Here is a 72,089-nt window from a genome sequence, read left to right on the forward strand (position 1 = left end):
TAAAATCAAACACTGTCAATATCAATTGACCCTTAGGTAGTTGGAGGTTTTTAGTTTATTTTTAAAATTGAAAACTAAAATAATAGAAGTTCTGCTGTACTGTGTTTATTAATTTCTCCAAAAATTGATAAATATGTGACATTGATAATTATTTGTATAGCGATTTCTTGGTTTAGTCCAGAAGCAGAATGTCCATTCAGCTAACATCTGAGTCTCCAAAATGTTCACTACCCTACTCAGAAATATTGACTGAGCTTTTAGTAGAAATTTATGTGTGTAAGATATTACGACTTATTTTAAGAGGTGAATTTTGTGTTCATAAGTGGAGAAGGGTGTTCTCATTACCACCTGGAAACCAATATAGTATCCTGGATTAAAGATTGGTTGTCATAGTGAAGTAGACTCTTGTTATCTTGATACCTTTAAGAAGTTTTCCAGTCTGCTTGTGCTTTATTTCCTTATTGGGGGTATGAAAATAATAACATTGAACAGTCTCAAATGAACAATGTTGAGCAGCTCTAATAATTAATGACTATAAAAAATATGAATTGCACAAACACTTTGAAAATTCTAATTATTTAAATCATCATAATAAAGTGGACGAGTCAGACAGGGTTAGGCCTCTTTCAGTTATAAAGATACAAATGGATTGATTAACTGATTACAGGTTTAGATAGTTTTGAAACAGCCATTTTTTTCTGAATGAGATATTTCAATGTTGTGGATATCTAGTATAGTACTTTGAAAAACATCTAATATTGTTGTCACCAAAAGTTATGGAATATTTGGTGGACTGGAATGCTTGGAATTTTTTGACTGCAAATATTTAAGATGATACAAATCTGTAATTCAGACTATTGGCACATGTTAGAACAATGCATGGCAAGTTAAGAGATGTAGGTCATATTTAGAGCATTGTTATTGATTTTTTTGTGACCCGGACAAATTTTATCTTTTGCCCATGTTTCCCAAGAATAAAACAAGAAAAACAGAGTATGTTGTTAGTGTAATAGTTTAGAAGGCTTGAGTTTCTTGGGTAAGAGATTTTATGTGACTGCGAAGTATTATTAACATAATCTATTTATCTGTAGATGTTTTATAAATACTAATTAACTCACAATCTTTTGTGAAATAAGTTATGCATATATTATTATAACCACTTTGGAGATGAGCTGTCTCTAAAGCTAAGGGACAACAGATCACAAAGCATTTCTATATCAAAGCAGGACTGGAATGTACGATGCTTAACTCCTTGAAGTGTTGTCCCTGATGTACTAATAAGGGCAAGTCTCTTGAATTTTCTTGATCACAGCTTTCCTTTAAGCTAATTCTTACAATAAAACTTGAGGTATGCCTTAGTCCCTTCTACAAGTGGACAATAAATTTAACAAATTCTCTGGGCCGTTTCTATATACATATTTTATTCAAGGTAAGAAACAAGCATTCAGCCACATATCACTTATTTCTTGAGACTCTACTAGGTATTAGAGCATTATATGATATACATCTGGTAGGTACTCAGAATAATTGAATTGAATTGAAGTTTAAGTTACTCAGTGCTAATGTCTCCTTTTGGGATTAAGTTTTTTATTACATTATCTTATTCTAATTGTCTTATATTAACTTCCCCCTGATAAATTTAGTGTTTGGTTCCAAATGTGCTTCAACGTCTTTTGCCATAGTTTAAAATTCACATTTTTACATTTGTTAGCCAAGTTTAGAAAAGCAGTTTTCTTGAACATGAATGAGCTTTATTTTGTTACTAGATTCCTAGTTTTTTTCTGAGAAGCAGATTCTGGTGTGCTAATTCTTCCATAAAATGGCTTTCCTGGTTTGTTTGAGAAGAAGAGGACACTGGTGACTTTTCCTATTCTCAGACTAATTGGAGTTAGGGTGCACTTAGTTTTCTTAATCTTGCTTCTTGCTAGAAGGGAGGTGGAATCATAAGGTTCTCACTAGCACGGTATTATGCAGGGTGTAGGCACACAGACGCTGAGGCAGACTGCCTGAGTTAGTATCCCATCACATCCAGTTATTAGCTGGGCAAATTACTCAACTGCACTCTGCTTGGATTCTTTATCTGTAAAATGAGGATTGTAATAATACCTACCTCACAGGGTTGTTGTGAGGATTAAATGAGCAGTGCCTCCTAGCACCTGATGAGTGCTGGTTATCAGTTATTATTGATTCTTCCCTGTGAGTTACATTAACAAATATGGAATATAGCCACTCATTCTCTCAACATGATTCCAGTAAAAAGGGTTTATTCTATTCCCTGAGATAGACTGGTTGGTGGTCAGGCATCTCAAATATTGAATAAATCTGAGCTAAATACTTTTGCTAAGTAACCATGTGGTTGGATATTTTCTTTTTCCTGATTTTGATAAATTGCTTCTAGCTTTATAAGGGTAGATAGTGCGAGGACTGGTTAATTAGAAAGTTCAGTGGGAAGGTATTTGCCTTAGGTTCACTTAGGTATTAAGTATATGTGGGGGAGAAAGGAGGGAAAACAGTTTAAAGTCATTGTGATTCCACTGTCCTGAACAAGTTTTGCAGATTCAGTAATACAGTACCAGCTGCAGAAGAAAATCTGCCATTGACATTCCTATTATGGGGTTGGGATGGGGGATCCAAATTTTCTCACTCTCAAATTTGTCTATGGAGGGTGTGTGGCTGAGGTTATACCCCCTCCCATCTTCACTGAGCCTTGGACCACAGGTTGGAGAAATAGGCTCATTGACTGTAATGCTGTATTTCATTTCAAGGAAAATTATGTTTGACTTGAGAGACACATTGCTCTGTAGTCTTGAATGGCAAAAACTAGATGGAGTATTTGTGAATCCCCACCCTCACAGTGAAGTGATCATGTTATGAATTAGACCCATTGAATTCTCCACTTAACTCTGCTTCCCGACCTTTCTCTTTTCCCTTCTACCTTTAAATCGCATCATTTATAGGTTTCCATTTATTTTTAGATGCTTCTGGTTCTTGCTCTCCTTATTTCCACTTCTATGAGCATGTTGAGCTGAAGGATTGAATTTGGTCAACTGTTTTATTCTCTTTACTTGGCACTTAATGTGTGCTCAATAAGTATTTGTTAATGGAAAATTAAAATTAAAATTTTACAGAGATGTGAAAAAGATGCCAACTAGTTTACCTGTTAAACTTACTCCTGACTTGTGAAGACCATTGAGTTAAACAGGAGAAATTAAAAACAAATTTCTGCTCCCATTGAGGGGAGGGGTATATAAAAAATGCAAAGATTACTCAGAACCAGTGAAGATGACTTGCAACAGGAAGAACTTTTATTGAAATATCACCATAAAGAAAATGAGAGAAATGTTACTATTCTAACAAGTTTGTCTTAATTCATAGGAAGAATAGCAGAAAAATAAGAGGGCCCTTCTTCAGAAATGTAGTTTTAATTTGGTATTTTAATTTAGAGCTGCTCCCTTTTATGGGCTGGACTTCAGGAAGGAACTCTTTGTTCATTCTTGATGTTGACTCTGGTGGATTTGTCATCCATTGTGTGAATTCTGGATGAGAGACCTTTGCCCCGAGGATCTACTTCTTCAAGGACTGTTTTAACGATGCTGGTTTTGGATGAATCTAAAATGACACATATGAACTGTTGGAATTTATCAAATTTATAAAGGGGAAATAATTAACTCACTATTTGAAATATATTCAAATAAACATTGAGTGCCAATACAGCTTTTGTTTACCTGTTATCTGATTTCCTCCATAGCCTTTTGATTTAACACAGGAGCTGTGAAAATATAAAGAGCTTGCATTAATTGTTTCTCTATGTGTTTTGTTGAGAAAACTGAAAAAACAGTGACTTAAGATGGGAGTTCAATGAATTCTGAAATACTACCAGAAAGGGACTTATGTACACATGATCTGGATCACAGATACTTTGTACTTAATTTCAAATGATCTTTAATAACCTTAAAGTAAGTTATTTTTCCAATGGAAGGAGGACATACCCATCCTCTCCCTCTATCAGGCGGCAGTAGGCCTCGATCTCCTTCTCCAGGTGGACCTTGATGTCCAGCAGCTGCTCGTACTCGAGTTTCTGGCCCTCGGTCTCGGTTCTGACCTGGTGCAGCTGCTCTTCCAGGGCCCTGATCTGAGCCTGGATCTGTGCGAGCTGCTCACAGTAATTGCCTTTGGTCTCCGTCAAGGAGCACTCCAGGGAGTGTTTCTGTAGGTTAGCAAGACAGTTTAGTAGAAAATGTCAGTGTTGTTTTTATACTAAATCAAGTCACTTAAGAGGTATTTAAGAGAGGTACCCTTACATAATGCAAATTTCCGTATTCATATAAAAGATACCACTTGTTCACTATTAAGTGTTGCATTATTAGATGTCATACTGATTTTCTATTTGACAGTGACACAGGTGGTGGTGAATGTTACTCATATGCCTAGGTGTGTTAGAAAAGGTGAAATTGTTTCCTCATAGGGCACAGTCTAAAGATCCCTCTCACCATTGGAACAGCCTGTGTTTGTAGTGTCTGGCACAATCTGCCACTTTCCCTGGGACTGGAAGTTCTGTTACACTTTTGCTACCTCATTTCTAATTATGTTTTGGCCTTGTCTCATGAGGATCTGTAGGTCTTCTATCAAAAATGTTCCTATATTGAACAGCATAAACTTTCCATACATTGAATTATCCAAAGAAAATAATTACTTTTTTAGGTTTTAAATAGTTTGATTCATTGGCTTGTGAATCCATGGGTTTATATAGATTCATAGAGGGATGCAGGAATAGCCGTCTAGTGTTTTTATATGAATTCATGTCCTAATTTCTTATACATTCAGAGCCCCTTTTGTGGATAAACTCTGGAACCACAGTGGAAAAAGTATAGAATTTGGAGTTAGAAAATTTGGAGGGGAATTCTGATTCCTTAGTATCCATCTGTGGGACTGTGGGCAAGTTACTTAACTTCTTTGAATTTCAGATTCTTCTTTTGGAAATAACGATATGAGTTATAAAGTCTGCCCTGCCCACATGTGGGTGAAAGTGCTGGGCAAATCCTTCATGAAAACTGTTTTTATTATCATTATGCACATTTACCTTTATACTTAACCTTCATGCCTTTAGTTTGCTTCTTGTTTATTGCCACTTAAAAAAGAACTTGTAAATGCTCTTAATTAAGTAACCAAAAGGAATGCTAAATAAAGAATATAGGAATTCAAAAGTAGTTTTGCTCTCCACAGACAATGGTTCTGAGTTTCTGACCTGGGAGAGAAGATTCAGAATAAAAACTATTTTCTGTTTCAAGTACCTCAAAATAATAGCAAAGGCAAAAGAAGATTCTGATGGGCAAAATGCAAAGGTATCTTATTTGAAGCATAGTAATTCATGGATAAAAACTAAAATAAGTAATTTCTTCTGGAAGAAAGGTCTGTAATTTTCCCCCCAAATTTCCAAAGCACATCTGTTTTGTCATTTGTACTCACCATTGCTAAAAGGGACTGAAGTTCAATCTCCAGGGTTTGCAGGGTACGCTTCATCTCAGTAAGTTCTTTCCGCGCTGAGGTGGTGGCGCCGACGTCATGTGAAATCTGCTGCTGCAGCGATGCGCTCTGAAACGTCAAATGTCAAGTCTCTGTTACCGCGCCGGTTGCTTGCATCAGCGCCCGGGGCCGCGCAAGCTCACCGCAGCGTGGGCGCACCTTTTCGTTGAACCAGGTCTCGGCGTTCCTGCGGTTCTGCTCAGCCAGGCCTTCGTACTCAGCTCGCATGTTGTTCAGCAGAACCGTGAGGTCCACCCCGGGGGCCGCGTTCATCTCCACGTTCACGTTGCCTCCCGCTGCGCACTGCAGAGCCTTCATTTCCTGAAAGACATTTGTTTAAAGAAATTAGGATCTGCATATTTTTAAAAGAACCAGATGGACGTGATCCAAATGGTTAGAAACCTTTTGTTTTGAGGAGTATGAATAGAAACGTTTCATACTATCCAAGCCGAACGGAGAATTTGAAAGTTCCTTCAGGAACATTAATTTAAGATGTTACATTTTCCATGTGAATTTAATTTTAAAATTAGGTTGGGGAAGTGAGGGAGGAAGAGCTTCTACCTCCTGGTGGTTCTTCTTGAGGTAAGCCAGCTCCTCACTCAGAGTTCCCAGTTGTGACTCTAGGTCTGTCCTGCACATGGAGAGCTCGTCCAGGACCCTGTGCAAACCGTTGATATCCGCCTGGACGCTCTGGTGAAGGGCCAGTTCATTTTCAAACCTTAGAAGAAGAATGTTTGAAAGTTCCATCATCTGAGTCACATCACTTTTTAGATCATGAAACTCAAACTAAGCTTTCAGGTTAAACTGTTAAGATATACTTAAAACTTTAGGAAGATCCTTCCTAATGCAATAAATATATTTCTTTAAAGAAAAAGAATGGGAATACTCAAAATTCTCTTTCATATGACCTTGATATTTGTTTGTGTTTAGCCCCAAATTTCCCAAATACAGGAGATAGTAGGTTGAAGTCTGCTATTCCACTAGGCTTTCCAATATTCGTTTGGTTGAAACAAACACAAGGAATTAAGCTGACTTTAGAGTTTAAATAAAAGAGGGAAATGCTTGGGTTACATTTTTCCATTTCTTTTTGGCTCTACTTACTTTAGTATGAAGTCATCAGCTGTTAGTCTTGCATTATCATTTTGCAGGGCAACATTGGTATTACTTGTAGTTGCAGAAAGTATCTGACAAAGTGAGAGTCAGTTAACAGTGAGAAAATATTTTTTTAAAATTTTAAATTTCCTTGAAATGAAGTCACCTGTGAAATTATAGTAATAGTTCTGGCATTCTGTCTCCAGTATTAAGATGATTCTTTTGAAAATGGGAAATTTAAGTATGGCTTCTTTTACTCCCCATCCCAACTCATAAAACAAAACAAAACAAAAACTCTTGCTGTGAAAAGCTTATACATATATATCAGGAGACATTGGGCAGTTTTTGATATTTTAATATTATGAAAAACATCAACATGCATACCTAATGCTAGATGATGTTCAAAGATTTGAGTTTAAGTACAAATTGTTTTTAATAGTAATAATGAGCTACCAAAAATTCAGAAGCTGAGGGCAAAGCCCTACTGTCCGTTATAGTTTATACATGTGCTTGTATGTGTGTGGCTAAATGCTCCAGGGGTTTTAACTCCCATGATATTGTGTTTCTTACCTGGTTCTGAAGGTCCTCAATTATTGGTAAGTATTTGCTGTAATCATGATCAAGACCGCGGCAAGAACCAGGCCCAAATTTCTCATACCACCCCTTGATCTTCTGCTCCAGGTCGGCGTTGGCCTCCTCTAGTGCTCGCACATTCTCTAGGTAGGACGCCAGGCGGTCGTTGAGGTTCTGCATAGTCACCTTCTTGTTGCCAGAGAGGAGTCCGTGCTCATTCCCGGTGAAGGCGGCACAGGGAGTATTTCCCCCGCCCAGTCCCCCGCCACAGCCTCCTGCAGATGAGCCCCAGAAGCCTGCGCCGCCACTAGAGAACCTTGCAGAGCCCCCACACGAGCCAAGGCGACAGGATGCAGCTGAAAAGCACAGGGACATGGCGTCAGGACTGGAGCCTGTGTTGCCGGAGTGAAGCTCTGATGGCGAATGTCCAGCTCAAACAGTTTAGGTTGTCTTTTAAATATACTCATTATTAGGGTGTTTCTTGATGACCTTTGCTACATGTAGCACAATGGTGTTGTCAGCCCATCGTGAATTATCCATAATTGGGTGTTTTTTTTTTTTTAATGAATGTCTTGGCCCCACTGTTGTGTCCATTTCTGTAGGTGGGTCCTTACCTTGGGGTCATTTGTTATCTCTGGAATGGGACAGGGTGGAGTATCATCAAGATTATTATAGTGATGCATTTCACATGTAGTATGAGTAATCCTTCCTGTATTCCAGTCTTCAGGAATAGAAAATTCCTATAATGATAAAAAATGTGATAAATGAATTTCTCCTTTTCTTGTTCAAAATCAACAACATTGAATTTGTTCCAGTAAGTGAAGCACCATGGTCATAGTTTTCTATAGGTAAAATGATTGTTCTTCCAGATACGTTAAGAATAATTTCAAAACTATAGGTCCATGGTATCAGAGGAAGGGGGCCAGGTCCTAAATGAAAACTGAGGGATTAAATGGAATGTTCTTTGGAAACAGAAGTTCTTCCCACTGATCCTTATTCCTCCTAAATTATCATTACTGATTTTCTAAGTGCTGTTGCTAACTGGGTTAAGTGGGGGAATTGGTTAACCTCTCTGGGTTTCAATGTTTTCATCTGTAAAAATGAAGGGAATAGACTAGGTGGTCTCTGTGCTCTTTTTCTAGCTCTAAATGTCTCATATTTTTTACATTTCTTCTTTCACTGTCTATTGTTGGAAAATTTTTCTGCATTCACTTCCTCTACTTTTTTCTTTTTTTGATGCATTTTTATTGTGAACTTTATCATATAGACATAACAGTGATAACTTTCAAAGTACTATTTAACAAGTAGAGAGCAAGTTTCAAACAAATGTCATGGGTCACAGTTCCACAACTTCAGCTATTTCCATTATTGTAAAATACAACATACATACAGAAAGGTGTTAACTTTTGATGTACAGCTCAAGAAGCAGTTATAGGCTGGGGGCAAGATGGCGGCATAGAGAGGAGTGGAAGCTAAGCAGTCCCCCTGGAACAACTACAAAAAACCAGAAACAACTAGTAAATAATCCAGAATAACTGCGGGGGGACAAACGAGACCATCCACTCATCATACACCAACCTGAATTGGGAGGAATGCCCGAGAACACAGCATAAAATCTGTAAGTAAAACCTGCGGAACCAGGTCGGGAGACCCCCTCCTCCATAGCCCGAACTGCAAAGCCTCGTGGTGCCACAGAGAAGCTCTCTCCCAGCAAGTGAATACAGCTCAGCTGAGCTCCAACTGGGGTTTTAAGTAGTGAGTGTGAACTGCTCACTACAGGTACGCAGCCCCAAAAAACAGACAGAGGCTTTGGGTGACGACTGACCTGGGAGAGCCGGAGGGTTGCCTTGACTGGGTCTGAAGGGGACTATCTGTTTCTTTTTCGGCTCAGTGGAGAAAGCCCCAGTCATTTTAAGTTTCCAGGGCTGTGACTTGGGGAAGGGCGGAGACAGTACAAGCAGAGAGCAAGACCACTGAAATGCTAATGACCTCCACCTGGGGGGTCTGTCTTCTCTAGGAGGAAAGGGGTGAGGCCCTTTCCATTCAGAACCAGACCCCAGAGCCTGGGGGAACACGGCCATACCTCCTCACACCAGTCAAGAATTATAGGCTAACAGGCGTCACCTGTTGGGCAGAAAAGCACAGTGACCCGAGGCATCAAAGGGTGGAGCAATTTTCTAAGACACACCTGCAGGGAAACCAGATACTAAATATTTCTTCCCTCTGGGACCTGAGCCTGTTCTGGTCTGGGAAAACCTGATTTGGATAACCAAGGAAACCATGCCTAGACAACAGAAAATTACAACCTACACTGAGAAAAACAAAGTTATGGCCCAGTCAAAGGAACAAACGTACACTTCAACCGAGATACAGGAATTTAAACAACTAATGCTAAATCAATTCAAAAAGTTTAGAGACGATATTGCAAAAGAGATAGAGGCTGTAAAGGAAGCACTGGACATGTATACGGCAGAAATCAAAAGTTCAAAAAACCTACTAGTAGAATCTATGGAAATGAAAGGCACAACACAAGAGATGAAAGACACAATGGAAACATACAACAGCAGATCTCAAGAGGCAGAAGAAAACACTCAGGAACTGGAGAACAAAACACCTGAAAGCCTACACGCAAAGGAGCAGATGGAGAAAAGAATGAAAAAATATGAGCAACGTCTCCGGGAACTCAAGGATGAAACAAAGTACAATAATGTACGTGTCATTGGTGTCCCAGAAGGAGAAGAGAAGGGAAAGGGGGCAGAAGCAATAATAGAGGAAATAATTAATGAAAATTTCCCATCTCTTACGGAAAACATAAAATTACGGATCCAAGAAGCGCAGTGTACTCCAAACAGAAGAGATATGAATAGGCCTACGCCAAGACACTTAATAATCAGATTATCAAATGTCAAAGACAAAGAGAGAATCCTGAAAGCAGCAAGAGAAAAGCAATCCATTACATACAAAGGAAGCTTAATAAGACTATGTGTGGATCTCTCAGCAGAAACCATGGAGGCAAGAAGGAAGTGGTGTGATATATTTAAGATACTGAAAGAGAAAAACCACCAACCAAGAATCCTGTATCCAGCAAAGCTGTCCTTCAAATATGAGGGAGAGCTCAAAATATTTTCTGACAAACAGACAATGAGAGACTTTGTGAACAAGACACCTGCCCTACGGGAAATACTAAAGGGAGCACTACAGGGTGATAGAAGACAGGAGTGTGTGGTTTGGAACACAATTTTGGGAGATGGTAGCACAACAATGTAAGTACACTGAACAAAGGTAACTATGAATATGGTTGAGAGAGGAAGATGGGGAGCATGTGAGACACCACAAGAAAGGAGGAAAGATAACGACTGGGACTGTGTAACTTGGTGAAATCTAGAGTATTCAACAATTGTGATAAAATGTACAAATATGTTCTTTTACGAGGGAGAACAAGCAAATGTCAACCTTGCAAGGTGTTAAAAATGTGGAGGCATTGGGGGAGGGATGCAATCAGCATAAACTAGAGACTGTAACTAATAGAATCATTGTATTATGCTTCCTTTAATGTAACAAAGGTGATATACCAAGGTGAATGCAGATAAGAGGGGGAGATAGGAGAAGCATGTTAGACACTTGACATTGGAGGTATTGTCTGATTCTTTATTCTACTTTGATTTAAGGTTATTTTTCCTTTTGCTGCTTCCTAGCTGTCATTTTTTTTTTCCTCTTTCTTTTGCCTCTCTGCCTTCTTTGACTCTCCCTCCTGCCTTGTGGAAGAAATGTAGATGCTCTTATATAGATAATGGTGAAGGTGGTGAACACATAAATGTATGACCATGCAGAAAACCATCGATTATTTACTTGGGATGGAATGTATGGTGAGTGAACAAAACCATATTAAAAAAAAATGGGTTGATGACAAAACCTCGAGGGCAATATACTGAGTGAAATAAGCCAGACACATTAGGACAATTATTGCGAGGTCTCACTGATAGGAACTAATTACAATATGTAAACTCATAGACATGAAATATAAGGTACCAGGATATAGGACGAGGCTTAAGAATGGGGAGTGGTTGCTTAGTATGAGCAGAATGTTCAATTAGGATGAACTTAAATGTTTGGAAATGAACAGGGGTGTTGGTAGCAAGACGTGAGAATAACTAACAGCACCGAATGGTGTGTGAATGAGGTAGAAAGGGGAAGCTCAGAGTCATACATGTCACCAGAAGGAAAGTTGGAGGTCAAAAGATGGAAATGTATAAAACTGAATCCTATGGTGGGCAATGTCCATGATCAACTGTACAAATACTAGAAATCACTTCATGAACCAGAACAAATGTATGACAATACAATTAGAAGTTAATAATAGAGGCGGGGCAAGATGGCAGACTGGTGAGCTGCAAGTTTTAGTTACTCCTCCAGGAAAGTAGGTAGAAAGCCAGGAACTATGTGGACTGGACACCACAGAGCAATCTGTCTTTGGGCATACTTCATACAACACTCATGAAAATGTCGAACTGCTGAGATCAGCAAAATCTGTGAGTTTTTGCGGCCAGGGGACCCGCGCCCCTCCCTGCCAGGCTCAGTCCTGTGGGAGGAGGGGCTGCCAGCTCCAGGAAGGAGAAGGGAGAACTGCAGTGGTAGCCCTTATCGGAAACTCATTCTACTGATCCATACTCCAACCATAGATAGACTGAGACCAGACACCAGAGAATCTGAGAGCTGCCAGCCCAGCAGAGAGGAGACAGGCATAGAAAAAAAAAATAACACGAAAGACTCCAAAATAAAAGCAGAGGATTTTTGGAGTTCTGGTGAACACAGAAAGGGGAAGGGCGGAGCTCAGGCCTTGAGGCTCATATGCAAATCCCGAAGAAAAGCTGATCTCTCTGCCCTGTGGACCTTTCCTTAATGGCCCTGGTTGCTTTGTCTATTAGCATTTCAATAACCCATTAGATCTCTGAGGAGGGCCTTTTTTTTTTTTTTTCTTTAATCCTTTTTTCTTTTTCTAAAACAATTACTCTAAGAAGCCCAATACAGAAAGCTTCAAAGAATTGCAATTTGGGCACGTCAAGTCAAGAGCAGAACTAAGAGAGCTCTGAGACAAAAGGCAATAATCCAGTGGCTGAGAAAATTCACTAAACACCACAACTTCCCAAGAAAAGGGGGGTGTCCGCTCACAGCCACCATCCTGGTGGACAGGAAACACTCCTGCCCATCGCCAGCCCCATAGCCCAGAGCTGCCCCAGACAACCCAGTGTGACGGAAGTGCTTCAAATAACAGGCACACACCACAAAACTGGGCGTGGACATTAGCCTTCCCTGCAACCTCAGCTGATTGTCCCAGAGTTGGGAAGGTGGAGCAGTGTGAATTAACAAAGCCCCATTCAGCCATCATTTGAGCAGACTGGGAGCCTCCCTACACAGCCCAGCAGCCCAGAACTGCCCTGGGGGGACGGCACTCACCTGTGACATAGCACAGTCATCCCTCAACAGAGGACCCGGGGTGCACAGCCTGGAAGAGGGGCCCACTTGCAAGTCTCAGGAGCCATACGCCCATACCAAGGACTTGTGGGTCAGTGGCAGAGACAAACTGTGGCAGGACTGAACTGAAGGATTAGACTATTGCAGCAGCTTTAAAACTCTAGGATCATCAGGGAGATTTGATTGTTAGGGCCACCCCCCCTCCCCGACTGCCCAGAAACACGCCCCACATACAGGGTAGGCAACACCAACTACACACGCAAGCTTGGTACACCAATTGGGCCCCACAAGACTCACTCCCCCACTCACCAAAAAGGCTAAGCAGGGGAGAACTGGCTTGTGGAGAACAGGTGGCTCGTGGACGCCACCTGCTGGTTAGTTAGAGAAAGTGTACTCCACGAAGCTGTAGATCTGATAAATTAGAGATAAGGACTTCAATAGGTCTACAACCCTAAAAGAACCCTATCAAGTTCAGCAAATGCCACGAGGCCAAAAACAACAGAAAATTATAAAGCATATGAAAAAACCAGACGATATGGATAACCCAAGCCCAAGCACCCAAATCAAAAGACCAGAAGAGACACAGCACCTAGAGCAGCTACTCAAAGAACTAAAGATGAACAATGAGACCATAGTACGGGATATAAAGGAAATCAAGAAGACTCTAGAAGAGCATAAAGAAGACATTGCAAGACTAAATAAAAAAATGGATGATCTTATGGAAATTAAAGAAACTGTTGACCAAATTAAAAAGATTCTGGACACTCATAGTACAAGACTAGAGGAAGTTGAACAACGAATCAGTGACCTGGAAGATGACAGAATGGAAAATGAAAGCATAAAAGAAAGAATGGGGAAAAAAATTGAAAAAATCGAAATGGACCTCAGGGATATGATAGATTATATGAAACGACCAAATATAAGACTCATTGGTGTCCCAGAAGGGGAAGAAAAGGGTAAAGGTCTAGGAAGAGTATTCAAAGAAATTGTTGGGGAAAACTTCCCAAATCTTGTAAACAACATAAATACACAAATCATAAATGCTCAGCGAACTCCAAATAGAATAAATCCAAATAAACCCACTCCGAGACATATACTGATCACACTGTCAAACACAGAAGAGAAGGAGCAAGTTCTGAAAGCAGCAAGAGAAAAGCAATTCACCACATACAAAGGAAACAGCATAAGACTAAGTAGTGACTACTCAGCAGCCACCATGGAGGCAAGAAGGCAGTGGCACGATATATTTAAAATTCTGAGTGAGAAAAATTTCCAGCCAAGAATACTTTATCCAGCAAAGCTCTCCTTCAAATTTGAGGGAGAGCTTAAATTTTTCACAGACAAAGAAATGCTGAGAGAATTTGCTAACAAGAGACCTGCCCTACTGGAGATACTAAAGGGAGCCCTACAGACAGAGAAACAAAGACAGGACAGAGAGACTTGGAGAAAGGTTCAGTACTAAAGAGATTCGGTATGGGTACAATAAAGGATATTAATAGAGAGAGGGAAAAATATGGCAAACATAAACCAAAGGATAAGATGGCCGATTCAAGAAGTGCCTTCACGGTTTTAACGTTGAATGTAAATGGATTAAACTCCCCAATTAAAAGATATAGATTCGCAGAATGGATCAAAAAAAATGAACCATCAATATGTTGCATACAAGAGACTCATCTTAGACACAGGGACACAAAGAAACTGAAAGTGAAAGGATGGAAAAAAATATTTCATGCAAGCTACAGCCAAAAGAAAGCAGGTGTAGCAATATTAATCTCAGATAAAATAGATTTCAAATGCAGGGATGTTTTGAGAGACAAAGAAGGCCACTACATACTAATAAAAGGGGCAAGTCAGCAAGAAGAAATAACAATCGTAAATGTCTATGCACCCAATCAAGGTGCCACAAAATACATGAGAGAAACACTGGCAAAACTAAAGGAAGCAATTGATGTTTCCACAATAATTGTGGGAGACTTCAACACATCACTCTCTCCTATAGATAGATCAACCAGACAGAAGGCCAATAAGGAAACTGAAAACCTAAACAATCTGATAAATGAATTAGATTTAACAGACATATACAGGACATTACATCCCAAATCACCAGGATACACATACTTTTCTAGTGCTCACGGAACTTTCTCCAGAATAGATCATATGCTGGGACATAAAACAAGCCTCAATAAATTTAAAAAGATTGAAATTATTCAAACCACATTCTCTGACCACAATGGAATACAATTAGAAGTCAATAACCATCAGAGACTTAGAAAATTCACAAATACCTGGAGGTTAAACAACACACTCCTAAACAATCAGTGGGTTAAAGAAGAAATAGCAAGAGAAATTGCTAAATATATAGAGATGAATGAAAATGAGAACACAACATACCAGAACCTATGGGATGCAGCAAAAGCAGTGCTAAGGGGGAAATTTATAGCACTAAATGCATATATTAAAAAGGAAGAAAGAGCCAAAATCAAAGAACTAATGGATCAACTGAAGAAGCTAGAAAATGAACAGCAAACCAATCCTAAACCAAGTAGAAGAAAAGAAATAACAAGGATTAAAGCAGAAATAAATGACATAGAGAACAAGAAAACAATAGAGAGGATAAATATCACCAAAAGTTGGTTCTTTGAGAAGATCAACAAGATTGACAAGCCCCTAGCTAGACTGACAAAATCAAAAAGAGAGAAGACCCATATAAACAAAATAATGAATGAAAAAGGTGACATAACTGCAGATCCTGAAGAAATTAACAAAATTAGAAGAGGATATTATGAACAACTGTATGGCAACAAACTGGATAATGTAGAAGAAATGGACAATTTCCTGGAAACATATGAACAACCTAGACTGACCAGAGAAGAAATAAAAGACCTCAACCAACCCATCACAAGCAAAGAGATCCATTCAGTCATCAAAAATCTTCCCACAAATAAATGCCCAGGGCCAGATGGCTTCACAGGGGAATTCTACCAAACTTTCCAGAAAGAACTGACACCAATCTTACTCAAACTCTTTCAAAACATTGAAAAAAATGGAACACTACCTAACTCATTTTATGAAGCTAACATCAATCTAATACCAAAACCAGGCAAAGATGCTACAAAAAAGGAAAACTACCGGCCAATCTCCCTAATGAATATAGATGCAAAAATCCTCAACAAAATACTTGCAAATCGAATCCAAAGACACATTAAAAAAATCATACACCATGACCAAGTGGGGTTCATTCCAGGCATGCAAGGATGGTTCAACATAAGGAAAACAATCAATGTATTACAACACAATAAAAACTCGAAAGGGAAAAATCAATTGATCATCTCAATAGATGCTGAAAAAGCATTTGACAAAATCCAACATCCCTTTTTGATAAAAACACTTCAAAAGGTAGGAATTGAAGGAAACTTCCTCAACATGATAAAGAGCATTTATGAAAAACCCACAGCCAGCATAGTACTCAATGGTGAGAGACTGAAAGCCTTCCCTCTAAGATCAGGAACAAGACAAGGATGCCCGCTGTCACCACTGTTATTCAACATTGTGCTGGAAGTGCTAGCCAGGGCAATCCGGGAAGACAAAGAAATAAAAGGCATCCAAATTGGAAAAGAAGAAGTAAAACTCTCATTGTTTGCAGATGATATGATCTTATATCTAGAAAACCCTGAGAAATCGACGATACAGCTACTAGAGCTAATAAACAAATTTAGCAAAGTAGCGGGATACAAGGTTAATGCACATAAGTCAGTAATGTTTCTATATGCTAGAAATGAACAAACTGAAGAGACACTCAAGAAAAAGATACCATTTTCAATAGCAACGAAAAAAATCAAGTACCGAGGAATAAACTTAACCAAAGATGTAACCTGTACAAAGAAAACTACATAACTCTACTAAAAGAAATAGAAGGGGACCTTAAAAGATGGAAAAATATTCCATGTTCATGGATAGGAAGGCTAAATGTCATTAAGATGTCAATTCTACCCAAACTCATCTACAGATTCAATGCAATCCCAATCAAAATTCCAACAACCTACTTTGCAGATTTGGAAAAGCTAGTTATCAAATTTATTTGGAAAGGGAAGATGCCTCGAATTGCTAAAGACACTCTAAAAAAGAAAAACGAAGTGGGAGGACTTACACTCCCTGACTTTGAAGCTTATTATAAAGCCACAGTTGCCAAAACAGCATGGTACTGGCACAAAGATAGACATATAGATCAATGGAATCGAATTGAGAATTCAGAGATAGACCCTCAGATCTATGGCCGACTGATCTTTGATAAGGCCCCCAAAGTCACCGAACTGAGCCATAATGGTCTTTTCAACAAATGGGGCTGGGAGAGTTGGATATCCATATCCAAAAGAATGAAAGAGGACCCCTACCTCACCCCCTACACAAAAATTAACTCAAAATGGACCAAAGATCTCAATATAAAAGAAAGTACCATAAAACTCCTAGAAGATAATGTAGGAAAACATCTTCAAGACCTTGTATTAGGCGGCCACTTCCTAGACTTTACACCCAAAGCACAAGCAACAAAAGAGAAAATAGATAAATGGGAACTCCTCAAGCTTAGAAGTTTCTGCACCTCAAAGGAATTTCTCAAAAAGGTAAAGAGGCAGCCAACTCAATGGGAAAAAATTTTTGGAAACCATGTATCTGACAAAAGACTGATATCTTGCATATACAAAGAAATCCTACAACTCAATGACAATAGTACAGACAGCCCAATTATAAAATGGGCAAAAGATATGAAAAGACAGTTCTCTGAAGAGGAAATACAAATGGCCAAGAAACACATGAAAAAATGTTCAGCTTCACTAGCTATTAGAGAGATGCAAATTAAGACCACAATGAGATACCATCTAACACCGGTTAGAATGGCTGCCATTAAACAAACAGGAAACTACAAATGCTGGAGGGGATGTGGAGAAATTGGAACTCTTATTCATTGTTGGTGGGACTGTATAATGGTTCAGCCACTCTGGAAGTCAGTCTGGCCGTTCCTTAGAAAACTAGATATAGAGCTACCATTCGATCCAGCGATTGCACTTCTCGGTATATACCCGGAAGATCGGAAAGCAGTGACACGAACAGATATCTGCACGCCAACGTTCATAGCAGCATTATTCACAATTGCCAAGAGATGGAAACAACCCAAATGTCCTTCAACAGATGAGTGGATAAATAAAATGTGGTATATACACACGATGGAATACTACACGGCAGTAAGAAGGAACGATCTCGTGAAACATATGACAACATGGATGAACCTTGAAGACATAATGCTGAGCGAAATAAGCCAGGCACAAAAAGAGAAATATTATATGCTACCACTAATGTGAACTTTGAAAAATGTAAAACAAATGGTTTATAATGTAGAATGTAGGGGAACTAGCAGTAGAGAGCAATTAAGGAAGGGGGAACAATAATCCAAGAAGAACAGATAAGCTATTTAACGTTCTGGGGATGCCCAGAAATGACTATGGTCTGTTAATTTCTGATGGATATAGTAGGAACAAGTTCACAGAAATGTTGCTATATTATGTAACTTTCTTGGGGTAAAGTAGGAACATGTTGGAAGTTAAGCAGTTATCTTAGGTTAGTTGTCTTTTTCTTACTCCCTTGTTATGGTCTCTTTGAAATGTTCTTTTATTGTATGTTTGTTTTCTTTTTAACTTTTTTTCATACAGTTGATTTAAAAAAGAAGGGAAAGTTAAAAAAAAAAAAAAAAAGAAAAACAAGGAAAAAAAAAAAAGATGTAGTACCCCCTTGAGGAGCCTGTGGAGAATGCAGGGGTATTCGCCTACCCCACCTCCATGGTTGCTAAGATGACCACAGACATAGGGGACTGGTGGTTTGATTGGTTGAGCCCTCTACCATAAGTTTTGCCCTTGGGAAGACGGTTGCTGCAAAGGAGAGGCTAGGCCTCCCTATATTTGTGCCTAAGAGTCTCCTCCTGAATGCCTCTTTGTTGCTCAGATGTGGCCCTCTCTCTCTGGCTAAGCCAACTTGAAAGGTGAAATCACTGCCCTCCCCCCTACGTGGGATCAGACATCCAGGGGAGTGAATCTCCCTGGCAACGTGGAATATGACTCCCGGGGAGGAATGTAGACCCGGCATCGTGGGACGGAGAACATCTTCTTGACCAAAAGGGGGATGTGAAAGGAAATGAAATAAGCTTCAGTGGCAGAGAGATTCCAAAACGAGCCGAGAGATCACTCTGGTGGGCACTCGTACGCACACTTTAGACAACCCTTTTTAGGTTCTAAAGAATTGGGGTAGCTGGTGGTGGATACCTGAAACTATCAAACTACAACCCAGAACCCATGAATCTCGAAGACAGTTGTATAAAAATGTAGCTTATGAGGGGTGACAATGGGATTGGGAAAGCCATAAGGACCACACTCCACTTTGTCTAGTTTATGGATGGATGTGTAGAAAAATAGGGGAAGGAAACAAACAGACAAAGGTACCCAGTGTTCTTTTTTACTTCAATTGCTCTTTTTCACTCTAATTATTATTCTTGTTATTTTTGTGTGTGTGCTAATGAAGGTTTCAGGGATTGATTTAGGTGATGAATGTACAACTATGTAATGGTACTGTAAACAATCGAAAGTACAATTTGTTTTGTATGACTGCGTGGTATGTGAATATATCTCAATAAAATGATGATAAAAAAAAAGAAGTTAATAATAGAGGTGCATATAGGAAAGAACTATATACCCATTACAAACTATATACTACAGTTAGTAGTATTTCAACATTTTTTCATAAACAGTAACAAACGTACTATATCAATACTAGGAGTCAACAATTGAGGGGGGTTGGTTAGGGATAGGGGAGGATTAGAGTTTCCTTTTCTTTTTTCATCTTTCACTTTATTTCTTGTCTGGAGTAATGAAAAGTTTCTAAAAATTGAACAAAAATTAAGTGTGATGGATGCACAGCTGTATGAGGGTACCCAGGGGCAAATGATTGTATACTTTGGATCTTTGGATAATTGTATGGTATCTGAACAATCTCAATAAAAATGAAAAAAAGAAAAAAAGCAGTTATAGGAGAGGAGCTAAGATGGCGGCATAGAGAGGAGTGGAAGACTTAGTCCCCCCGTAACAATTCATAAATGACCAAAAAACTAGTAAATAACCTGGAATAACTGCGGGGAGACAAACGTGACTGTCCACTCATCATCCACCAACCTGAATTGGGAGGAATGCCCGAGATCGCAGCATGAAATCTGTAAGTAAAACTGCGGACCCGTGCTGAGAGCCGAGAGCTGAGAGACCCTCCCTCACGGAAGCCTCGCGGTGCTAGAGAGCAGCACTCTCTCAGCCCAGCTCCAACTGGGGTTTTAATGTTAACTGCTCAATACAGACAGTGAATCCTCAACAAGCAAACAGAGGCTTTTGGTGACAATTGACCTTGGGAGAGTCAGGGGACATATCTGTCTCAAGATGGGGAACACAGATGATCAGGTGTTATCTCTGGCTGACCAGGTGAATCTGGGAGCTTTCCGTCCCTGTCTCTGTCTGTGGAGAAAGCCTCAGCTGTTTTCAGCCCGCAGTGCTTTGTGGTAAAGAAAGCCTCAGCCATTTTAAAATTGCAGCACTTTGACCAGCAGAGTCAGAGAAACAAAGAACTTATTGACATGCAGATGACCTATCTGGGGGGGGGGGCTACCCTAGCAGAAAGGGAGGGGCCCAGCTCCACTGCCTGCCTTACCGAAACCAGACCCCAACGCCTGGGGGAGGAGAGCCACAGGCCACACCCTCTTATACCAGCCTGTGACAGGCTGACAGGTGCACCTGCCAGGCAGAAAAGCACAGGGTGTGTAAATCCTCTAAGAAAAACCATCAGGGAAACTGGATACTGAATATTTCCTCCTTCTATGACCTGAGCCTGTTCTCATCTGGGAAAACCTGATTGGGGTAGTCTAGGAGGTCAGATGCCTAGACAACAGAAAACTACAACCTATACTAAGAAAAACAAAGTTATGGCCCAGTCAAAGGAACAAACGTACACTTCAACTGAGTTACAGGAATTTAAACAACTAATGCTAAATTAATTCAAAAAGTTTAGAGAAGATTTCGCAAAAGAGATAAAGGATATAAGGAAAACACTGGGCATACATAAGGCAGAAATCGAAAGTTCAAAAAAACAACTAGCAGAAATCTATGGAAATGAAAGGCACAACACAAGAGATGAAAGACACAATGGAAACATACAACAGCAGATCTCAAGAGGCAGAAGAAAACACTCAGGAACTGGAGAACAAAACACCTGAAAGCCTACACGCAAAGGAGCAGATGGAGAAAAGAATGAAAAAATATGAGCAATGTCTCCAGGAACTTAAGGATGAAACAAAGTACAAGAATGTATGTATCATTGGTGTCCCAGAAGGAGAAGAGAAGGGAAAAGGGGCAGAAGCAATAATAGAGGAAATAATCAATGAAAATTTCCCATCTCTTATGAAAAACATAGAATTACAGATCCAAGAAGCGCAGCGTACTCCAAACAGAATAGATCTGAATAGGCCTATGCCAAGGCAATTAATAATCAGATTATCAAGCGTCAAAGACAAAGAGAGAATCCTGAAAGCAGCAAGGGAAAAGCAATCTGTTACATAAAAAGGAAGCTTAATAAGACTATGTGTGGCTCTCTCAGCAGAAACCATGGAGACATGAAAGAAGTGGTGTGATACATTTAAGATACTGAAAGAGAAAAACTGCCAACCAAGAATCCTATATCCAGCAAAGCTGTCCTTCAAATATGAGGGAGAGCTCAAAATACTTTCTGACAAACAGACAATGAGAGACTTTGTGAACAAGACACCCGTCCTACAGGAAATACTAAAGGGGGCACTACAGAGTGATAGGAGAAGACAGGAGTGCATGGTTTGGAACACAGTTTTGGGAGATGGTAGCACAGCAATGTAAGTACACTGGACAAAGATAACTATGAATACGATTGAGAGAGGAAGGTTGGGAGCATGTGAGACACCAAAAGACAGGAGGAAAGATAAAGACCGGGACTGTGTAACTAGGTGAAATCTAGAGTGTTCAACAATTGTGATAAAATCTACAAATATGTTCTTTCACGGGGGAGAACAAGCAAATATCAACCTTGCAAGATGTTAAAAATGGGGAGGCATTGGGGGAGGGATGCCATCAATGTAAACTAGAGACTGTAATTAACAGAATCATTGTATTAAGCTCCCTTTAATGTAACAAAGGCGATATACCAAGGTAAATGCAGATAAGAGTGGGAGATAGGGGAGGCGTGTTAGACACTTGACATTGGTGTTGTTGTCTAACTCTTTACTATACTTTGATTTAAGGTTATCTTTCCTTTTGCTGCTTCCTATCCGTCATATTTTTTCGTCTTTCTTTTTTCTTTTCCTTTTGCCTCTCTACCTTTTTTGACTCTCCCTCCTGCCTTGTGGAAGAAATGTAGATGCCCTTATATAGATAGTGGTGAAGGTGGTGAACACATAAATATGTGACCATACAGAGAACCATCGATTGTTTACTTAGGATGGAATGTATGGCATGTGAACAAAACCATCTTAAAAAAAAAATGGGTTGATGACGAAACTTCGAGGGCAATATACTGAATGAAATAAGCCAGACACATAAGGACAAATATTGCAGGTTCTCACTGATAGGAACTAATTATAATATGTAAAGTCATAGACATGAAATATAAGGTACCAAGACATAGGATGAGGCTAAAGAATGGGGAGTGGTTGCTTAGTATGAGCAGAATGTTCAACTAGGATGAACTTAAATGTTTGGAAATGAACAGAGGTGTGGGTAGCAAGATGTGAGAATAACTAACAGCGCCGAATGGTGTGTGAATGAGGTGGAAAGGGGAAGCTCAGAGTCATATATGTCACCAGAAGGAAAGCTGGAGGTCAAAAGATGGGAATGTATAAAACTGAATCGTATGGTGGGCAATGTCCATGATTAACTGTACAAATATTAGGGATCTCTTCCATGAACCAGAACAAATGTATGACAATACAACTAGAAGTTAATAATACAGAGGCATATAGTGAAAAATATATATCTATTGCAAACTATGTACTACAGTTAGTAGTATTTCAACGTTCTTTCAGAAACAGTAACAAATGTACTATACCAACACTGCGAGTAAACAGTTAAGGGGGGTTGATTAGGGATATGGGAGGATTCAAGTTTCCTTTTCTTTCTTTTTTTGTCTTTTGTTTTATTTCTTGTCTAGAGTAATGAAAAGTTTCTAAAAATTGAACAAAAATTAATTGTGGTGATGGATGCACAGCTGTATGAGGGTACTGGGGGCAACTGATTGTACACTTTGGATAATTGTACGGTATGTGAGCAATCTCAATAAAAATTAAAAAAAAAGCAGTTATATAGTGATTTCAAAAATTGTTATGGTTACAGTTCTACAGTTTCAGTTCTTTTCTTATTATGCAATACAGGGTGTTTACAGAAAGGTGAAGACTTTCAAAGCAGAATTCAATGAGTAGCTAAAGAGCAAATTTCAAAGGATGTTATAGGTTACAGTTCCACTGTGTCATTTACCTCCTTCTAGCTGTCCCAATACCCCACCATCTAAAACATATATATATCGATATAAAATTTCAGTATTCATAGACCTTTGTTAAATCTTGTTCGATGCTACCCCTTCCTCTCTCTTAACCTCTTTTTCCATCTTCGGGGTGTCTAGGCAGTGAGCACCCTAACTTGTTCATATTGAAAGGAGGTGTAAACAATATGGGAAAGGGGGTTGCATCTGATTGTTGTTCTTAAAGAGGCTGTTGCCTCTGGGTTTTAGGACTTGTCTGGCATAGGAACACTGGTGCATTTAAGTTTCTGAAAGATAAAACATAACGAGTAAATCTTTCATAGAATCTAATGTAGGGACCTAGGTATTTGGGAACTACTTTTAGAAAGGACATGGCATACTGTGGCCATTTGGAATGTCTAGCTACTTCCTCCACTTTTCATACCCTTCTCACACCTGAGTTTTGGTCCCACCACGTTACTGAAATTAATGTATTGAAATTCACTAATCACCCCACATCTCCAATCCAATCATCTTTTCTCATATTTATTGTCCTACAATTTCTTGGTCACATTTGCTACTAACCACCCAAGTTCTCTTTTTTCTCAGTTGATCTTCTTCACTCTTCCATGCATAGCTCCTGGGTGTGTGTGCTCTAAACTTTGTCATTCCTTAACAGTTTTATGCTTGACACTCATTTTTTTATATTCTCCCTTGGTGATCTTCATCCCTTCTTGTGGCTTTGGCTCTATGAATGATTTCTAAATTATACATCTTTAGCACCTCTTCTTCTTTCTAGACCTATATCTTACTATGCCCACCAGACATTTCTACCTGGATGTTCTGTCATGACTTTCAACTCAACACACAATTACCTTGTTGTCAAAACTCGATCTTTTTCAACATGTGAGACACTGCCCTGGGAGTAGGAGGGCTGCAAGCCAACCTAGGTGCTTTCAGACAGACACTAAGCGAACAAGCAAAAAAAAAAAAATGCTTTACAGCTGTGGTAAGTGCTGTGAACCCAGCCTACGCATGGTCTATCTACGTGCGCACACATCCCCGCACATGCGCGCGCGCACACACACACACTCACACACATCACACAGAGTCTAGGAGAGGCAGCACGGTGGTGGGTGAGGTGCACACTCTGGGGCAGGCTGCCGGCCTGGGCTGGAATCCTGGTATTCTCGCTGTAACCCTAGGCCAGCAGCTCAACTTCCCTGCGTCTCAGTTTCCTTATCTATAAAATAGGAATAATGCCGTTACCTACTGCATAGGTTGTTTTGATGGGAAAATAAGTTAATATTTGTAAAATCCTTAACAATGTTAATTATTATTATACAACATATAAAAATTTCACAAAATAAACCTCAGCCTTACTACATGCAAAAAACAAACAAACAAAACAAACCTTGATCTTTTTTCTGTTTTTTTCACTAGTTGTTGGTAGGATTACCCTGAGTAGGCTTAGAATTACTAAGAAATCTTTAGTTCTGCCGTTTTCCACCAATCTGCATCAAATAAGTCCTGAGGTCTCATTGAATTAGTGCTGCAGTGGCTCTTGAAGCCTTCTTCTCCTACTGTAGTATTTGATAATGGCAAATACTCAAGTCCTTACTCTTATACATCTTGCAATCCAAGAAACCGCAATGCAAGAAATTAATTTAAAACGTTTTCAAGTTGGTATGGCTCTATAATACCCAAGAGAAATCAAACCAAACCATCTCAGTCCCAACCCTGCAGGATTCCCAAAGTTAAATTTCAACCAAATATATGCTAAAAATAAAATAAACGTGAGGAAGCAAACCATGTGAGAAAGAGTCAACACTAACTACATACTGCAGAGTTGGAAATGAAAGGCTGAAGATAACGAAATTAGAAGAACAAGTGTGCAAAAGAAGTGTGATTTTTATGATTAGAGAAATGAAAGAGAGGACTGAAAGTGTTACAAAGGAACACGTGACTATCACAATGATCAGATAAATTTAAAAAAAAAGAAATGAAGAACTCAGTGACGTTAAAAAAGCTATGTGGAATGACGCCTCATTCTAGAAGTTAAGGAACACTGTCGTTAAAATAAGCAAAAGAAAAGGATTGAGGTAAAAATCCACAAAATGTTAATATGCACAAAATAAGAAAATGAGGAGCTGAAAAATATCCCCCTATAGACACTGAAGGCATGCCAGAAAGACATGCTCACCAAACAGATGTATACTGTAACCTACTATGTCAAAATGACATAAATGTGTTTAAAATGATAGAAGACATAAAGCAACATAAACCAGAATTAAAAATGTGTGATGGAACTTGAGAAAGGATTAGAAATAAAAGAAACAAATCATTACATTGAGTAGGAGTCTATCACAGGAAATGAGAAGTTTTGGGAAATCAGACCCCAGAGAAAAGATCTTTTGGATAAATAAAATATTAGAAAATACATTTCTATAGCATACATAATAGCATATCATATCCTGAGGGTGTTAATTATAAGGAGAGAGGAGGAATGAGGATATATGGAGCAGATACAAACATCATATGACCTCTCAAAATCATACTATCATATGATCCTCTCAAAAGTACTAAAGGTAATTTTATTAATGATGTTGGAATGACAAGGACTTTTCTTGACAGATATAAAACCCAGCAACTGATAGCAATTTTCATAAATATGGAAACAACCTAAATTCCTGTATGATGATAACAGATCAAAAGAAAAATAGGAACATCCAAATATTTGCAATGCCATATCACAAGTGATAATTTTCTTTCCTTACAAACAGCTCCCACAAATCTTGGGTGCTTGTTAAAAGAAGGAAAAGCAATTTGTGGTTTCCACTTTTAACAGTCACCCAGGCCCAGTTGCTGAATTCCTTCTCATTCAGCTGGAGATGGATTCCTAAGAATTACCTTCAGCGTATAAACCCATTAGAGCGAACAATACAAAGCAGCTTGAACCTTCAAAGATCGGGAGGAACAAGTAATAACTAGCAGAACTCCTAAATTACTCCGAGGAATCCTAGAATTCTGTGGAACTCAGAAGGAAAATCACGGCCCATGGTGAGTCCTCACACACCTAGGAAAGAAAGATTTAAGGTCTTGAGACCTGAAGACTGGGATGCTTCTTTTCCTTCTGAAATCAACAGAACTTAAAGGGAACTCACCCATAATTTATTTTTGCATCCATTCCTTTGGCAACTCTGGCTTATTTCTTCAGCAAGAAAGGGTGAATTAGAGTTTTTTTTTGTTTTCCTTTTTAATATTTTCCCATCGACAGCACCTTTATCACCAAGTACAGCGTGTACTCCCTGTACTGTAACACGCCTTGCTGTGGAAAGCAGATCATGTGAGGACTGTGTTTTTCAAAGTCAGTTGTTGTGAGCACACCTGGTAAGCAGGGCTGACTTCAGTGGTGTGAAACCTGTGCAGATGACTCATGCTCAGAAGGGCCCCACACTCAGTTTAATGCTTCGCTGTTTCTGTCTTGAAGTTTTTAGTAATTTTCCTTTCGAACTTGTGTTTCGTAAGTGGAGTCTGACCGGGCTGTGGAGCAGATGCATGAGCAGTGGAGGTTAGGTGGGATGTGTGTCTGCAGGTGTTCTTTGCCGGCTCAGTCATATATAGCATTTGTAATGCCCCGTGAGCACAGAATTCCAGTGGACCCATGACGTGCAGGAGTTCATTGAGACTCAAAGCAAGTATGTTAGCGTCTAGGACTGAATAAGGAGGGTCAATGACAACCTTGAAAAGGCCAGACTTAAAACAGAACTTGCTTCAAATGCCGAAAGAAGGCAGTGGTGTTCCAAGAAACAAGAATGACCAAGAAACCCTATCGTTTACTTTCCTCTTTGTGTTACTTCCCCCTTATACTGAGAATAATAATATAGAAGGATAGGGAATGATAGGGCAAACCCATATTTCCTTTTCTTTTCAGTCTTCCCTCACTCATCAGTAAGCCAAAGGTAGAGTATTGGTAGAATATGTGCATAATAAGAAATCATATAAGAACAGAGGAGTTTGTTTTGTGCCACACTTCCACTGTTTTGGTAAGAACAAAATATATTTGCATGTAGGAGCTACGAAATATGAATTGTATAATTTTGGTGATTCTGCATACAAGCCAAATGTTCTTATATTTGCACTTAAAAGTGGCATTGCATAATATAAAAATGAACAGTAAAATTCATGCCAGTAACTTAACATTTTAATTTTTCCCTTCTTACAACAACATTAAATAGCAAATAAAAAAACTATGACAAGTTGGGAGTTTGTGGAAAAAGGAAAAAGCTTTCTATTTTAGTATCTTTAGTAATAATTTTTTCTTCATTTTTGAACAAGGGACCACACATTTTCATTTTGCACTAGGCCCTGAAAATCATGTAGCTGGCCTTGTACATTGTGTATTTGGGCAGTTATTCCCCCATGAATTTATAGTATTTACTTCATTTGATGACTTTTGGCTCAATCTTTTTTTTTTTTTTTTTTTTTTTTTTTTTTTTTTTTTTTTTTTTTTTTTATTAAATCATCATTTTATTGAGATATATTCACATACCACGCAGTCATACAAAACAAATTGTACTTTCGATTGTTTACAGTACCATTACATAGTTGTACATTCATCACCTAAATCAATCCCTGACACCTTCATTAGCACACACACAAAAATAACAAGAATAATAATTAGAGTGAAAAAGAGCAATTGAAGTAAAAAAGAACACTGGGTACCTTTGTCTGTCTGTTTCCCTCCCCTACTTTTCTACACATCCATCCATAAACTAGACAAAGTGGTGTTTGGTCCTTATGGCTTTCCCAATCCCATTGTCACCCCTCATAAGCTACATTTTTATACAACTGTCTTCGAGATTCATGGGTTCTGGGTTGTAGTTTGATAGTTTCAGGTATCCACCACCAGCTACCCCAATTCTTTAGAACCTAAAAAGGGTTGTCTAAAGTGTGCATAAGAGTGCCCACCAGAGTGACCTCTCGGCTCCTTTTGGAATCTCTCTGCCACTGAAGCTTATTTCATTTCCTTTCACATCCCCCTTTTGGTCAAGAAGATGTTCTCCGTCCCACGGTGCCAGGTCTACATTCCTCCCTGGGAGTCATATTCCACGTTGCCAGGGAGATTCACTCCCCTGGGTGTCTGATCCCACGTAGCGGGGAGGGCAGTGATTTCACCTTTCAAGTTGGCTTAGCCAGAGAGAGAGGGCCACATCTGAGCAACAAAGAGGCATTCAGGAGGAGACTCTTAGGCACAAATACAGGGAGGCCTATTGGCTCAATCTTTTAATTACCTATTATTCACTGCTTCTATGAACTCCCACATGACTGTTGGGTTGTTGGCTAGAATTCCTTATCTCACTGGAGCTTTTCATTGGATTTGGGCCATGCAGTGGAGAAATAAAAGTGGCTTGATGCTCGCTGGACTGGCGAAGGAAGACAAGATTGGTTGGCACTGGGGCTGGGGCGGTGGACGGTCGAGGGGCCTGGTGAGTCTTCATTTCAAGACAGGGCAGGATTTTCCCTTCCACGTTTCGAGGCCAGTGTGGGGGACTGCAGTGGGAGGGGAGCTGGCTTGACCGAAACCTGGATATGGTTTTAAGGGCTGTAGGGTTGAGAAAGGGTGACAGGAAGTGACCTTGGGGCTGACCGGAAGCGAGGCCTGGTGTGGAAAGGGAGAGAGAGTCCCAGTAGGGATGGGGCTTCCAGCAGAAGGGGATGGAGGAAAAGGTGTGAAAGCGGTGAGGGAGCGCCTGGCGGCTTGCAAGTCTGCTGCTGCTGGTCTGTCTGTGGAAAGCAGCTAGCGACCACCATGAGCTCATGAGGGCCCCAAAGAGTGGGAGGGTAGGAAGCCAGGGCTGCCTCTGGGCATTCTGGAATAGCTGAGCAAAAGGGACCTTGCGCTCCAGAGAGCTGGGTGGGAAGGTTTTTGGAAACCAGGGCAGTTAAATCTGGGCGGGAAGGTGTTAGATCCCAGAAGAAGAAACTAACATGTAGAAGGAGTTTCTAACTCAGGGCCCCCGCAGCTTATCTCACAGAAAACAGGTGCCCCATAAACTAAAGAATAAAGGCTGCTCAAAGCTGTTCAAGGCTGTCCCAGTGGCCCCTCAAAGGCGGGTAAGGCAAGGACAGACATGCCCATAAAATAAACAACCAAAAATGCCTGCTCTCCCCAGTTAGATAATACAGCTGCTTTCCTAAAAAGAATATTGTCTCAGAATTCTACCAACCAATCACCCCAAAACTAGATAGGCACTCACCCAATCGAGGCACAGAACATCACAACAGACACCCTACCCAACGTGGGTTCCTTTTTTCGTTTAAGAATGCTGCTCTCAGATAGAGAGCGGGAGCCATTATCTTTTTCTTCTTTTCTGCTGGCTCCCACCTGCTTTCTTCCTCTAATAAATCTTAAACTTTATACTTAAACTTTGACTCACTGCATTGTATGAATTCTTGAACGGCTCTGAACCTAACATGGGCGGGAAGGTTTTCAGAAACCAGGGCAGCTAAAGGCCGGGAGTCGAGGGCGCAGGAGATGAGTTGTGTGGACAGTGCCGGTCGGGCTTGGGAGTAGCTGGTGGGCACTGCGTGGAAGGTCTTGGTTTGGAGCGTTCTTCAGTCCTGCCCCTGTTGGGTAGACTCATGCTCCTCACCTTTGTACAAGAAACGCTGCCTCCTGGGGGCAAGGAAGGTGCCAGGATGACCTGGGCTCTGAAGCTGCCTCTGGCTGATGAAGTGATTGAATCTGAGCTGGTGCAGGACTTTGATGCTTGTCTGTCCAGGATGGGCAGGAACTGGGGGCTGGTGCCTATAGCATGAGCGATGTCCTTGCATTGCCCATTTTCAAGCAGGAAGAGTCAAGTTTGCCTCCTGATAATGAGAATAAAATCCTACCTTTTCCATATGTGCTTTGTGAGGCTAACTCTCCAGCTGTGAAACTCTATGATGAAACACTGGCATATCTCAATCAAGGACAGTCTTATAAAATCCGAATTCTAGAAATAGGAAACTAGGAGAACTTCCAGAAATCAGTGGCAAGTTGGTGCAGAGTATATTCCTTGTAGTGTTTCATGACATACAGCTACAATACACTGAACATCAGCAGCTGGAGGGCTGGAGATGGAACCTGGAGATAGAATTCTTGACATGGATATCCCAAGGTCTGTGGGTATAATTGTTCCTAGGGCTAATTCAACCCAACTAAATACAGTGGAGTTCCTATGGGATCCTGCAAAGAGGACATCTGTGTTTATTCAGGTGCACTGTATTAGCACAGAGTTTACTAATACAGTGGAGAAAAGGGTGTTCCATTCCAAGTCCAAACTGATACCTTCAAGGAGAATGAGAATGGGGAATCTACTGAGCACTTACACTCAGCCAGCTGCTAGATCAAAGTCTTCAAGTCCAAAGGTGCAGACAGAAAGCAAAAAACAGATAAGGAGAAAATAGAAAAATGAATACCTCATGAAAAGGAGAAACATCAACCTTCCTATGAGACAACGATACAGAGTGTTCATCATGGCCTGAGATCACATATGTCAATAATTTCCCATCACCTGGCTTCAGTGGTTCCCATAGCAGTTTTTCGCTTGGGGAAGGGAATGGTTCACCAAACCACCAGCCAGAACTGCCCTCTCCAGTCACATATAACCTCTTGCCAACAACCACACCTCAGGAAGCGCAGCAGTGGTTGTATCAAAACCAGTTTTCTACATTCACAAGGCTTTTCACAAATTTCTCAGGGGGCAGACTTACTGAAACTAACTAGAGAAGAGGTGATCCAAATCTGTGGCCCTACAGATGGAATCAGACTTTTTAATGCCTTAAAAGACTGGATGGTGTGTCCAAGATTGACCATTTATGTCTGTCAGGAATCCTTGCAGTTGAGGGAGCAGCAGCGGCAGCAGAAACATGAGGATGGAGACTCAGAGTACTTTCTTCGTGTGTCATGACATCTATCTGGAAGAAATAACAGCTGTTGAACTGACAGAAAAACTTGCCCAGCTTTTCAGCAGTTGCCCTTGGCAGATCAGCCAGATCTACAAATGGGGCCAACCGGAATCCATACTCATCAGTGATGAGATGATACAAAACTTTCAGGAAGAAGCCTGTTTTATTCTGGACACAGTGCAAGCAGAAGCCAATGATAGCTATCATCATATTGAAGTAGGAGTGGGATATTTGATGCTGAATCGCGCTGTTGCCTCCACCTCTTGAAAATTTATTTCTTGCAGGGGGCTGGGAATAGAAATTTGAAGGTCTTCAGGAACTTGACCCATCTGACGGTGGGTGGGTGGGAGGGTGGGGGGAGTCCAGGCCGTGGAGGAGGAATCCCAGCTCTCTGTGTTGGCCCAAGTTCTGTGTTACTGCCCAACCTGCAGTTCTGCAGCTATTTCCTAGTTACAATTTCTGGATTTGGTTGTTGTTCAATATCAATAGAAACTCCACATCATTTGTCAGGATGTACATAGGGCATAATGATGATGGAAATTGTGTGATGTTTAATGGAAAGATGTTAAATTTTGTGATATGGAGCCACGTAATTTTTTTCTAATATAAAAATGAATATTCATAAAACTAGATCCTCAATGTCTTTTGCATCACACATACAAGCATCTTTGCTTTTTGCCACAGTTGGTCCCTGAGAACCTCATGAAGGAAGAGAAATAGAGATAGAAAAGAATTTTTCTTTTGGTTCCCCTGTAATATTACTATTAATAACAAATTTTGCTAACGTTTATTGAGCAGTTACTTGTGACAGGCAGTGTGATAAATTCTTTAAATGGATTATCTTCTTTAATCCTCTTAATGACCCTGTATGAAATAGATATTATTATCACTAATTGAAGATGAGGAAACAGAGACACAGTAGTGGCTTGCCAAGTAACAGGCAGCTAGAAGGTAGTGCTGCTGATATTCAAGCCCACACAGTCCAGTTCCTAACCACCATACAACATTGCCACCCTTTACAGCCTGTGCTCATCATTGTTTGTTACTGTGGCTCTTCTGGTAACTTGGACATGACATTGAGTGAGAACTGTGGAATCAACCATTGAAAGGTCAAACCACAGCTAAATAATGAGGAACAAATCAAAACCTCTAAAAAAGGAAATCATCATTTATCAGCTTTGCAGAATTTGAGGTGATAAAAACTAGGGATTGTCTGTAACTCCCAAATTCACTGTTCTTGAATGACTTTCTTACACTATTTATTAATGGGTTAGGCTTACCCAGGCTTTGTTTCCCCTCTCTGCATCCTCTGTTGGTGTAGAAAGTTCTTTTACTCATATAGTGTTATTTATATAAGCTTCACAAGAAATTCATTCTGATCTCACTCACACTCTTTCCATATGTTTTTGTTCTTCCTTAAAAATAATTGTGTGTGTACATGTAAGTGGTGTAAATGTATAAGATTCTGTATTGGTTTTGGATTTGTGTGTTTGTGCATGTGTGTTTTTAAAGCGTTTGATAAAGCTTAAATGTTTTTATACAGAGATTTTTGTTCATTAAAATCAACCTGCAAAAAATAAAAAATAAAAAGAGAGAGACATTCCATTTTTTAGGGATTTTGATATTTTTTGGGAATCTCTGTCATAAATTTTGATCCAGAAAGGAAGGAAGACCCAAGAATCATAATGCGTATTAACCTCATGAGATTTAAAGTTCTAGAACAGGGGTTAGCGGACCAAACCTGATCTGTCATCTGTTTTTGTACATGAGCTAAGAATGGTTTTTACATTTGTAAATGGTTGGAAAAAAATCAAAAGAATAATATTTCATGGAACACAAAAATTATTTGCAATCCAAATATTGGTGTCCATAAATAAAGTTTTATGGGAACACAGTCATGCTCATTTCTTTACATTGCTTATGGCTGCATTCTGCTACGACTGAGTATTGTAGTTGCAACAGAGACCATATGGCCTGCAAAACCTAAAATATTTATTCTCTGGCCCTTCACAGAAAAGGTTTGCTGACTCCTGCTCTAGGAAAAAAAAAAAAAAAGAGTTACTAATACGAGGCTCGTCATTGTAGATCTTTCCAGAGATCGTCCTGTTATATGAAAGTATGCTGGGGAGTATGCAGAGCCCCAGAGTTTGTTAGGCTCATAGGCGAAATTCCCAGAGAAGTGCCATCTAGCGGCAGAGCTGTTCTGCACAGGAGAACTCCTGACCTCTACTAGATAACTCGTCTGTGCAGACATGGTTCAATTTAAAAATTATGCCTAATGAATGTTTAATTTCAAACGCCACTAAATGTCATGTGGTATTGACTATTGCTTGGAATCAGAGTGAAAGGCCATTAAGCATAGTCTATAAATTTCTCCCTATGAATTAGAAATAGAAAAAATAAATTGCACAGTATTATTTATTTTGTCATGAGCAAATGGAGATGAGTGCATATCAACTTCTTTATTTATTTGTGAACAAATGCCCAACGTCCTGGAACAATTAGCTGTTTTGCTGAGTAAATTTATCTTTAAGAGTAGAAAATGTTTTTATCCTCTCTGATACTTGGAATAATACAATTGTGCAGGATCCTTTTCCAAAATATTCTTGTCTTTAAATTGACATCTAGAAAGGAATCCTTTGTTCTGTCTTGCCATTGGTTGTTTTAGATGTCTTCTCTTCAATGGAGTGAATCCTGGATGAAAGAACTTTACCACGTTGATCTATCTCTTCAACCACAGTCTTTACCAGTGTGGTTTTGGGTAATTCTAAAAATAAAATATATGTGAACAGACACATTCAACTTAAAAGATTACATGACAAAGAATTCCATTGCTGCTTGTGATATAATAGAATATATTTATTTTTTGGTGTGAGAATAAATATGGATTTATAATAGTTCACAGCACTTTAGTTAAAATTACTTAAATATAGACTGTTGCCAGAGTATATGATTGCCATTCATGTAAAATTGTTTGCTGCAATAGAAAAGAACTAGATTTTGTTACCTTTAGATGAGTTCCCTGAGCTTCCTGATCCAAAGCCCTTTGATTTAGAACACGAGCTATAAAAAAACAGTTTATTATTTTATATTTCTAGTTACCATCACTTAGATATTTATTGAATCAACAGATGAACATGAACTCAAGAGGACTCTGTGTGCCAAAAAACAGATACCAGTTTTCCACAAAGAAAATATTAAAATTTTTGCTTGCAGAAGCTGAAAATAATTAACTGTAATCTAAAGACAGGATATAAAAAATTGTTTCCATTTGAGTTTTTTAAACCAAAGATTTTAAAAATTAAGGAGATAAAATAGATATATATGAATTTATGCATGGATTCTGGGGGCTTGTACAGAATATGTTTATTTCAGGGCAGTGATATTAGAAATGAACTGAAAGAAGGATAAAGCCTGGCTGGGAGAATTTTGAAATCCACAATAATTAATATGGACGATAAATGGAGCTGCTGCAGGGATTACTGTGGTCATCCAAGGCAGATGAGGAAGAGAATGTAATGTACAAAATATTGAAGAGGTGACTGCTGAGGCAAGGCATGGGCAAGCTTTTCTGTAGTGGGAATGAAAAATAAAAGACCTGAAGTTCTGGAGGACAGATGGAGTTCTGCAGGACAAATGGCCAGCGTATGGTTGTGGTTTAAAGTGGGTAAAAATTGGTTGTCCAGAGAGTTTAACTTACTTTCTGTCTCCATCTATCAGGTGGCAGTAGGTCTTGATCTCCTTCTCCAGGTGGACCTTGATGTCCAGCAGCTGCTCGTACTCAAGTTTCTGGCCCTCGGTCTCGGTTCTGACCTGGTGCAGCTGCTCTTCCAGGGCCCCGATCTGAGCCTGGATCTGTGCGAGCTGCTCACAGTAGTTGCCTTCGGTCTCCGTCAAGGAGCACTCCAGGGAGTGTTTCTGTGGACATAAAAGGTATCAGAGCATGGAATTGCTTGGTGGACCACGTGGGCCAGTGTTTTCCAATGGGCAGTGGCACTACTCCTGGGGTGAGTTTTGGAAATTTGTGGGGTAGTCACTATAAAGTGGGGGTGGAGGGAAAAACATGACTGGCATATGCCTGAGTTCCAGGCATTCTGGATGACCTGACGTGCACGGGACACAGGGGCGAGTGGCTCTTTTCCTGCAGGACTTTGGACTCTTCCATAGGACATTTATGCTGTTTAGGTCACATTTCATATTACCAACCTGTATATTAAATAACTATTTTGAGGTAGTATAATAACTTACATTTTGAAGTTACACATTTATTTTTGGGTGTTGTATTTCAATCTTATTCTGCTACCGTCCCCAGAAGTCTACTCTTTTCCAAGGCCTTTTGTGCTACCATTTCTTTTTCTAATTTATCCTTGATTTTCTGTCGTCTGTCAACGGCCTTTTATTAAGCACTTGAGATTGAAAGACCGCCTTAACATTGTGGGATTTCCAGACCAGAGATATATTTTCTGTGATACTTTGCCACTACCCTATCTCCTAACACAGTAGAGGTCATTATTTTGACACTACTCTTAGGAATATTATACTTCTTCATTTATGCTTCCACAGTCTGTAATTTGTCTTGGCACATTAAGACAACCTCAATTAAGGTAATTTTTTCTCTCTCTCATCATGTAAGTCTGGGTAGTTATTACTTCTTCTGATATTAGTTATTATCACCCACCCATTTTCCTTTACTTCTTGTATGGAGTGACTCCTGATCTTACATCGTTTAAAATAAATTATTGCTTCCCTGTAAAAATCCTTGAAATTCTGATCTGGGAACTCAGGAATTTATGTCCTTCAAAATAGCTCAGAAGTAAGAGAGGATTCAGGTAGAGGGCTACAGGAATGGGGTGGCAGGTACTGGTTGTAGGGGAGAAGGGAATGGGGAAGAGAGGAGGGGTGGGTAGTACCCGCCCAAAGTGGGAGGGAGGGTCTCCCAGCTGGCCTTAGTCCTGCAGGTGAGAAGAAGGGCTTGCTGGTTTAGTTGGGGTCAGTCAATGGTAAATGCAAGTCTCCAATCAAAACACTGTATAGTAAGTAAGAAAGCCCTATGCCTTTTTAGGGTGGCTAAATATAAATGATCCTCCAGTTGTCTTGAGTCATCTTTTCCTTCATGTCTCACTGCATTCATTTGTATATTAGCTGCTCTTTTCTCCGTGTCCTCAGAGAGGGTGAAACCTCTTATGAGGACAGCAAACCCCTAGGCCACATGTGTGCCATCATTCTCAAAATCAATCCTTTTGGGTGCTGCCAGCTCACGCCCCAGAAGCGGAGGCTGGTTTTAGTCTCAGCTTGTTTGAAGTTATCTGGGTGCCTGTGGCAGGTGCCAAGGTGGCTGAATGGCAGGCCCTATGGGGTGTGTTGCGTTTGACCTCTGCCCTGGATGCTGTGGGGATGGAGAGACTGACTGTGCTCTTTGAGAATTCAGATGTGTACCCTCTCTTCCTCTGCCCAATGAGAAGTACAATGTGGTTTCTAATATGCCTTCAACAATGTTAGGAGGTGCTGGTTTGGGACTTGGCTCTGCCCCGTGTGGCCGCATGACTGTAGACCTGCCCCTTAATTTTCAGATGGAGCAAGGCTGCTGCTGCTGGCTCTGCAGGGCTAAGAGGAACCACTGGAAGGAAGGGACAGTGCAAAATGGTGGCCAGGAGGGGCATCCTTGGGGGTCTCAGGGAGGAAGAAAATGCCTGCCAGTCTCTCTTTGTGAGTGTCTGTTTTTCCTTCTCTCTTCTGCTCTCTGGTTAAGGATTTGTAGGCAAAGTTTTAATGGGGAAGAAGGGTAGGGCTTCTCGTAGGCTTTTTAGAGGCACAAGGCTGGTCTAGGCTCTAACTTACCATTGCCAGGAGGGACTGCAGCTCAATCTCCAGGGTCTGCAGGGTGCGTTTCATTTCTGTCAGCTCATTCCTGGCTGTCATGGCTGCGCCAGCCTCATCGGAGATCTGCTGCTGCAGGGTGGCACTCTGGAAGGTCAGCAGCCGAGGGGTTAAATGGAATCCGTACTGACCAATTGGAGTAGGTGGGGCAGGGCTGGGGTGGCTGGGGCAGCCAGGGTGCCTGGCCGAGGTGGCTTGGGCAGCCAGGGTGCCTGTGGCAGCTGGGGGTGCCTGGCCAGGGTGGCCGGGGTGGCTGAGGTGGCTGGGGTGGCTGGCCTTACCTTTTCCTGGAACCAGGCCTCGGCACCCCTTCGGTTCTGCTCAGCCAGGTCTTCGTATTCAGCTCGCATGTTGTTCAGCAGAACTGTGAGGTCCACCCCGGGGGCCGCGTTCATCTCCACGTTCACGTTGCCTCCAGCAGCGCACTGCAGAGCCTTCATTTCCTGGGAGGGAAGCATGACTGTAGGGACGCTTCTCTCCACACGCAGTTGGAGAAACCTTTTTTAAAGACTTGTCTTGTCTCAAAGTTTGTGGTTTAAATTTATGGCACAAAATTTTAAATTGATTTATTCCTTCCATAAGTCAGGCCAATCATCTACTTAATTAGCTATTTTTTTGTCAATTAAAACTATGACAACCGTCATCACCAAAAAAAAGAAAAGAAAAGAAAAAAAAAAAGTCACTGCATCCCAACAGAAGGTTTTTATTCTTTTAAATGAGGAGGGGCTACAAAGACCAGAGAGTTTAACACATAATTATTGACTCAGTCTCAGGGGGAGTTCGTGGTGATGGGAATAGAGCAGTGGGGAAACACATTATGAACATCCCTATTCTTACGGAGTTTTCATCTGAGGCACAAGAGCTAATATTTAGGCATGTTCTAAGCACTTTATAAAAATTAACTCATCCAAACCTTTTAACACCTCTGTGAGGTAGGTACTGTTCTTAGACTCATTTACAGATTAGGAAGCTGAGGCACAGAGAGGTAAAGTAATTTTCCTGTGAGTGTTTGCAGGGGCTGGGATTTGGACACGGGCATTTAGGGCCCAGAGCGTCTGCTCTTAGCAACTGCACTCTCTGTTCCGGCATGTGTCCCAGACCACAACGTTTAGCTGTCTGACCTAGTCAGAGCATGGAGTTCTGGACAAATAAATGGACTAATGACCTGAACTTAGCCTTTGAGGTTTGTTTTTGATGCATTCTTACCTGCTTTTTTAAACCATCTTTTTATGATCCTAGATCAGTGGCTTTCCAGTGTCCACTAAAAGCAAAATACTTATATTACCCAAGGAAACCCCTTTAATCTATTTCTGTATTTTGGGGTTTGTGGCAGATTCCATTTGAAGAAGAATTGTTGTTGCTATAAAAATTTGAAAACCAACTGCTTGAAGTTATCGCTAGGTACACCGGTGACTAGTGAGTGTGGTGACCAGAATTTTCTCAGGGGATGTTGAGATGTGAGTGGCTCTTGGCTCCTACCCTCTGTGTCCTCTTTGATGTCTTTAAGGGGAACATGGATACCACTCTGATCCTGGCCCTGGCCAGATGCCCCCAGCTGGGCTGCTGAGGTTGCTCTTTCTTCCTTCATCTCTGGGTGTCATTTTATCTACTCTTCACTCTCCTGTCTCTATTCCTTGCTGGTCTGCTCATCCAGCACTCCAATCCGTGACTCTTTTCCCTCTTCTTGCTTCTCTTTCACTTTAATTATTTTTGCTCCCCTGTTCCTTCGCCTTCCCTCCCCCTTCCTTTTCTTATTCAAGGCACTGGAGACTTAGTGTTTTAGCTGTTGCCAACATTGGAGCACTTCCTATCGGAGGGTGTTTCCTGAATATTTCCCATCCTTGTTTGGGAGGCTTTTGGAATTACTTTTTAGACAATTATTATTATTATTATTTTGACAGGGTTGAAGCTGCCTGGTATTAAGTGTCAAGTGATAGGGTTATTACTGTGCAAGGTTAAATGGTAAAATGAGTCCAGGTTCATTACAAGGAGGGATGTTAACATCTTTTCCCAGCCAGAGTGGTCTTTCTTAGAAAGGTGGGCCAAAAATGGTCATCTACAAATGAAATAATCTGGATTAAAGAAAGATGGTTGTATTAATGCAAAATAATGCATTGCTTTTAAATGGATAGACTATTATATCAGCCTAAAACAATGGAAGGATACAGATCAAGTTGTTAATATTTATTACCTTGGGGTATGGGATTAGAGGGCAGAGTGGGAGAAAATGAAACTCTTTCTTTATACCCCGAGCACTGGTTAAATTATTACAATGAGCATGAATTGCAATTTTAATTTTTTAAGCCCAGAAAGTATTTAAAATGCACCGAATTATGGTTTGATTAGAAGTAAAGCTTCTCCTACCTCTTCATGGTTCTTCTTGAGATATGTCATCTCCTCACTCAGGGATTCAAATTGTAGTTCCTGGTCGGTCTTGCAGAGCGTCAGCTCATCCAGAACTCGCCGTAGCCCGGTGATGTCTGCCTCTACGTTTTGGTGAAGGCTGAGCTCGTTTTCATACCTTGGAGAGCATTAAATGTATTTCAGCACAAGTTAGACCACCTCAAGCGATGGAAAAAGAAAACCTTAATTGCTTTCAACTGAAATTAGAAATTGAATTAGGACTCTAAATATAATAAAAATGTACAAAGTCCCCCCCCCCCAATTCTATGCAGGACAATCAGCAGTTATTTAGTTGTACAAATTCCAATAGCATATCCCAATTAAGTAAAATATACCATTTTAGAATTTTATTTTAATTAAACATTTTACTTAGTCAGTGAATCTTTACTGAGCATCTACTTTGTACCTGGCACTGTTCTAAGTAGACATAGAAATACAGTGATATTTTGGCCCAAGAATGTAATAAATATGTATCAGCTGTGAGTATAGTTGATTGAAGTATTATAACATAAATCCTTTGCTTCCTTTACTCTTTTAGATTATAATTTATTCTACTTGGGATGAAATTGAAATTTTATTTAACAAATTATGGTGGTTTGAAGCTGTAGGTACCCTAGAAAAATATGTAACATGTTCTTAAACTAATCTGTTCCTGTGGGTGTGAACCCATTTTAATTAGGATCTTTTGATGAGGCTACTTCAGTTAAGGTGTAACCCACCTCATTCAGGATGGGTCTTAATCCTATTACTGGAGTCCTTTATAAATGAAATGAAGAGGGGGGAGAGAGAGAGAGAGAGGGGAGAGCAGGAGGGGAGAGGGGAGAAGGGAGAGGGAAGAGGGGAGAGGGGGCAAGCGCTATGGAAGCAAGAAGCTGAAATCAACAAAACCAGAAGAGAAGGGTGAGACCAGCAGTTGCTGCCATGTGCCTTTCCATGTGGCGGAAGAGCCAAGGATCGCCAGCAGCCGGTCTTGGGAAGAAAGCATCACCTTGATAATGCCTTGATTTGGATATTTTCTCGGCCTCAAAACTGTAAGCTAATAAATTCCCATTGTTCAAACCAACCCATCTCATGGTATCTGCTGGGCAGCCTGGGAAACGAAAACACCAGTTAAATATAAAGGAAACTTTTTCTAGAACATGAACATTTTCTATCACTTACTTTCGCTGGAAATCATCAGCAGCCAGTCTGGCATTATCAATCTGCAGAATGACATTAGCATTGATAGCAGTGGAAGAGATAATCTAGAAGTCAAAAGGGAGGACACAACAAATAAGTTTGTTCTAATTATTGTTTCAGGAAATAAAGAGCTGCTATACAGTTAACCTTTTGCACTCAAAATATTACTTCCTTAAGTAGTAATCAAAATGTTCAAAACATAATTTTAAAAAATTACAGATACAGGTTTATTTCTTCTATTTTCACATAACCCTTAGAATGCAATACTTCCTCATCTATGCATATACTTCAAAATAAACATTATTAATGGAAGCAGTAGCATTTTACCTCATTGAAATTTATGAATCAAAATGTCTATTTTTTAACTAATAGGAAGAATATATATCAAAATAAATAATAAACAAATAAATACAATATAAATGACAAAAACCACTTAGGAAACATTTCCTTTTGTAGTTCTGTAGCTTTTGCTAGGTTCTTAGCTTTAAATACCTCAAACAGTTCCAAATTTGTGATTTCTCACCTTATTCTTAAGGTCCTCCATTGCTGGGTGATATCTGCTATAGTCATGTTCAAGTCCACGACATGATCCGGGACCATATGTTTCATACCAACCCTTGATTTTTCTCTCCAGCTCAGCATTTGCCTCCTCCAAAGCTCGAACATTTTCCAGGTAGGATGCCAGGCGGTCATTTAAATTCTGCATGGTCAGCTTTTCGTTCCCAGAGAGAAGGCCCTCTTCGTTTCTAGGGAAGCCAACACAAGCAGCACTTCCAAAGGCACCACCGGGAGCACTGCCCAAAGCCCCTCCCAAGGCACAGGAAAATCCACTTCCAGCAGCAGAGTTGCCACAGGCATTGTTGCCTGCAAAACCTGCGCCTGCTTTGGGTAGTCTGATGGATCCAGTACCAGGTTGTAACAGAATATGCCTGGATCCACCAGAAAATCGGAGAGGCATGATGGTATGAGAAACGTTCACTTAGTCTGTGGGTAGCAGGATGGTGTCATGGGCTTTTATGCAAAATTCTATTTGAGTCACGCATGGTAAAAGAAAAGTGGCGTCATTCAGATTAGCATGAAATTATGTATAATTGGGTGATTTTAAAAAATAATTAATGTCTAACATCCCTGGGTGTTGCTTCAGGATCTTTGTTATCTCAAATATAAAAGGGTTATTTCTATATTAAGTTCATTATTTTAACTTCTAATTTTGAGTGAGTAATCCTTTACTTTCATCTAGATCCTAGGAATATACCATCATCATCTGGAACAGGGTATTATAAGCTTTAAAAGGTAAGTAAGATTGTGATAGGATACCATCAGCTGCCGTAGGGTCTTATTTACCGCAGAGGTATATAAAGGACTATTACCTACAGAAATTGATATTTTATTCTACTAGAGCAAAAAATATGTGTTATTTAAAAATATATGATCCTGGTAACTTCTCTGGTCTTACCATGGTCATAACTTCTATTTTTTTTTATCTTGGACAATGACATAAATACTGACTCATTCTTTTATTTAACATGATGGCGTCTACGTCTGGTGCTCTATGCTAAATGCAAAAATGAAATAGTGCTAAATGCAGAGATAAAAAATATGTGATTACTGTCTTTAAGAAATTTATGGTCAGGACCAGACAAGAGCTTTCAGTGTTAGTCCAACAAGTTTGGAATGAATCTTAAGTAAAAAGCAGATGGTAACCTGACCAGGTTGAAATGGAGCAAGAAGGCCAATTGCATGGTTAGATCAATGGGTTCAGGTGGAAAAAATAAAGGCAATGGGGATGGAGAGAAGGTGGTGTTGAGAGGATTTGATGAATAATTGAATTTGTAGGGTTAGGAGGAAGGAAGAGTGGGGATGACTCTCGGGTAATTGGTTTAAGAATCTGGGAGAATCAAGGTTAGATTAACTGAGAAAGGGAATATGGGAGGGGGAAGATACTCAGTTCAGTTTTGGACCAACTGGGTTTGACACACGAATGGAATGTTCTATATGAAGATGATTGATAGGCACTGTGAATGTTTAGAGTAAGTATATGGAACCGGGGAAAACACCTGACTAGCCACGAGTAAAGGGATTGTCAGGGAGAATTGAGGGCTCAGCTGAGGTTAGACATCATAAGTGTGCAATGGCATTCATCTGTACATATGGAAGTAATCCTGGTGCAGGAGTAGACGGGATGATGGTTAGGCAGATGTAGGTTTTGGGGGTTGAAAATGGGTTCAGAAGAAGGAGAAAGTGGCAAAGAAGTTTCTGGCGCTCTTGAGAAAATGGTTGAGGTCATTGGCCATATGGTCCAAGATATAAAAAGGAGGAAGTGAAACCAGAGGGAAAGATAGATAGATTGGGATAAAGACAAAGCTTGATGACTTGGGTATCTTCATGAGGTCATGGAACAGAGTGTAAGTAGGAGATTGATAGAAGTGAAGGAAGGTGGATTAAAATAGATTAGTGTAAGGCAGAGTTTAGAATTTTAATGTCGGCACAATTCCATGTGCTTCCAAAGTCCAGCAAATAACAGTCATTAGAGTTAGAGGCCAGGAACTATGCGACCATGATGTTAGATGGGCCTTCTACATAGGCGTTAAGTCTCTTGTGTTGGCAGGAGAGGGGAGAGAAGAGGATTGTGATCCAGATGCCAAAGTCTTTGAATGAATAGTATGGTGTGCTGAGGGGCAATTGGATGGCATTAGCCTCAAAAGAGGAGTTTTAGCATAAGAATTAAGTGGCACAAATCAAGATGTGGCATTGGGGAACTAGAGAATACAGACTGCCTTGAAGTCCATATGTTTGTGTCTTAGCTTCCTGGCTGCTAAGACCAATGCCATACAATGGGTTGGCTTGACAACAAGAATTCATTGGCTCACAGTTTCAGAGGATAGACGGCTTGTTTCTTCCAGGGCTGGGGATTTTCTGGCTGGCCAGTGATCCTTGGGGTTTCTTGACTTTTCCCATACATGGCAGTGTCCCCTCCTTTCTCTTCCAGGTTCTGTTGACTTCCGGCTTCTAGCTTCTCCTAGCTTTCTTTCTGCGGCTTCTCTGTAAGATCCTCAGTAATAAGATCAAGACCATCCTGATTCAGTTGGCCACATCTTAACTAAAAATAATGTCTTCTAAAGGTGTTATTTACAGGTTCACATAGGAATGGATTAAGGTTAAGAAATATGCTTTTTCTGGAGTGTGTAATTCAACCTTCCACAGTTAGTTATGTGGAAATGGGAGTGGAGGTGAAGGAACGGGGAGGGAGGTGGGAATAGAGATAGGCAATGAGTACGTTTCCAGTAAAAAGCTGCTGAGGCCAATTCAGGGGAAAGATATGTTAAGTGGTTAATGATGTCAAGAAATACCTTTTCAGTCAAGCCCTTCTGCAGGAAGGCCTGCAAAAAAGATTAGGGTGGTTTTCAATATGTGGATAAAAGAATTTCTGCCTCATAAGTTTGTTGAGAGGACTAAATGAAACAGCATAGCACAGTGCCTGGCAAAAGGAAAACTTCCTATAAATGGCAGCCGACACTATTATTGTTGTTGTTGGTTTTAAATTATTATTATTAGTGTTGTTGTTACAATCTGAGTGAGTGAGAGTGTGTGTGTGTGTGTGGGGGGGGCAGAGGAGGCTGAGCTAACAGGGAAAGAGAGGTGGTCAAGGAGAAGTCATCTGAGAAGTCTCCTCGAGGCAGTGGCCGAAGAGAGTCGGGGTGAAGACTGTAGAGAGGACAGGTAAAAGGAGGGATGGGAGGGACTTGATTGGACTTGTCTGATTTCAATTTCTGTAGAGAAGACAGGGTTAGAATTGTTTTGCCACCCACATGGTCAGGGGTGTCATCTACAACTGTGTTGGTGAGAGCAGTCTGCAGCCTGGTCAGCTGGCACTGCAGCTGGCATGGGCATGGCCTTCTAATGCACTTTCTGGACAAAGTTGTAGGGCTTTTTTCTAGGTGCAAAGAATCTTAGTTGTCTCCCCAAATACAGCCTCTTTATTTTACAGATGAGGGAGCCAAGACCCAGAAATGTTAAGCGATTTTCTCAGTTATCAGGCATGCACCAGGTGAAAACTTGGCATATGTTCAAGATGCCCTTGAGATACTGAGGTCATGAGCATATTCCAGGTAGAGATAATCAATAATACCAATACTTGCTTGATGTATTACCATCAGGCATCTTAACATGTTGTGTGAGTTGCAAAATTATTCTTTTAATGGGAATATTGAAATATTAAAGAATAAATACAATAAAAAATATAAAGAATTATAAATCTCTTCAGTGCCTGGTTATTACTTAACCATGAATAATAATTAGGCAAATAAGTAATTGGTGTAATGTGTTTACATCCTGCATATGTAAATAAAATATTTCCAGGAGAACGTTTCACAGCTACAAATAAAACAAGTTGTTTCTTTAAAAGGCATGTTTTACCTTGTGACGGACAATCCCTTTATCCACTGTATGGGCAGATGAGCAATAAAATAAAGACAAAATATATAAATAATAGGGGGATAAAGGATAAGGGATGTTTTGGGTGTTCTTTTTTATTTTTGATTTTTTCCTTATTTTGAAGTAATGGAAATATTCTAAAATTGATTGTGGCGATGAATGCACAACTATGTGATGATACTGTGAGCCACTGATTGTATACTTTGGATGGATTATATGGTGTGTGAATTTTTCTCAAAAAAATTGCATTAAAAATAAATAAAAGGCATGTTTTAAAAAGTTGATTCTCCTCCTTTCAGCCAGTTTCTATCTTCACCCCTCACAACCCCACTTGCCCCTGCTCCTTATTTCCACCAGGTGGCAGTGCTGGCCTGCAGATGGATTTTCTGCTGGGCTGCATGGGGCGGAGTCTCTAGCCTGGGTCCTGCAGGTCCTCAGCTGGAGACTATTAAACTCCTGATTAGAAGCAGCCCAACATTTATTTTTTTGACGTTCCAGATCATGATGAGCATGAAGACAAGATTTCTTTACATTTATATGGTGCTTTATAGCTTCCAAAGAGATTCCTTGTATATTATCTCATTTGAACCTGACAGTAAAGCTGGGAATTAGGAGAAAAGTTTCTTTTCTTGGTTTTAGAGATGAGGAAACTGAGGAAAACGGCTAAGGGATACCCAGCATGAAACTGGGTGGGTCAGGCTCAGAAGGGGTCTTCTGACTTTCAGCAGTGTTCCTTTTTTTTTTTTTTTTTAATGCATTTTTATTGTCAACTTTACTATATATCCATAACAGTGATAACTTTCAAGGTACAATTTAACAAGTAGTTAGAGAGCAAGTTTCAAACAAATGTCATGGGTCACAGTTCCACAACTTCAGCTATTTCCATTATTGTAAAATATAGATACAGAAAGGTGTTAACTTTCAATGTACAGCCCAACAAGCAGTTATATAGTAATTTCAAAAGTTGTTATGGGTCACAGTTCCACAGTTTCAGTTCTTTCCTTATGATGAAATATGGGGTAGATACAGAAAGGTGAAGACTTTCAAAGCACAATTTAATGAGTAGCTATAGAGCAAATTTCAAAGGATGTTATAGGTTACAGGTCCACCATGTCGTTTACCTCCTTCCAGCTATTCTAACACCCCAGCATCTAAAAATACATACATATTTATATAAAGTTTCAGTATTCATAGACCTTTGTTAAATCCTATCTTATTTGTTACTACCCTTTCCTCTCACTTAATTTTTTTCTCCATCTTCAGGGGTGTCTAGGCAGGAAGCACCCTATCTTATTCATATTGAAAGGGGGTGTCGACAGTATGGGGAAGGGGGCTGCATCTGATTGTTGTTCTTAAAGAGGCTGTTGCCTCTGGGTTTTAGGACTTGTCTGGCATAGGAACACTCTGGGGGATTTAAGTTTCGGAGAGAAAAACTTAGCGAGTGACTCTTTTATAGGATCTCAGGTAGGGACCTAGGGTTTGGGGGAATTTTGGTAAGGGCATGGCATCCTATGGCCATTTGGGATGTCTAGCTGGAGCTTGCATAAGAGAAACCTCCAGGATAGCCTCTCGATTCTATTTGGGATCTCTCAGCCACTGTGAGTTACCTTTCTTTTTTCCCACTTTTGGTCAAATAGGTATTTTCAAACCCTTGCTGCCAGGGCCAGGCTCATTCCTGGGAATCATATTGCACATCGCCAGGGAGATTCATTCCCCTGGGAGTCATGTCCCTTGTGGGGGGTGGTGGTTAATATGTCCCTCATTGCGGGGGGGGGGGTGGTTAATGAATTTATTTGCTGAATTGGGCTTAGAGAGAGAAAGGCCATATCTGAACAGCAAAAGATGTTCCCTGGAAGTGCCTATTAGGCATAATTATAGGAGGGCTCAGCCTCCCATTTACAACCCTAAGTTTCATAAGAGTAAGCCTCAAGTTGAAACCTTGATTTATTAAGTAATGGGTTCCTAATTTCACTTAGTATATATTCTTTCCCAAGATAAACGGTCAGTTTCTTACATTAGCTTCACTAAATTGTACAATAATCATCACTCTCAACTTGAAACAATTATCATAACATAATATACCCCAGAGCTCTTATTAGCTGCTGATTATTCTCCCTAATATTAGTGTAGTGTTGGTAAGATATTCCTATTAAATATAGTCTTTAATCTGTAATGGATATTTTTTCCATATACCACTCTGTTGTTAACCCTCCGCACCAGTGTCATACCTTGTAAGTATATTATGCTAGCACTTGTTTAGGTTTGTGGTGCTACTCTGTGGGTTACATGCCTTTAAACAACCATTTATAAACATGTTCACCTTCAATGCATCACTGATACTTATATTTCCATTAACGAACCGTAGTCATATCTGACCATTCCCATACAATTAAGTTCACACTCATCATTTCATATCACATTAGATTATCATTCCCCCTTCACTAACTTCTGTCTATCTCTAGGTCCCTAGATTCTACGTTATAAGACACTTATTTTACATTTTTCGTGGAGTTCAAATTAGTGGTAACACACAAGATCTCTCCTTTTGTGTCTGGCTTATTTCACTCAGCATTCTATCTTCAAGGTTCATTTTTAGGAAGCTTTTTGATGACTGATTATATCTCTTTACTTGTGATTGGTTTGTTGAGGTTGTCTATTTCTTCTCTGGTCAGTCTAGACTGTTTATGTGTTTCCAGGAAATTATCCATTTCCTTTAAATTGTCTGGTTTGTTGGCATACAGTTGTTCATAGTATCCTCTTACGACTTTAAATTTCTTCAGGATCCTCTCATTTATTATTTTATTTGACTGTCTCTCTTTTTGACTTTGTTAGGCCAACTAAGGGTTTGTCTATCTTGTTGGTCTTCTCAAAGAAACAAATTTTTTAAAAAATTCAGTTTTATTGAGATATGTTCACATACCATACAATCATCCATGGTATACAATCAACAGTTCACAGTACCATCATATAGTTGTGCATTCATCACCCCAATCTATTTTTGAACATTTTCCTTATACCAGAAAGAATCAGAAAAACAATAAGAAATAAAAGTAAAAAAGAGCACCCAAATCATGCCCCTCATCACACCCTATTTTACTTTAGGTTTTGTCCCCATTTTTCTACTCATCCATCCATACACTGGATAAAGGGAGTGTGATCCACAAGGTTTTCACAATCACACTGTCACCCCTTGTAATCTACATTGTTATACAGTCATCTTCAAGAGTCAGGGCTGCTGGGTTGGAGTTTGGTAGTTTCAGGTATTTACTTCCAGCTATTCCAATATATTAAAACCCAAGAAAGGTTATCTGTGTAGTACATAAGAATGTCCACCAGAGGGACTTCTTGACTTCATTTAAAATCTCTCAGCCACTGAAGCTTTATTTCGTTTCATTTCGCATCCCCCTTTTGGTCAAGGAGATGTTCTCAATCCCATGATGCCAGGTCCAGATTCAAAGAATCAACTTTTGGTTTATTTATTCTATTTTTTTTTTTGTTCTCCATATCATTTATTTCTGCTTTAATCCTTGTTATTTCTTTTCTTCTACTTGCTTTAGGATTAGTTTGCCGATCATTTTCTAGCTTCTTAAGTTGTTCCATTAGTTCTTTGATTTTAGCTCTTTCTTCCTTTTTAATGTACGTATTTAGAGCTATAAATTTCCCCCTCAATACTGCCTTCGCTGCATCCCGTAAGTTTTGATATGTTGTGTTCTCGTTTTCATTTGTCTCTAGATATTTAGCAATTTCTCTTGCCATTTCTTCTTTAACCTACTGATTGTTTAGGAGTGTGTTGTTTAACCTCCAGATATTTGTGAATGTTCTAGATTTGATGATTATTGACTTCTAGTTGTATTCCATTGTGGTCAGAGAATGTGCTTTGAATAATTTCAATCTTTTTAAATTTATTGAGGCTTGTTTCATGCATACGAACTATCATGGAAAAATTTCCATGAATGTATATCCTGATATTCTGGAATGTAATGCTCTCTATATGTCTGTGAAGTCTCATTTGTTTATCACATTGTTTAGGTTTGCAATTTCCTTATTGGTCCCTGTCTGGTTGATCTGTCTATAGGAGAAAGTGGTGTTTGAAGTCTCCAATGATTATTGTGGAAGCATCTATTGCTTCCTTCAGTTTTGCCCATGTTTGTCTCATGTACTTTGGAGCATTTTGGTTGGGTGCATAAACACTTTTTTTTTTCTTTTCTTTCTTTTTTTTTTTTTTAAATTCAGTTTTATTGAAATATATTCACATACCATACAATCATCTATGGTGTGCAATCACCTGTTTACAGTACCATCATATGTTATGCATTCATGACCCCAATCTATTTTTTTTAAATGCACTTTTATTGAGATATAGTCACACAACACACTGTCCATCCAAAATATACAATCAGTGGCTCACAGTATTATCATATAGTTGTGCATTCACCACCACAATCAAATTAAAAAATAAACTTTTAATTTTGAAATACTTTCAAACCTACAGGAGTGTTACAAAAATAATACAAAACCCATACAGAGGACTTTAACACATTCCTGTCCCCCTGATATCCAGATCCATCAGTTTTAACATTTTGCCACATTTGCCTATCATTCTATCTATTCATCAAGCTATCAATTCATCTTTCTGTCCATCTATCTGTGTCTGTAACTCCATTTTCTGAACAGTTGAGAATAGGTTGTACACATCATTGTCCTTGAACAGTTAATACTGCCATAAACATTTCTAAGAACCAGGATATTCACTTAATGTATTCTTTTTTTTTCTTTTATTAAATTCAGTTTTATTGAAATACATTCACACGCCATACAATCATCCATGATATACAATCCACTGTCCACAGTATGATAACATAGTTATGCGTTCATCACCACAATCTATCTCTGAACATTTTCCTTACATCAGAAAGAACCAGAACAAGAATAAAAAATAAAAGTGAAAAAAGAACACCCAAATCATCCCACCATCCCACCCCATTTGTCCTTTAGTTTTTATCCCCATTCCTCCACTCATCCATACACTAGATAAAGGGGGTGTGATCCACAAGGTCTTCACAATCACACTGTCACCCCTTGTAATCTACATTATTACATAATTGTCTTCAGGAGTCCAGACTGCTGGGTTGGAGTTTGGTAGTTTCAGGTATTTACTTCTAGCTATTCCAATACATTAAAGCCTAAGAGGTGTTATCTATATAGTGCATAAGAATGTCCACCAGAGTGGCCTCTCGACTCCATTTAGAATCTCTCAGCCACTGAAACTATTTCGTCTCATTTTGCATCCCCCTTTTGGTCAAGAGGATACTCTCAGTCCCACGATGCCGGGTCCACATTCATCCCCGGGAGTCATACTCTGCGTTGCCAGGGAGATTTACACCCCTGGGTGTCGGGTCCCACGTAGAGGGGAGGGCAGCGAGTTCACCTGTCGAGATGGCTCAGTTAGAGAGAGAGAGGGCCACATCTGAACAACAAAGAGGTACTCAGGGGGAGACTCTTAGGCACCATTACATGCAACTTTAGACTCTCCTTTGTGGTAATGAGCTTCATAAGGGCAAGTCCCTTGCTCGAGGGCTCAGCACATCAAACCGCCAGTCCCAATGTTTGTGACAACATCAACAGCAGTCCAGGTGAGGATGTCCAACACATCCACACCTTCCCCCAGATCCTCGGGGCTGGGGAGGGGGAGGCTGTAAATATGTTTTTTATTATCTGCCCAAATTACTCTAGGATGTGTCACTATTTCAGCCTATACTAACCTACCGTATCTCACTTCCTATTCAAAGTTCCATGCAATTGTGGTGTTTGAACAAATCGACTGTAGAGTTGTACTGTTTAGAAAATTTAGATCCTGTACCAAATAGATATCTATTCCCTTGGTCTCATATGAAAGTTGAAGTTTTAAAACACAATCAGTTTCAACCTTTACCCTTTGGCCTGGCTTGCCCTGGTCTTAACCAGACCTGCTTCATTCATATCACTAATTGAAGTCTGGGCTCTTTTTCAGCTTTTTTTTTTGACAGTGGCTGTATGCACTAATACTGACATTCATATTTGCCGAGCTCTAGCTCTGAGTTTCAGGTGTCTCAGAGATATGCATTGTTCCAGAGACCAATCAGGTTATACGCTAGGGGATCAGCATCTCAAAGTTTAGAGATAGGCCTTACAATTCAGGGATAGAGTTAACTGCTGTAAGAGCTTACAATCTAGGGACTATTACAATTATTGTGTCCACGTTAGGCTATGTTCTAAGATTCAGTTCTGAGTTTACACATTGTAGTTAGTCCATATTGGTGAGGCATCATCCCTCTCACGATGTTTTCTCCAACACTTTTACACCTATATATATATTTTCCTACAATTTTATAGAGTTATATTCACATACCATACATTTATCCACAGTGTACAGTTGTTCATGGTATCATCATAAAGTTGTACATTTATCACCACAATCAGCACTTGAACATACTGATTACTACAAGAAATTTTTTTTTTTTTTTTTTTTTTTTTTAGCAATAAGAGAAAATGATAAAAAGAAAAATAACATGTCATACAATACAATATACTACTAAGGACCCAATCTATTTTTGAACATTTTCTTTACACCAGAAAGAATCAGAATAAGAATAAAAAATAAAAGTAAAAGAGAACACTGTTATACAATCATCTTCAGGAGTCCAGACTACTGGGTTGGAGTTTGATAGTTTCAGGTGTTTACTTCTAGTTATTCCAATACATTAAAACCTAAGAGGTGTTATGTATATAGTGCATAAGAATGTCCACTAGAGTGACCTCTCAACTCCATTTAGAATCTCTCAGCCACTGAAACTATTTCGTTTCATTTTGCATCCCCCTTTTGGTCAAGAAGATGTTCTCAATCCCACAATGCTGGGTCCAGATTCATCCCCAGGAGTCACATCCTTCATTGCCAGGGAGATTTGGGTGCATAAACATTTATGCTTGTTATTTCTTCTTGGTGAATTGTCCTTTTATTAGTATATAGTGTCCTTCTTTTTCTCTTGTGACATCCTTGAATTTAAAGTCTATTTTATCTGAGATTAGTATTGCTACTTCTGCTTTCTTTTGGCTGTAGCTTGCATGGAATTTCTTTTTTTTTTTTCCCATACTTTCACTTTCAGTCTCTTTGTGTCGCTGGGTCTAAGACGAGTGTCTTGCAAACAGCATATTGATGGTTCATATTTTTTAATCCATTCTGCTGATCTGTATCTTTTAATTGAGGAGTTTAATCCATTTACATTTAATGTTATTACTGTGAAGGCATTTCTTGAAACAGCCATCTTATCCTTTGGCTTTTATTTGTCTGATCTGTTTTTTCCCTCTCTCTCTTTATCACCTTGAAGTTACCCTTACTAATACTCTTCAGTTCTGTGCCCTTCTCCAGGCCTCTCTCTCTCCTTTCTTTTTTTCTCAGTCGATAGAGCTCCCTTTAGTATTTCTTGTAGGGTAGCTCTCTTGTTTACAAATTCTCTCAGCATTTGTTTGTCTGTGAAAATTTTAAGCTCTCCCTCAATTTAGAAGGAGGGCTTTGCTGGATAAATAATTCTTGGCTGGCAATTTTTTTTCTTTCAGAATTTTAAATATGCCATACCACTGTCTTTTCGCCTCCATGGTGCCTGCTGAGTAGTCAGTACTTAGTCTTATGTTGTTTCCCTTGTATGTGGTGAATCAATTCTCCTTGTTGAAAGTGTCCCTGTCAATATATATAACTACCTTAAGGTCAGATAGAAAAACAAAGTTCAAATACATGAAAAAAATCCCTCTTTAATGAACAATATAAATATATTTCTTACAAAATTCTTTTTAAGATTTCTAGTTAATAGCAAAATGAACTTTTTGGCTACAGTTGTGTTGCCTATCAGGTGCCATTCATTCATTCATTTTTTTATTAATTCAAGAAATAATAATTGAGCACCTATTATGAGCCAGGCACTGTGCTAGTAGCTTAACATACAAAGGGAGGAAAATGGTTGCCTTCCCAGCTGTTATGGAACATGTTTAGTGGAGAGATGAGTCTTAACCAAATAACCATACAATTATAAATTGTGTTTAAACATTAGGGAATAAAGGAACACAGACCTATTAGGGGAAGGCCTAATTTAGATTGGGGGATTCCTTTTGAGGAAATGACATTAAGCATATGCTTGAAAGATGAGATGGTAATTGCCAGGAAAGGGGGTGGGAGGCCTTCCAGGAGAGGAAGAGTGTGGTGCTTCAAGGAACTCAGGGAGATCCAAGATGCAGGTGGTGAGTGTGCAGAGAGAAAGGATGGCAGGGGGCTGCCCAGGATGAGTTTATTGGGCCAGGATAAGGATTTTGAAGATGATCCTAAGCACAATGAGAAGTTATCGAGAGTTTTAAGCAGAGGAATGATTTAGAAAGTTCTGGGAGGAGAATGAAAGTGAATATAGGGAAGGCAGGTAGAAAGCCAGTTGCAGTAATTCAGGTGAGAAATTAAGGTGGTGTGAGCCAGCGTAGTGAAAGTGGTGATAGAAGTGGACAGAATTAGCATAATTTTGAAGACAGACTCAATAGCACCTGGCGATGGGGGCATAGGAAGAGAGAAGAATCAAGGATGATTCTTGAGGCAGGCAAAATAATGTCCCTCCTGCCAATATTTCTACATCCTGATCCCCAGAACCTGTGAATAGGTTCCTTACATAGCAGAAGTGACTTATAGTTGTGATTTAAGTTAAGGATTTTGAGATGAGAAGGTTATCCTGGATTATTTGGATAGGCCCAATGTAATCCCCAGGGTACCTATGGTAGGGAAGCAGGAGTGTTAGGGGTCAAAGAAGGTGATATGATCATGGAGGCAGAGGGAGAGCTAGAAGATGCTCCAATAAAGCAGATGGAGAGCTTGGGAGATGCTAGACTGCTGGCTTTGAAGATGAAGGATGAGGCCATGAGCTAAGGAATGCAGGCAGCCTGTACAAGCTAGAAAAGTCAAGAAAAGAGATTCTCCCCTAGAGCCTCCAGAAGGAATGCAGCCCTGCTGATATGTTGATTTTAAGGCTTCTGACTTCCAGAACTGTAAGATAATAAAGTATTATTTAAGCCACTAAATTTGTGATAATCTGTTACAGCAGGAATAGGAAACTAATAAGACCTCCAAGTGTCTGGATTGTGATACCAAGTGGATGGAGGTGTCATATTCTGTCATGGGGAACCCTGGAATAGGAGTAATTTCTTCAGGGCTCTCAGACTTGTCTTATGAATATTAATGAGCCTATCCCTACCTCAAATATTAGTAACAGTTATCAATTATGGAGCAGTTACTATATGCCAGGCACCATGCTAAAAGCTCTCCATGGATTATCTCATTCAATCCTCAATATTATGTCTCTTTTACTAAAGAGAAAACTGAGGCATTGAGGGTTCGTGACTTGCCCCAGGACACCCATGAAGTGAGTGATGGTGCTAGAATTGAAACCAGGCCACCTGTGACTGTGGCCGTTTCCACGATGTTGTGCTGCCTTATGGGATTGTGTCACCATCATCAATAACAGAACTTTTGACACTAATAACAATGTTGATCAGAAATATTTTGTGGAGATTTTAATCTACTAATCTCAGTTGTGAAGTTGGATACTTCAATGTTGCATTTGTAACTATACCCCATGTCATTCTAGAATGTTCTTCCCACCTTTTACTATCTGTATCAATTAGGGTTCTCTAGGGAAACAGAATCAACAAGAGAGATAAGATTTTATAAAAGTGTCTCATGCAACTGTGGGGATGCATGAGTCCAAATTCCATAGGGCAGGCAGTGAACTGGCAACTCCGATGAAGGTGCATGATGAGCTCCTCAGGAAACGCTTCACTGGCTAGCTGAAGAAGAAGTGAAGGTCCTCTCTCTCTCTTCCTTAAAAGTCTTCAGCTGATTGGATTAAATCCAGCTGATTGAATTCTCTCATTGTGGAAGACATACCCTTCATTGATGTAATCAGTCACAGGTGCAGTCAGTTGACTGAGGATTTAATATACCAGCCTTCTGGTTTATTAACCAGCCACAAATGTCCTTGCAGTAACGGTTAGGCCAGTGCTTGCTTGACCAGACACCTGGACACCATCACTTGCCCAAGTTGACATATAAACTTAACTATCACACTATCCAATTTCTAACATCCTCCAAGCCTCAGTCCAAGGGACATATCTCCTAGCAAACCTTCCCTGGAACCCCATTCTGATTTGGATGCCATCATGTCTGGTCCATGACCCTCAGCACCCTCCATGTATGTCCACTACACATGTATCACAGGATGCAATTATGTCTTATTTAGATTTTTAGTTTTTATCTCCATGGCCTAGCACAGTGCCTAAATCAGTGTTTGTTGAATGGATGAATTTGATCTGATCAATTAAAGTCTCAGGGACTCCAAATCCCTTCCCTCCTCCTGGAAGTCTCCTTGGAATGATTGCTCTGAAAAGGTTTTCCTGCTGGTGCTCAACTGTGCACCCAGTCCTTGACATGGTTCAGAAGCTGTGTCCTCTTTCTGACACATCTGCTCCTGATGCATTTTGCTGTCATCATTGTGGGGCAAGTTCTCTTTACACTAGTGTTTATGGATTTTATTGTGCTCCTGTAGGGAGTTGCCAATTTCAATCTACCTCCTCTCTTGGTCCCTGGGAAACAAGGGAACAAGTAGTCTCAGTGAATGAATTAGTAGATGTTACACTTTGCATTTAGAAGTGTCTCCGCTAGTCACAATTCAGTGCCTCAGTACCCTAAGACCATCTGTTGTTATTGGGTGGCAGGCACTCCTCCCAAAGGTTGGGGATGAACTTTAACAGAGTTTTGATATTTACTGTAAAAGAAATAATGAAAATAGAGAGCTAGCAAAGTGCCTGGTACATGGTAGACCCTGGATGATATGAGTGTGCTTTCCCTTTTTCATTCTTTTAACCCTGGTGTCTCTGGATTTGACTTGGGATGTCTTATTGGTCATTCACTCACTTGTAGGCAACTCACTCATTTGGTCATTCAATTAACCAATATTTGTTGAGCCTTAACCATTTGTGTGCTGGGAATGGTGCTTGGTGTTGGGGATACAGTGATGAGTAAAGCAGCTGTGGTCCCCGTCTCATTGGGTTTACAATCTAGTTGACAAAAGGCCTGTCCAAAGGGTTCCCGGGGAACACATGCTGACAAGGTTTTTTCTACAAGGACTCGATGCACACGCAATGAAAGCCTAGTTCCCAGTATCAGGGGAAGGAATACTTGTCCCAAAGGTGCATTTTGGAAGGGCCTGTCTGTGTTGGGGGTGGGGGCTGTCAGTCATCACAATGATAGGGAACATGACTGGCATTTGGATGTGAGCAGGGATACCAGATACCCTGAAATGTGTGGTATAGTGCTGCACGTCAAGGAATTGTCCTGTGATCCACATGAATTTTGACTCTCCCGTGGGACATTCATGGAGATGAAAAATTTGTTTATAATTACTTAATACGGCAACAAATTCTGCTATATGTAAAAACACAAAGTATTTTTGCATGACTTGAACAGTATTTTCCAGGAATGTAATGGCTGTCTAAATCAAGGGAAGATTGTGCTTTGTTTTGTCTTGAACTTTATCAAGAGTGGTTTGAAATATCCCATCACCAACATCATTGCTACTCATGGTATTTGAGTTAACAAATAAATGCATATTTTATTGGTCTTCATTTGTCATTGCTGCATTCATACTGATTTCACATATATGTGCAATCATTTGATTACTTCCTTGTCTTTGGGTATAGTTATGATTGAACATTTCCATATTGAAATGCAAATACTTTTAAGTAACTTTCTTTCTGTTTTTGTTTTAGATTTTTACAGTTAGGGATATATCTGTGTGTATGTATGTATATGTACATGTATATGTTTGCATATGTATACATATATAAATATGTGTATGAGCTATATGTATGACATATATATAATTTGTAATATTTATTTGTATTTAAACTGTGTGTAGAAAGGTTAATTTATCTATAAATTTCATATCTGGATATCTGGATATGAAAGGGGGTGTTCTAGTTTGCTAATGCTGCTGGAATGCAAAATACTGGAGATGGATTGGCTTTTATAAAAGGGGGTTTATTTGGTTACACAGTTACAGTCTTGAGGCCATAAAGTGTCCAAGGTAACACATCGGCAATAGGGTACCTTCACTGGAGGATGGCCAATGGTGTCTGGAAAACCTCTGTTAGCTGGGAAGGCATGTGGCTGGTGTCTGCTCCAAGTTCTGGTTTCAAAATGGCTTTCTCCCAGGACGTTCCTCTTTAGGCTGCAGTTCCTCAAAAATGTCACTCTTAGTTGCACTTGGGATATTTGTCCCCTCTCAGCTTCTCTAGAGCAAAAGTCTGCTTTCAACAGCCGTCTTCAAAATGTCTCTCATTTGCAGCTCCTGTGCTTTCTTCAAAGTGTCCCTCTGGCTGTAGCAGCTTGCTCCTTCTGTCTGATCTTATATATTGCTCCAGTAATCAAGGCCCATGCTGAATGGGCGGGGCCACGCCTCCATGGAAATTATCTCTTCAGAGTTATCACCTACAGATGGGTGGGTCACATCTCCATAGAAACACTCAAAGGATTCCAATCTAATCAGCACTAAAATGTCTGCCCCACAAGATTGCATCAAAGAATATGGCTTTTTCTGGGGGACATAATACATTCAAACTGGCACAGGGGGTAAATCAAAAATTTTGTTTTAAAAAAGAGGGCATTAGGTGTGATACAGAGAGAACCACTGGCCTAGTCTAGATCGTAGCAGGGCTGGGTACTATAGAGCATTGGTCTCCAAGTAGGCTGTGCACCTCTAGGAGGTACAAGGCAACAGAATCGGTTGTAGGAAAAAGACTTTAGAACTTCTCTTTAGGTTTTTATCTCAGAAGATAAGAAATAAATTAAGCTTTTTGAACATTTAATATAGGAATGACACTGGTACTGTGACTTCATCTGTATGTCAGTCACTTGTTCTCAGCTTGAGAAATACCCTGAAAAGAGTGGGTACCCCACAATGTGGGGAAGTAGATAGTGACACTGCACTTATATTCCTTCAATGTATTGAGACATTGCAATGTATATGTTTAGTCAAATGTATTTGCAGATTGTATTTGCTGGTTTTAATGGAACGAACCCTTCAGAATAGACAAGTGCAAATAAACAGCAATTGGAAAATAATGGAGTCATACAAGTATGAGTGAATAACAAAAATTACATTTGCACCTCTGTTAAGAGTTCTTTGCAGCCACATTAATAGTCATGATGACCATATTATATTTCACAGGAATATCACAGGAAATCAGCTGATAAAATTTGAAATTATTGAAAAGAAGATTTGAAATTCAGATTTGTGTCTACTGTCCTTGCCCAAAATATTTGTTCATGTAGAGGTGTAAGAATATTGAAAATTGTAAAAGAGCTATGCTCATACAAGGTGTTGTTCTTTCATATAAATCTTGATAACTGAAGTGAAGACTCACATACTTTTGTATGTCCTTACCACATAGCACGGTATCCTGAACATGGTAGATGCACAATCAGTTATTAAAATGGATTGTTTGGCAATGGATTTCAAAGGTTATTAAAATTACTATGGTGATTTATATTTCCAAATGGCTGGATGAATCTTTGCCAAACTTCATTAACAATAATTCCCATGTTTTGAAAAATGATCACTCAGCTTAAAGTCACACTACTATGAAATGAGACACGTGTAAAGAATTTCATGACAATAATTCACTCATCCAGTTGAAGCAAGAGGTGCTGGGTGAACCTAGGTAATTGGTCATGTTTTATTGATATTTACAACACAATACTTAGAATTTTATCTGTTATGCTGAAAAAGTGGGCAGGGCAACTGTGATTAGGAGTCAGGATTCAGATGTAGGACTCACATACTGACTTGGAGGGCTATGTCCATGGTAATTGTGTTTTCTGAACTCCCAAATTAGAACCCATGGTTTCAGAAATGATCATCTTTGTCACTTCTGAGTTCAAAGGGCAGCCTGGTAGATGTAGTCTGGCTACCAATATATTGGCATTTCCAAGGCATTTTATTATGTGAACAATGGACTAGGCTCTTTGAAATTGACTGCCCAAGATCAAGGACACCTCACATTTCTTAGGTACAGCAGACCAGGGAAGCCTTGCAGGCAAGATGATTAGACAGGTGCCCCCAATAACAAAAGGTTCAGTGGAGGGAAATTAGCCAAACCAAGTTCCAGCAGTTACTAATGGGTAACTGGAAGAACTTAGAATTCAGGAGTCTAGAACTGGCAAGAATGTCACTTGATCCCAGAATTTAATTTTATATTGTTATGTAAGGCTCATAGGTAAGTCTTTTTATACATAGGAAAGGAAAGAAGCTCCTGCATTCATTCAACAAATATTTATTTCACAGCTCTTCTCTGCCAGACATTGTGCTGGCTGCTGGGGCTAGAGTGGGAAGGAGAATAGGCACTGTACATGCCCTTAGGCAGCTTCCATTAGTCTCTAATAGACAATAACAAATTGAGATAGGAGCTATTAGAGAAAAGAAAATAGTATTCTGATGGAGAATAACATGGAAAGTCATCTGTTTGGGAGTCAAAGAGAGCCTCTCTGTGGAGGTAAAATCTAGTTGAGTCCTGAGGTATAAGTAAATGTTAGACACAGTGTTGTGTTTGTGTGTGTGTGTGTCTGCATGTGCATGCACACTTGTGTGTGTGTGTTTGTGTGCTTGTTCCTTCTTCTAGGTAGAAGGAATAGCATGTGATGATTTGCTGGGGTGGACAGAAGATGGGAAAGGAAAGAAGGAAAAATCAAGGCTGGTGCCAAGAATTAATCCCAGGTTTCTGGCATGAGCAACTGGGGAGAGAGAGGAAGCATTCGCTGGGATGCGAAACACTGGGAAAGGACGATCCCAAAGTTCTACACAATTTTGAGATGCCTATGAAACATTGAGATGGATATGTCAAGAATGTAGGTGGATATATGAGTCCAAAGCTCAGAAAATAATTCTGTGCTGAAGTTGTAAATTTAGGAGTTATTGGCATATAGATAGCATTTCAAGCATGGAAGTAGATGATATTCCTTTGTTGGAGAATTTGAAGTTCTCCCTTGGTAGAGAGCTCCAAGAAACGTCAGCAAAGCTCTTTGTAGTAGATGGTGTCCAGTATTGTTTCAGTGAAAATAATTCTAAGATGACCAATCTCTTCTTGATCCAAATGAGAAATAGGATTATAGAAGTTGTAATTCAAACTGACAATGTATTATCAGTGGTGGAATGATGAAATTGACAGGATCAAGAGCCATGTAAACTGACTCTAAACCATTGTAATTTTGTATTGGGTTGTTGTTTTAAAATTATGGTTCTTGATATATTCTGGATGCAAGTCTTTTTGAGATATATGGTTTACAAATATTTTCTCCCAGACTGTGGTTTATTTATTCATTTCCTTAGCAGTGTTATTTGATGTGCAGAAGTTTTTTTTTTTATTTTGAAGAAGTCTAGTATATTAGTTATCTATAATTGAGTATCAAGTTACCCCAAAACTTAATGTCTTAAAGCAACAATATATGTTATCTTACAGTCTTTATGATTCAGGAATCTGAGTGTGATTTAGCAGGGTCCTCTGACTTTGGGTTTCTATCAAGGCTGCAGTCATCTCAATTTGGGAAGGATCTCACGTGATAGATGGTAGGATTCAGGCCTAATGGGTTGTGGACTGAGGCCTCAGCAACTCATAAGCTGTTGGCGAGACTTGATCCATAAGCATGGTATATTTCTTCATTTATTGAGATTTCTTTATTTTCTCTCATCAATATTTTGCTAGTTTTTATTGTAGATATCCTGCATATCTTTTGTTAAATTTATGCTTAAGCACTTTATGTTTTTTTAAGGATGATAGATATGTTTAAAAATCCAAAACAATATTTAGAACATTAGTATCATATAATTGTCAAAATGGCTTTACTTTAATCTAAGCAGAGTGGAAATTACATTGTGATTATTTCATTTACAAACAAATCTCTGCCAAGATGTGACTAGTTGGTCTTTGCCCCAAATTTTGAAGCAGGTAATCAGCTCTCCTGACAGAGTGGATGATAAAACAGTGAAAATACATGAAGTTTAATTTAGATGTGATGTAGATGCCCTGTAGACATTTCAGAAGTCACGAACTGCTGAAGATAATCCCAATTGTTTAGGGAATCCCATTGCATTTTAAAACATCCATAGCAACCCAGGCTTACTTAAATGAAGTGCTTTCCACTCTACTGTGTCTGTACGTGTAGTGGGTTGAAGAGTACCCCCCCCCCCAACAAAGTTCATGGAACCTCAGAACGTGACCTTATTTTGAAATAGGGACTTTGCAGATGTAATCAAGGTAAGGATCTGTTGAGGTCATGCTGGATAGGAGTGGGCCCTAAATCCAATGAGTGTATCTTTATAATAGACAGAGAAGGATACCCAGAGACACAGAGGGAAGAAGGCCTTGTGAAATCAGAGGTGGAGACTTGAGCGGTGCAGCTGCCAGCCAGGGAACATCCAGGATTACCTGGAGACAGCTGGTAGGAGAGAGAGGCACGGGACCTTCCTCAGAGATTCCAGAAGGAACCAACCCTTTCCACACCTTGATTTCAGAATTCTGGTCTGAATTGCGAAAGAATAAATCTCTGTTGTTTGAAGCCACTCAGTTTGTAGTAATTTGTTATGGCGGTGCTAGGAAACTAATGGAATACTTGTCTGTTTTCACTATTCATGGGCCCTTTAAGAGCAGAAGTTGTGTTTCATTCATTATTTTATCCTCATTGCCTGGCACAGTGCCTGACACTGTGGACTAAAATATCAATCAATATTTTAGTGCTTACTATGAGCCAAGATCTGTATTAGGGATTGGGTGGATTTATATCAATTCCAGTTATAAAAAAAGCAGAAAGATGAAGGATGGGTTTGGGGAGAAGTGGGTGAAAGGGAATGGGTGATGAGTGGTAGTGAGAGTGTTATTTCATTCTTTTTCCAAAGAGACCAGCTGAAGATAGACTTCTGATTGGATAAAGACCTTAGCAGCGGGTCACTGTGGAGTGTAGACGGGTAAACCCCTAAGTGAGATGAGAAATTACTGTGAAGTTTTTATATTTATTTTGGCTGTTATCAAGCAGCAATTATCACCAACTCTCTTTATCTCTTCTCACCACAAGCACCTCAATTGTCTAAGCAACTGGGTTGGTAGACTGAGAATATGATTTCTGAAATATATTCATTAAAAATCCATTATAAGAAAACTATTTGTATGCTACATTCTTTGTTTAAAGGAATTTTCATGCTCTGCAGATCCCAGGGTATAAGCTTTATATTTTGAAGCTGAAAATAGAATAGAAATTAATCAGATTTAATGCACTAGTAAAATACAAAGTTAGATGTTAAGCCATTGTTTTTAATCTTCATTTTTAAAGTCAGGTTTATTGAGGCATAATATACATACATTAAAATTTACCCTTTCTTTGGTGTATAGTTCTATTAATCCTGACAAATTTAGTTGTAAAACCATGACCAGAAACAAGATATAGAATATTTCCATAATTCCAGAAAGTTTTCTTTTTCTTAATGGTGACTTTTGAAGAGTATATGTTTTTAATTTTGATGGAGTTCAAATTATTGTTTTAAAATTTTATGGTTTGTATGTTTTGTGAGTTATGTAATAAATCTTAGAAATCTTTGCCTAATTAAAGGTTATTCAAGTTTTTGACTATGTTTTATTTTTCTAGAAGTTTTATAGTTTTAGCTCTCACATTTAAGTTAATGGTCCATTTTTAGTTAATCTTCTTACATGCTGTGAGGCCTGGGTTGAGGTCTTTTATTTTTTCTTTCTTTCTTTTCTTTTTTAAAACATGAATTTCCAATTTTTCCAACACCATTTGTTGAAAAGAATATCAATTTTCCATTAAATTGTCCTGGAACCTTTGTTGGATATCAGTTGAGAATGTGTGTCAGTCTATTTCTGGACTCTCTATTCTGTTCCATTAACCTTTTCTCTACTGTCACATTGTCTTGATTACTCTAATTTTAGAGTGAGTCTTGAAATCAAGTGGGGCGAATCCTCAAACTCTTCTTCTTTTTAAAAATTATTTTGGTTCCTCTGGTTCCTTTACTTTTCCACGTAGATTTTAGAACCAGCTTGTCAATTTCTGTGAAAAGGCCTGCTGGGATTTTGATTGGGATTGCATTTACTCTATAGATCAATTTGTGAAGAAAGGACATCTTAACTGTGTTGAGTTTACCAAAATAAGAACACGATGTTATCTGTCTATTTAGGTCTTCTTTGATTTCTCTCACCGATGTTTCGAAGTTTTTAGCATACAAATCTTGCACATATTTTGTTAGATTTATCCCTAAGTACGTGTTCATTTGAAGTGAGGAAATCAGAGTTTAGAAAGGTTAAATCACTTTCTAGGGTTTCCTTATCAGAATTTAAATCCATGTTGCTCTCATCTCAAAAAGTTTGTGTGGTCTTTCTTTATGCCATACTGCCTTCTGGAGCAATCTGAACTGTTAATTCTCTGTTTACTTAGGATCTTACTCTCTCCACTGTCTTAATTTTTGTGGTCTTTTGGTTTGCAAAAGGCTTTCACATGTATCATGTCTTTACTTCTGTTGTTATAACCTGATTCCTTTTGTCACTCAAGGGCACAGCCCAGTCGTGGTCAGGTGGCAGAGTTGTAGCTATTGGGAATGGTCACTATCTCAAACCTTTGGGGCAAACTTCTGGTCTTGCATACTCTCTTTCATAAAAATCCTGCTTTATTTTTATTGGGTTTACAGGATTTGATTACTCTTCTTTCGTGACATGCTCTCATGATTTATTGCCACTGTCTGGAATTCAATTTTGCAGCCTTAAGACAACAACCTGACCTTGGCAGAACAGATTAACAGTGACTTTTGCAATTTATGGCGATGCTTATGTCCATCCTTGGAGAAAATAGGTTATTTAGTCTGTAGGCTTATTTCTCTGAAGATGAGTAGTAACACTGTTGTGCCAGTTTGGATATATTATGTTCCCCAAGAAAAAGCCATGATCTTTTTTTTTTTTTTTTTTTTTTTAATCATCATTTTATTGAGATATATTCACATACCACGCAGTCATACAAAACAAATTGTACTTTCGATTGTTTGCAGTACCATTACATAGTTGTACATTCATCACCTAAATCAATCCCTGACACCTTCATTAGCACACACACAAAAATAACAAGAATAATAATTAGAGTGAAAAAGAGCAATTGAAGTAAAAAAGAACCCTGGGTACCTTTGTCTGTTTGTTTCCTTCCCCTACTTTTCTACACATCCATCCATAAACTAGACAAAGTAGAGTTTGGTCCTTATGGCTTTCCCAATCCCATTGTCACCCCTCATAAGCTACATTTTTATACAACTGTCTTCGAGATTCATGGGTTCTGGGTTGTAGTTTAATAGTTTCAGGTATCCACCACCAGCTACCCCAATTCTTTAGAACCTAAAAAAGGTTGTCTAAAGTGTGCGTAAGAGTGCCCACCAGAGTGATCTCTCGGCTCGTTTTGGAATCTCTCTGCCACTGAAGCTTATTTCATTTCCTTTCACATCCCCCTTTTGGTCAAGAAGATGTTCTCCATCCCACGATGCCGGGTCTACATTCCTCCCCGGGAGTCATATTCCACATTGCCAGGGAGATTCACTTCCCTGGGTGTCTGATCCCATGTAGGGGGGAGGGCAGTGATTTCACCTTTCAAGTTGGCTTAGCCAGAGAGAGAGGGCCACATCTGAGCAACAAAGAGGCATTCAGGAGGAGACTCTTAGGCACAAATACAGGGAGGCCTAGCCTCTCCTTTGCAGCAACTGTCTTCCCAAGGATAAAACTTATGGTAGAGGGCTCAACCCATCAAACCACCAGTCCCCTATGTCTGTGGTCATGTTAGCAACCATGGAGGTGGGGTAGGCGAATACCCCTGCATTCTCCACAGGCTCCTCAAGGGGGCACTACATCTTTTTTTTTTTTTTCCTTGTTTGTCTTTTTTCTTTTTTCTTTTTTCTTTTTAACTTTCCCTTCTTTTTTAAATCAACTGTATGAAAAAAAAAGTTAAAAAGAAAACAAACATACAATAAAAGAACATTTCAAAGAGACCATAACAAGGGAGTAAGAAAAAGACAACTAACCTAAGATAACTGCTTAACTTCCAACATGTTCCTACTTTACCCCAAGAAAGTTACATAATATAGCAACATTTCTGTGAACTTGTTCCTACTACATCCATCAGAAATTAACAGACCATAGTCATTTCTGGGCATCCCCAGAACGTTAAATAGCTTATCTGTTCTTCTTGGATTATTGTTCCCCCCTCCTTAATTGCTCTCTATTGCTAGTTCCCCTACATTCTACATTATAAACCATTTGTTTTACATTTTTCAAAGTTCACATTAGTGGTAGCATATAATATTTCTCTTTTTGTGCCTGGCTTATTTCGCTCAGCATTATGTCTTCAAGGTTCATCCATGTTGTCATATGTTTCACCAGATCGTTCCTTCTTACTGCCGCATAGTATTCCATCGTGTGTATATACCACATTTTATTTATCCACTCATCTGTTGAAGGGCATTTGGGTTGTTTCCATCTCTTGGCAATTGTGAATAATGCTGCTATGAACATTGGCGTGCAGATATCTGTTCGTGTCACTGCTTTCCGATCTTCCGGGTATATACCGAGAAGTGCAATCGCTGGATCGAATGGTAGCTCTATATCTAGTTTTCTAAGGAACTGCCAGACTGACTTCCAGAGTGGCTGAACCATTATACAGTCCCACCAACAATGAATAAGAGTTCCAATTTCTCCACATCCCCTCCAGCATTTGTAGTTTCCTGTTTGTTTAATGGCAGCCATTCTAACCGGTGTTAGATGGTATCTCATTGTGGTCTTAATTTGCATCTCTCTAATAGCTAGTGAAGCTGAACATTTTTTCATGTGTTTCTTGGCCATTTGTATTTCCTCTTCAGAGAACTGTCTTTTCATATCTTTTGCCCATTTTATAATTGGGCTGTCTGTACTATTGTCATTGAGTTGTAGGATTTCTTTGTATATGCAAGATATCAGTCTTTTGTCAGATGCATGGTTTCCAAAAATTTTTTCCCATTGAGTTGGCTGCCTCTTTACCTTTTTGAGAAATTCCTTTGAGGTGCAGAAACTTCTAAGCTTGAGGAGTTCCCATTTATCTATTTTCTCTTTTGTTGCTTGTGCTTTGGGTGTAAAGTCTAGGAAGTGGCCTCCTAATACAAGGTCTTGAAGATGTTTTCCTACATTATCTTCTAGGAGTTTTATGGTACTTTCTTTTATATTGAGATCTTTGGTCCATTTTGAGTTAATTTTTGTGTAGGGGGTGAGGTAGGGGTCCTCTTTCATTCTTTTGGATATGGATATCCAACTCTCCCAGCCCCATTTGTTGAAAAGACCATTATGGCTCAGTTCGGTGACTTTGGGGGCCTTATCAAAGATCAGTTGGCCATAGATCTGAGGGTCTATCTCTGAATTCTCAATTCGATTCCATTGATCTATATGTCTATCTTTGTGCCAGTACCATGCTGTTTTGTCAACTGTGGCTTTATAATAAGCTTCAAAGTCAGGGAGTGTAAGTCCTCCCACTTCGTTTTTCTTTTTTAGAGTGTCTTTAGCAATTCGAGGCATCTTCCCTTTCCAAATAAATTTGATAACTAGCTTTTCCAAGTCTGCAAAGTAGGTTGTTGGAATTTTGATTGGGATTGCATTGAATCTGTAGATGAGTTTGGGTAGAATTGACATCTTAATGACATTTAGCCTTCCTATCCATGAACATGGAATATTTTTCCATCTTTTAAGGTCCCCTTCTATTTCTTTTAGTAGAGTTATGTAGTTTTCTTTGTATAGGTCTTTTACATCTTTGGTTAAGTTTATTCCTAGGTACTTGATTTTTTTTAGTTGCTATTGAAAATGGTATCTTTTTCTTGAGTGTCTCTTCAGTTTGTTCATTTCTAGCATATAGAAACATTACTGACTTATGTGCATTAATCTTGTATCCCGCTACTTTGCTAAATTTGTTTATTAGCTCTAGTAGCTGTATCGTTGATTTCTCAGGGTTTTCTAGATATAAGATCATATCATCTGCAAACAATGACAGTTTTACTTCTTCTTTTCCAATTTGGATGCCTTTTATTTCTTTGTCTTGCCGGATTGCCCTGGCTAGCACTTCCAGCACAATGTTGAATAACAGTGGTGACAGCGGGCATCCTTGACTTGTTCCTGATCTTAGAGGGAAGGCTTTCAGTCTCTCACCATTGAGTACTATGCTGGCTGTGGGTTTTTCATATATGCTCTTTATCATGTTGAGGAAGTTTCCTTCAATTCCTACCTTTTGAAGTGTTTTTATCAAAAAGGGATGTTGGATTTTGTCAAATGCTTTTTCAGCATCTATTGAGATGATCAATTGATTTTTCCCTTTCGAGTTTTTAATGTGTTGTAATACATTGATTGTTTTTCTTATGTTGAACCATCCTTGCATGCCTGGAATGAACCCCACTTGGTCATGGTGTATGATTTTTTTAATGTGTCTTTGGATTCGATTTGCAAGTATTTTGTTGAGGATTTTTGCATCTATATTCATTAGGGAGATTGGCCGGTAGTTTTCCTTTTTTGTAGCATCTTTGCCTGGTTTTGGTATTAGATTGATGTTAGCTTCATAAAATGAGTTAGGTAGTGTTCCATTTTTTTCAATGTTTTGAAAGAGTTTGAGTAAGATTGGTGTCAGTTCTTTCTGGAAAGTTTGGTAGAATTCCCCTGTGAAGCCATCTGGCCCTGGGCATTTATTTGTGGGAAGATTTTTGATGACTGATTGGATCTCTTTGCTTGTGATGGGTTGGTTGAGGTCTTCTATTTCTTCTCTGGTCAGTCTAGGTTGTTCATATGTTTCCAGGAAATTGTCCATTTCTTCTACATTATCCAGTTTGTTGCCATACAGTTGTTCATAATATCCTCTTATATTTTTTTTAATTTCTTCAGGACCTGCAGTTATGTCACCTTTTTCATTCATTATTGTGTTTATGTGGGTCTTCTCTCTTTTTGATTTTGTCAGTCTAGCTAGGGGCTTGTCAATCTTGTTGATCTTCTCAAAGAACCAACTTTTGGTGATATTTATCTTCTCTATTGTTTTTTTGTTCTCTATGTCATTTATTTCTGCTTTAATCCTTGTTATTTCTTTTCTTGTACTTGGTTTAGGATTGGTTTGCTGTTCATTTTCTAGCTTCTTCAGTTGATCCATTAGTTCTTTGATTTTGGCTCTTTCTTCCTTTTTAATATATGCGTTTAGTGCTATAAATTTCCCCCTTAGCACTGCTTTTGCTGCATCCCATAGGTTTTGGTATGTTGTGTTCTCATTTTCATTCGTCTCTATATATTTAGCAATTTCTCTTGCTATTTCTTCTTTAACCCACTGATTGTTTAGGAGTGTGTTGTTTAACCTCCAGGTATTTGTGAATTTTCTAAGTCTCTGATGGTTATTGACTTCTAATTGTATTCCATTGTGGTCAGAGAATGTGCTTTGAATAATTTCAATCTTTTTAAATTTATTGAGGCTTGTTTTATGTCCCAGCATATGATCTATTCTGGAGAAAGTTCCGTGAGCACTAGAAAAGTATGTGTATCCTGGTGATTTGGGATGCAATGTCCTGTAGATGTCTGTTAAATCTAATTCATTTATCAGATTGTTTAGGTTTTCAATTTCCTTACTGGTCTTCTGTCTGGTTGATCTATCTATAGGAGAGAGTGATGTGTTGAAGTCTCCCACAATTATTGTGGAAACATCAATTGCTTCCTTTAGTTTTGCCAGTGTTTCTCTCATGTATTTTGTGGCACCTTGATTGGGTGCATAGACATTTACGATTGTTATTTCTTCTTGCTGAATTGCCCCTTTTATTAGTATGTAGTGGCCTTCTTTGTCTCTCAAAACATCCCTGCATTTGAAGTCTATTTTATCTGAGATTAATATTGCTACACCTGCTTTCTTTTGGCTGTAGCTTGCATGAAATATTTTTTTCCATCCTTTCACTTTCAGTTTCTTTGTGTCCCTGTGTGTAAGATGAGTCTCTTGTATGCAACATATTGATGGTTCATTTTTTTTGATCCATTCTGCGAATCTATATCTTTTAATTGGGGAGTTTAATCCATTTACATTCAACGTTAAAACCGTGAAGGCATTTCTTGAATCGGCCATCTTATCCTTTGGTTTATGTTTGCCATATTTTTCCCTCTCTCTATTAATATCCTTTATTGTACCCATACCGAATCTCTTTAGTACTGAACCTTTCTCCAAGTCTCTCTGTCCTGTCTTTGTTTCTCTGTCTGTAGGGCTCCCTTTAGTATCTCCAGTAGGGCAGGTCTCTTGTTAGCAAATTCTCTCAGCATTTCTTTGTCTGTGAAAAATTTAAGCTCTCCCTCAAATTTGAAGGAGAGCTTTGCTGGATAAAGTATTCTTGGCTGGAAATTCCTCTCACTCAGAATTTTAAATATATCGTGCCACTGCCTTCTTGCCTCCATGGTGGCTGCTGAGTAGTCACTACTTAGTCTTATGCTGTTTCCTTTGTATGTGGTGAATTGCTTTTCTCTTGCTGCTTTCAGAACTTGCTCCTTCTCTTCTATGTTTGACAGTGTGATCAGTATATGTCTCGGAGTGGGTTTTTTTGGATTTATTCTATTTGGAGTTCGCTGAGCATTTATGATTTGTGTATTTATGTTGTTTAGAAGATTTGGGAAGTTTTCCCCAACAATTTCTTTGAATACTCTTCCTAGACCTTTACCTTTTCTTCCCCTTCTGGGACACCAATGAGTCTTATATTCGGACGTTTCATATTATCTATCATATCCCTGAAGTCCATTTTGAGTTTTTCAATTTTTTTCCCCATTCTTTCTTTTATGCTTTCATTTTCCATTCTGTCATCTTCCAGGTTACTGATTCATTGTTCAACTTCCTCTAGTCTTGTACTATGAGTGTCCAGAATCTTTTTAATTTGGTCAACAGTTTCTTTAATTTCCATAAGATCATCCATTTTTTTATTTAGTCTTGCAATGTCTTCTTTATGCTCTTCTAGGGTCTTCTTGATTTCCTTCATATCCCGTAGTATGGTCTCATTGTTCATCTTTAGTTCTTTGAGTAGCTGCTCTAGGTGCTGTGTCTCTTCTGGTCTTTTGATTTGGGTGCTTGGGCTTGGGTTATCCATATCGTCTGGTTTTTTCATATGCTTTATAATTTTCTGTTGTTTTTGGCCTCGTGGCATTTGCTAAACTTGATAGGGTTCTTTTAGGGTTTGTAGACCTATTGAAGTCCTTATCTCTAATTTATCAGATCTACAGCTTCGTGGAGTACACTTTCTCTAACTAACCAGCAGGTGGCGTCCACGAGCCACCTGTTCTCCACAAGCCAGTTCTCCCCTGCTTAGCCTTTTTGGTGAGTGGGGGAGTGAGTCTTGTGGGGCCCAATTGGTGTACCAAGCTTGCGTGTGTAGTTGGTGTTGCCTGCCCTGTATGTGGGGCATGTTTCTGGGCAGTCGGGGAGGGGGGGTGGCCCTAACAATCAAATCTCCCTGATGATCCTAGAGTTTTAAAGCTGCTGCAATAGTCTAATCCTTCAGTTCAGTCCTGCCACAGTTTGTCTCTGCCACTGACCCACAAGTCTTTGGTATTGGCGTATGGCTCCTGAGACTTGCAAGTAGGCCCCTCTTCCAGCCTGTGCACCCCGGGTCCTCTGTTGAGGGATGACTGTGCTATGTCACAGGTGAGTGCCGTCCTCCCAGGGCAGTTCTGGGCTGCTGGGCTGTGTAGGGAGGCTCCCAGTCTGCTCAAATGATGGCTGAATGGGGCTTTGTTAATTCACAGTGCTCCACCTTCCCAGCTCTGGGACATTCAGCTGAGGTTTCAGGGAAGGCTAATGTCCACGCCCAGTTTTGTGGTGTGTGCCTGTTATTTGAAGCACTTCCGTCACACTGGGTTGTCTGGGGCAGCTCTGGGCTATGGGGCTGGCGATGGGCAGGAGTGTTTCCTGTCCACCAGGATGGTGGCTGTGAGCGGACACCCCCCTTTTCTTGGGAAGTTGTGGTGTTTAGTGAATTTTCTCAGCCACTGGATTATTGCCTTTTGTCTCAGAGCTCTCTTAGTTCTGCTCTTGACTTGATGTGCCCAAATTGCAATTCTTTGAAGCTTTCTGTATTGGGCTTCTTAGAGTAATTGTTTTAGAAAAAGAAAAAAGGATTTAAAAAAAAAAAAAAAAAAAAAAACGGCCCTCCTCAGAGATCTAATGGGTTATTGAAATGCTAATAGACAAAGCAACCAGAGCCATTAAGGAAAGGTCCACAGGGCAGAGAGATCAGCTTTGCTTCAGGATTTGCATATGCACCTCAAGGCCTGAGCTCCGCCCTTCCCCTTTCTGTGTTCACCAGAACTCCAAAAATCCTCTGCTTTTATTTTGGAGTTTTTCGTGTTGTTTTTTTTCTATGCCTGTCTCCTCTCTGCTGGGCTGGCTGCTCTCAGAGTCTCTGGTGTCTGGTCTCAGTCTATCTATGGTTGGAGTTTGAATCAGTAGAATGAGTTTCCCATAAGAGCAGCCACTGCAGTTCTCCCTTCTCCTTCCCGGAGCTGACAGCCCCTCCTCCCCCGGGACTGAGCCTGGCAGGGAGGGGCGCGGGTCCCCTGGCCGCAAAAACTTACAGATTTCGCTGATCTCAGCAGTTCCACGTTTTCATGAGTGTTGTATGAAGTATGCCCAAAGACAGATTGCTCTGTGGTGTCCAGTCCACGCAGTTCCTGGCTTTTTACCTACTTTCCTGGAGGAGTAACTAAAACTTACAGCTCACCAGTCTGCCATCTTGCCCCGCCTCCCGCCATGATCTTTTAATCCAATCTTGTGGGATACTGGGATTAGGTTGTTTCCATGGAAATGTGACTCACCTAGCTGTGAGTGACACCTTTGATTACGGTGTGACCTCTTGATT

At 39.5% G+C, this 72,089-nt stretch overlaps 2 protein-coding genes and 1 pseudogene across 2 annotated transcripts; 1 reads left to right on the forward strand and 2 right to left on the reverse strand.

Moving 5' to 3' along the window:
- Nucleotides 1-3,301: 3,301 nt before the first annotated feature.
- On the reverse strand, nt 3,302-7,723 carry LOC119513494 (keratin, type I cytoskeletal 27-like). Its single transcript, XM_037808745.1, has 8 exons — nt 7,186-7,723; nt 6,625-6,707; nt 6,085-6,241; nt 5,683-5,844; nt 5,467-5,592; nt 3,990-4,207; nt 3,726-3,769; nt 3,302-3,609 (listed from the first exon to the last, which is right to left on the reverse strand). The coding sequence occupies exons 1-8, from the start codon at nt 7,561-7,563 to the stop codon at nt 3,470-3,472; spliced, it is 1,308 nt and encodes a 435-aa protein (XP_037664673.1). The 5' UTR covers nt 7,564-7,723; the 3' UTR covers nt 3,302-3,469.
- A 22,199-nt stretch (nt 7,724-29,922) lies between these two features.
- LOC119514752 lies at nt 29,923-31,440 on the forward strand (annotated as a pseudogene).
- A 2,272-nt stretch (nt 31,441-33,712) lies between these two features.
- KRT28 (keratin 28) lies at nt 33,713-41,605 on the reverse strand. The gene is made up of 8 exons (XM_037808907.1): nt 41,156-41,605; nt 40,615-40,697; nt 39,415-39,571; nt 37,332-37,493; nt 37,012-37,137; nt 34,874-35,091; nt 34,181-34,236; nt 33,713-33,940 (listed from the first exon to the last, which is right to left on the reverse strand). The coding sequence occupies exons 1-8, from the start codon at nt 41,588-41,590 to the stop codon at nt 33,798-33,800; spliced, it is 1,380 nt and encodes a 459-aa protein (XP_037664835.1). The 5' UTR covers nt 41,591-41,605; the 3' UTR covers nt 33,713-33,797.
- Between the last annotated feature and the right edge of the window lie 30,484 nt (nt 41,606-72,089).

Source organism: Choloepus didactylus, chromosome 18, assembly GCF_015220235.1.
Source record: "Choloepus didactylus isolate mChoDid1 chromosome 18, mChoDid1.pri, whole genome shotgun sequence".
Lineage (NCBI taxonomy): Eukaryota > Metazoa > Chordata > Mammalia > Pilosa > Megalonychidae > Choloepus > Choloepus didactylus.

What these genes read in the sequence shown, in the direction of transcription:
- LOC119513494 (XM_037808745.1), bottom strand. Translation starts at nt 7,563, where the DNA reads ATGTCCCTGTGCTTTTCAGCTGCATCCTGTCGCCTTGGCTCGTGTGGG. An exon ending in GCTGATGACTTCATACTAAA is followed by an intron (nt 6,242 to 6,624) that starts GTAAGTAGAGCC and finishes TCTTCTTCTAAG; the next exon opens with GTTTGAAAATGAACTGGCCC. An exon ending in TGGAGGAAATCAGATAACAG is followed by an intron (nt 3,610 to 3,725) that starts GTAAACAAAAGC and finishes GTGTCATTTTAG; the next exon opens with ATTCATCCAAAACCAGCATC.
- KRT28 (XM_037808907.1), bottom strand. Translation starts at nt 41,590, where the DNA reads ATGCCTCTCCGATTTTCTGGTGGATCCAGGCATATTCTGTTACAACCT. An exon ending in TCAAGAAGAACCATGAAGAG is followed by an intron (nt 37,494 to 39,414) that starts GTAGGAGAAGCT and finishes CTTCCCTCCCAG; the next exon opens with GAAATGAAGGCTCTGCAGTG. An exon ending in CTCAGGGAACTCATCTAAAG is followed by an intron (nt 33,941 to 34,180) that starts GTAACAAAATCT and finishes TTTTATTTTTAG; the next exon opens with AATTACCCAAAACCACACTG.